The sequence below is a fragment of the Canis lupus genome, chromosome 27 (genome assembly GCF_003254725.2).
Source record: "Canis lupus dingo isolate Sandy chromosome 27, ASM325472v2, whole genome shotgun sequence".
In the NCBI taxonomy this organism is placed as follows: Eukaryota; Metazoa; Chordata; class Mammalia; order Carnivora; family Canidae; genus Canis; species Canis lupus.
In genome coordinates this window covers 15,074,821-15,146,909 of record NC_064269.1, presented here as the reverse complement: position 1 = coordinate 15,146,909, position 72,089 = coordinate 15,074,821, and the positions used below count along the sequence as shown (strand labels likewise).

The 72,089-nt window shown below is 36.0% G+C and overlaps 1 long non-coding RNA gene and 1 pseudogene across 2 annotated transcripts; one reads left to right on the top strand and one right to left on the bottom strand.

Moving 5' to 3' along the window:
• The first annotated feature begins 12,143 nt into the window (after positions 1–12,143).
• Positions 12,144–12,255, top strand: LOC112665702 (U6atac minor spliceosomal RNA; annotated as a pseudogene).
• A 15,703-nt stretch (positions 12,256–27,958) lies between these two features.
• On the bottom strand, positions 27,959–70,855 carry LOC112665677 (uncharacterized). 2 transcript variants are annotated; one of them, XR_007406394.1, is made up of 4 exons: positions 70,720–70,855; positions 70,176–70,345; positions 65,941–66,054; positions 27,959–28,162 (listed from the first exon to the last, which is right to left on the bottom strand). It is a non-coding gene; the product is annotated as an uncharacterized LOC112665677 (long non-coding RNA). The 2 variants fall into 2 exon arrangements; XR_007406395.1 differs by having other exon boundaries at positions 65,941–66,049.
• Positions 70,856–72,089: the final 1,234 nt, after the last annotated feature.

Sequence of the window (72,089 nt, the reverse complement as noted above, 5' to 3'; positions counted from 1 at the left end):
TACAGCATCCATTCCTGATCAAAACTCTTCAGAGTGTAGGGATAGAGGGAACCTTCCTCGACATCTTAAAAGCCATCTATGAAAAGCCCACAGCAAATATCATTCTCAATGCGGAAGCACTGGGAGCCTTTCCCCTAAGATCAGGAACAAGACAGGGATGTCCACTCTCACCACTGCTGTTCAACATAGTACTGGAAGTCCTAGCCTCAGCAATCAGACAACAAAAAGACATTAAAGGCATTCAAATTGGCAAAGAAGAAGTCAAACTCTCCCTCTTCGCCGATGACATGATACTCTACATAGAAAACCCAAAAGTCTCCACCCCAAGATTGCTAGAACTCATACAGCAATTTGGTAGCGTGGCAGGATACAAAATCAATGCCCAGAAAATCAATGGCATTTCTATACACTAACAAAGAGTCTGTTTTTTTGTTTCTTTTTTTCTTTGTTTTGTTTCTTAAATTGCACATATGTATAAAAATCATATAGTATTTGTCTTTCTCCAAGTGACTTATTTCACTTAGCATTTTACCCTTTAAGTCCATCCATGTTGTTGCAAATGGCAAGATTTCATCCTTTTTATGACTATTATTCCGTTCATCTTTATCTCTTTATTCACTAACCTATAAGTGGACACTTGGGCTACTTCCATATTTTGGCTATTGTTAATAATGCTGCAATAAATATGAGGGCATATATGTTTTCAAATTAGTGTTTTTTACTCTTTGGGTGTATACCTAATAGTGGAATTACTGCATCGTGTGGTAATTCTATTTTTATTTTTTTGAGGAGTCTCCACATTTTTTTTTTTCACAGTGGTTGCACCAGTCTGTGTTCCCACTAACAGTGCATGAGGGTTGTTTTTCTCCACATCCTGGCCAACACTTGTTTCTTGTGTTTTTAATTTTAGCCATTCTGACAAATATGAAGTGATATTGTGGTTTTGATTTATTTACATTTCTCTGATGATTGGTGATGTTGAGCATCTTTTCTCGTGTCTGTTGTCCTTCTATATGCCTGCTTTGGAGAAATGTCTGTTTATGTCTTCTGCCCATTTTTAATTGGGTTATTTGTTTTTGGTGTTGAGTTGTATAAGTTCTTAATATATTTTGAACTCTAACCCCTTTTGGGATATATCATTTGCAAATATCTTCTCCCATTCAGTGTATCATCTTTTTGTTTTGCTGACAGTTTCCTTCCCAGTGCAGAAGCTTTTTTATTTTTATGTAGTCCCAATAGTTGCTTTTTCCTTGTTTCCCCTGCCTTGTTTCCTTTCCCTATGTCTAGGAAAATGTTGCTGCAGCTGATGTCAAAGAAATTACTGCCTGTGCTGTCTTCTAGGACGTTTATGGTCCTTAACCCATTTTGAGTTTATTTTTGTGTATGATATAAGAAAGTGGTCCAGTTTCATTCTTTTGCATGTAGCTGTCTGGTTTTCCCAATACCATTGTTGAAGAGCCTTTTTACCATTACATATTCTTCCTTCCTTTGTCAAAGATTAATTGGCCAAGTAGTCATGGGTTCATTTCTGGGTTCTGGGTTGTGTCCTATTGATCTGTGCGTCTGTTTTTTTGTGCCAGTACCATAATATTTTCATTACACAGCTTTGTAGTATCGTGAAGTCTGGGATTATGATACCTTCATTTTTTTTTTCTTTTCAAGATTGCTTTGGCTATTCAGGGTCTTTTATGGTTCCATACAAATGTTAGGATTACTTGTTCTAGGTCTGTGAAAAATGCTGGTGGTATTTCAATAGGGATTGCATTAAACCTGTAGATTGCTTTGGGTAGTATTGACATTTAATAATATCTGTTCCTTCAATTTGTGCATGGAATATCTTTCAGTTTCTTTCATCAATGTTTTATAGTTTTCAGTATACAGGTATATTACTGTGTTTTCTGCATATAGTATCATGTCATCTTCAAATAGTGAAAGTTTTACTTCTTCCTTACCAATTTGGATGCCTTTTATTTCTTTTTCCTGTCTGATTGCTGTGGCTAGGACTTCCATTACTATATTGAATAAAAGTGTGAAAGTGGACATCCTTGTCTTGTTCTTGATCTTAAGGCAAAAGTTGTCAGTTTTTCAACATTAAGTATTATATTAGCTGTGGGTTTTTTTATATGGCCTTTTATTATGTTGAGGTATTTGCCTTCTAAATCTACTTTGTTGAGAGTTTTTATCATTAATGGATGTCATACTTTGTCAAATGGTTTTTTCTGCATCTGTTGAAATAACCATATGCTTTTTATCTTCTCTTGTCAGTGTGGCATATCATGTTGATTGGTGTGCCAATATCGAACCATCCTTCCATCCTGGGAATGAATTCCACTTTCCCACTTGATCTTTGTGAGTGACTTATTTTTATTTTTATTTATTTTTTATTCATGAGAGACATGGAGACAGAGAGGCAGAGGGAGAAGCAGGCTCCATGCAGGGAGCCTGATGCAGGACTCGATCCCAGGACTCCAGGATCACACCCTGGGCCAAAGGCAGGCACTAAACTGCTGAGCTTTCATTGGTCTCTAAGATCCTGATCTAAGATCAGGGATCCCGATTTTTAAAAAAAAATATATTGTTGGATTCAGTGTTCTAATATGATGTTGAGGATTTTTGCATCTACGTTCATCAGAGATATTAGCCTGTAGTTCTCTTTTTTTGTGGTGTCCTTATCTGCTTTATCTGGTTTTGGTATCAGGGTAATGCTGGCCTCACAGAAAAAATTTGGAAGCTTCCTTCCCTTCCTCTTTTATTTTTTGAAATGGTTTGAGAAGAATAAGTATTAACTCTTTAAATGTTTGGTAGAATTCACCTGTGAAGCCATCTGGTCCTGAACTTGTGTTTGTTAGGAGTTTTTTGATTACTAATTCAATTTCCTTGCTGGTTTTCAGTCTGTTCGAGTTTTCTATTTCTTCTTGACTCAGTTTTGGGAACTTATATGTTTCTAGGATTTATCTATTTCTTCTAGGTTGTCTAGTTTGTTGGCCTACAATTTCTCATAAGATTCTCTTACAATCCTTTGTATATTTGTGGTGTCAGTTGTTATTTCTCTCCTTTCATTTCTGGTTTTATTTGAGTATTCTCTCTCTCTCTCTCTCTCTCTCTTTTTTTTCCTGATGAGTTTATCAGTGTTGTTGATCTTTTCAAAGAATCAACTCCTGGTTTTATTGATCTGTTCTATTGCTTCTTAGTTTCTATTTTGTTTATTTATACTTTAACCCTTATTATTATTTCCTTCCGTCTACTGATTTGGTAGGTATAATGCTAGTTGTTTATTTGAGATTTATCTTGCTTCTTGAGGTAGGACTGCATGACTATAAGCTTCCCTCTTAAAACCACTTGCTGTATCCCAAAGATTTTGGCCCATTGTGTTTTCACTTTCATTTGTCTCCATGTATTTTTTTTTAATTTCCTTTTGATTTCTTGGTTAACCAATCATTGTTTAGTAGCATGTTATTTAACCTCCATGCATTTTTGTTCTGTCCAGAGTTTTTTCTCTTGGATTATTTCTGGTTTCATAGCATTATAGTCAGAAAAGATTCATTGTAAGTCTTTAATCTTTTTGAATTTGTTGAGACTTGTTTTGTGGTTTGGTCTGTGATCTGTTCTGGAAAATGTTCCATGTGCATTTGAAAATAATGTGTATTTTGCTATTTTAGGATGGAATGTTCTGAATATATGTTAGATATATCTGGTCCAATGTGTCTTTAAAAGGCACTGTTTCCTTGTTGATTTTCTGTTTATATGATCTGTCTATTAATGGAAGTAGAGTGTTAAAGTCTCCTACTTATTGTATTGCCATCAATTTCTTCCTTAATGTTTGTTATTAGCTGCTTTACATATTTGGGTGCTGTTATGTTGGGTGCATAAATAGTTACAATTGTTATATCTTCCTGTTGGATTGTTCCCTTTATCAGTATGTAGTATCCTTCTTTGTCTCCTATTACAGTTTTTATTTTAAAGTCTATATTGTCTAAGTATTGTTACGCCAGCTTTCTTTTCACTTCCATTTAACGTGGTACACGTTTTTCCATTCCTTCACTTTCAGTCTACATGAGTCTTTAAGTCTGAAATAATCTTTTCTTTTAAAAAAAAAGATTTTATTTATTCATTCATGAGAGACAGAGACATAGATAGAGACATAGACAGAGAGAGAAGCAGACTCCCTGTGGGACCCCAGTGTGGGACCCAAGCCCAGGACCAGGATCACGCCCTGAGTGGAAGGCAGACGCTCAACCACTGAGCAACTCAGGCATCGCTGAAATGAATCTCTTCTAAGCAGCATAGATATAGGTTTTGTTTATCCATTCCATTACACTCCATATTTTGATTAGAGCATTTAGTCCATTGACATTCAAATTAATTATTGATAGGTATGTACTTATTGCCATTATGTTACTTGTTTCATGGTTGTTTTTATAGTTCTTCTCTGTTCCTTTCTTTCCTTGCTCTGTTCCTTCATGGTTTCCTGCTTTTCTTTAGTGATACACTTAGATTCCTTCTTTTAAAAATCTTTTGCATATCTATTACCAGTTTTTTATCTGTGTTTACAATTAGGTTACATATAACATCTTGTGCATATAGCAGTCTAAATTAAGTTGATGGTAACATAAATTTGAATTCATTCTAAAAAATATTTACTCCCTGCCTCCATGTTTTAGGTATACAGTGTCACACTTTACATCCTTTTCTGGGTTGTTTACACTGATGCGAGTGTTATGTAGTTGTATGCATGCAGCAAGGTGATTTGGGTCCTCCTACTCCACCATCTTCCCCCAGAAGTCCTTAAAAAACATCTTTTACAAAGCCACAGGGGAGAAAGGAAGAGCTTAGTGAAACAAAGTGAAACAAGAAATTCCCTCAAAAGTGTTTATTTTGTCACTTTCCTGACTTCCTAAACTACATCGTGGGCTCAGCATTCTCAGATGATGAAGGGTATGTGTGTGGGCACTGATGACAACTGATTGGGTCATGTTCCTTGTTTTTCCTTATAGAATGTAGTCCTAATCTATGGGGCTGCTGATGCAAAGGCTACAAAAACCAGTTGAAGAAAGCCAATCTGTGAGAATGCCTGGAAACTCTTTAGTCTTTTCAGAGGCTAAAGGAAGTAAAATTCTACTAAGGAGATTGTCTGTTTTCAAGAAAGGGTTACAAGAATCAATGTTTGTAACATGCCTGTCCTTGCCCCCTGTGCAATGCTGAGAAGGCTTCTGGGCATCCAGCCGTCACTGGCACCATCCCTCTAGCCCCACTTGAGTGCGAAACTCCTCATGCCTGCAAGGCTCAGCCTGGAGCAGGGTGTGCGTGTGCTACAGCTGCACACAGACTCTCCACACTTGTCAGGAACAGCTGTGAAATTTGCCCCTGGTCTCCTCTTCAGGTAAGAAATTTCATCAATCAGAATAACACCTGGCCCTTGTATAGAGTTTTGTGTTTATAAAAATGTTTTCACCTATGGTTTTTCATCTTATGGATTCATAGAAGCTGAAATCGAAGGAAATCTCAGATGTTGTGACCTCCATGGAATAAAAGGAGAAACTGAATCCAAGAAAGTGATCTCTTTGCCTAAAATCAAATAGCTATTTAGCAGCAGAGCTGAAACCAATACACAGTTGTGCTGACTTCCAACCCTGAGACTTTTCCATTATTGTCACATGGTAATCTCACTTGTTTTCGCAGGATCTCCTCCAACTTTTCCTTCTTTCTGACCTATCTTATTTTTTCCTCTTTTATGCACTAAAGGTAACCTACTTCTACCAAGATTTAATAATTTCTTATGCTTGTTGATTCTTTCAAAAACTGCCTGAGAACTTTTATGCCAGCAAACAGTTACACTTTCATCTTTACTTTTCCTGTCTCACACACTGGAAAATTAAGCATAAGTGGAAATGGCAATTAGAGTTGTTTTCCTTGTCAAGGCAATGATTTATACTTGAGTTGTTTCCTATCAGATTTACCAAGCTGGAATCTTCTAAGCAAGTACTCCCTTACATATATTCTTTCTCAGTGGGCAGACACTAATGAAGTCTCTGTCAAAAATCTGGCAAGAGAATGTTTCTTAAACTCATAGCTGATGCCAGACAATAACTACATCAGGTTTTTCTATTCTGTGGTGGGAAAAGGAAAAAAAGAAAAGCATATATATCTAAATTAAATTCTGGTAGAAGGGAAAGAATTATATCCAGGTCAAGTTCCAACCCAGTGAGGTCTGAATAAATTGAGATACCGTGTCTTCAGAATTCAGTCCTTGCATGCTTAACACTCAGAGACATGCCAAAGTCAAAACAGCACTGCACAGAATTGGAATGACATCCCTTTGCAAAGGTGTGCATTCTCAAAGGATACTTATTCTATACTGATTCCTTTCTCCACTCAAAATTTAGAGGCTCAACAGCTACCAAAAGACTGTTTTGGTATTACAGCACCAAAAGGCACATGTAATGGCTACTAAGAGGAAATTGCTGAAAAGTCTTACTTTGGAACCTTTAGAGGAATCCTCTTGCTTGATCAAAGACATACTATTCTCTTCCCTTACCCATAATCCTATTCCATGTTGCCAATATCCTAGCAATTTTCTGGAGGGTATCCTATGTGAAAATATTATGGTAGAAGTTAGAAATCTGAGATTTTTCCTAAATCACTCATAAATTTATCCCCAATACTTGGTTTGATTTTTCCTAAAATGGGGAGAAAACTACTGTTCCAACCACCAACTACCTTATGTATATTCAATGAAACATTTTTTTCTAGTTAAACATTTGTGTAACTTAACTGACAAGAGGAATGCTTTTTAAGTAAATCTAAAAAGACCTCATTTGTCATTAACAATACTGACTACACAATAACTATAATCAATAAATTATTTTATTACAAGTTAAATAATTATAGATATTAGTTCATAATTACATATTACTTAGTTTGAGGAAATATCTTTCTAAACAAGATGTAGGATATTTCAAAGGCCCTTCTCATCTTCTGCAAGACTCATCTTCTTAGTGACAGAAAGCCAGAAATTTCCTACAAAATTCAAGATACAGAAAGATTTTAAGGGTCTAGTGCCTCTAAATTTTAACATAGAAATTTGTACCAACAAAGAGTGTTACATCCAAGAAAATGCTTTCATGCTACTGGTTAAATTACAGAGAGAAAAACTCAACCTCCAAACTTTTTCGCTGCTAAAGAGATTGAGAAGAACTCAGTGCTGCAACATGACCCAGCCACATAAGCAAACTTTTCAAAAACAGTTATGTACATTAAGGAGAGCACATGATGAGATGAGCACTGGGTATTATATGCAACTGATAAATTATTGAACACTACATTTGAAACTAATGAACAACAGTTATGTACAGGCCATACACCTTTCATAAAAATTAATGCAAAATGGCTCAGACTCCTAAATTTAAAACTCTAAATTTCCTGGAAGAAAACACACAGGAGCAAATCTGCTTGACCTCTATATTACTTTCACAATTTTTCTATTAATCTAAAACTGCTTTAAAATAAAAAATTTACTTAAATGATTATGAATTTATCAAATTAACATTTACTAAGTGGTGCACAGGATGCCAGATGGTGAGCCATGGTTCAGCAACAGACCTCAAAAGGAAATGAAATAGAAAAGTCCTGTTACTCACAGGGCCTGGAAGAAGTACAGCATCCTTCCAGGGGCTGCATGGGAAGGTCAAGGTAGAGTAAGTCAGGACTTGAGGTGCTGCCATTAATAGGGCCTGTGGTTGGAGTGCTTTGGGGTCTCAGGCTAAGGCCAGATTGGTTCATTCAAACCAAAAGAGTAGAGTTTTGGTAAACCAAAGGGGAAGCTACTGGGAGACAGGAGAGACTGTTGATCACAAGTTCTGTTGGGGAACTTTATATTTATATTTACTCATGACTCTGTGTACTGCTATGGGGAGTTTAGCTAAATTACTCCATAATATTTTTGTCTTAGCATCCATTTCCTGTGGTCAAGTGACCTGTGAGGACCTTGAATTGACATTACCCCTCCCTTGAGCCCATAGCCTAGATAACAGCCCACAGAGTCGCAAGTGTGAAGTTCTGGCGTGACAACAACCACTGCACCTTCATGGGAAACATTCTCCCCTACCTCCCAGGCCTTCCCCTTGTGCACGCCTAGAATAAGACCTCCTTGGAGCTTACCAAAATCCTGTTCTTTTTGGTTTCAATTGACCAATCTAGACTTAGTCTGGGAATTTCAAAGCACTCCACCCTCATAAAGCACTGACCCTATTCAAGGCAGTGCACCTGCACCTGATTCTTTCTGTCTACACTCCACTTTGACCTCAGGCTGTGGCCACTGGAGATGTACTGGGTACTTCCTCCAGGACCTGGGAGTAATAATCTGTATTTCAGTTCCTCCTGTTATTGAACTGTAATACTCAGGGGGTTCTTTTTTAATTAATGTTAATTTAACAAAGTCACAATAGCTGCTATTAGGGCACACGGTTGCATGAGGGGGCGAGTGTCAGTTTAAAAGTCACTGAAGGCTGCCTGGCCAAATACAATGGATGCTAAGGCAGCAACGCCATGGGGTAGCTTAGCTAAACTCTGACATATGTACCCAAAACAACCCCATATGGCCATTAATGGGAATGTGATTGATGTGTCTATCAAAAGTAATTTAGTGCAAGAATTAGTGAAAGATATATACCAAACTAACCAGTTTTAAAAAGGAGCCATTTACTTTCCAAGTGATTGAATAAATTTGTCAAAACATATTTGGCAGTACTTTTCTTGGTAAGAAAAGTACTTTTTTTTCCCTATAAATACTTCTTAATTTATTTTTAAAAAATTGTGCTGTTAACCCTTTTATGGGGCAACAAGCTATGTGAAAAGTACAAAACTTTTTTGTCAAATGTAATATTGAGAGTGCTTTTGACATAGTTCACTGGTTTATCATCTGGATCAGTATATACTGTGCAATGGGCAAGGCTAGAATCCATGAACCAAGCTGCAAAGATCTCAAACTAAATAAGGCGGAAAGATTTGGAAAAACAAAAGAAAGAAATTCCAGCCCTGAAAAACAATTACTTATAAACAGGAAATATTGACAGTATCAAAAATTCTGAAATAAAAGTATTCAAAGGATAGGGACTTAAGGAATGTGTGTGTAGTGTGGGGCAAAATTCTACAGATTATGCCTCTGAGTTGAAAAATCAAAGAAAAGTATTTATATTAATTCAGCGCAAGAGATATGAACCACAGAAGAAGCGGCTTGTGTGGTTAAGAGCACTTGCTTCTGAGTATCAAGGTTCAGTGCTGAGGCTGCTGTCAACTGTAAGAAGAATAAGATTTGCCAGAACTTTTGAATTTTCAAACTATATGTTTCTTAAAAATATATTAAGAATACAAAACAGAAAATAGTGTGTTAAGTAGAAAAAGCATTAAGTCAAAATTGAAGAACCTCAAGTTCTAGCACTAACAAATTATAAACTTTGAGCATAGCGCCACTGTAGGTATTCATTTTCTCACTTGTGAGCTGAAATATTGGACTAGGTGATTCATGAAGGATCTTCTATTCTAAGATTATAAAACAGTAGAAAAATATATACCAATTATTATATTTTATTAAAGATTTTATTTATTTATTTATTTATTTATTTATTTATTTATTTAAGAGAGAGAGCGAGAGAGAGTGAGAGAGAGCATGAGTCAGGAGTGGGCAAAGGAGAAGGGACAATCAGATTCCCCATGAGTATGGAGCCCTACATGGGGCTCCATTCCAAGACCTTGAGACCATGACCTGAGCTGGAGTCAGATGCTTAAGCTACTAAGCCATCCAGGCACCCCTATCTATTTTAAAGAAATAATGTATTTTTAGGATTTTTGAAAAACACAGTAGTCACTGGAATGCTTGAAGATTAAATGAAAAAAAAAAGTGGGATAGTAAAAATGTAGTGTTCAACATGTGTCAAACTTTGCAACATAATTCAAACAAGGAACAACTCTTAGGATGCCAGGCTTATAGATATTCCCGTTGTTATAATCATGTACTATAGTGTGGCTTTACCAAGGAAAGTACTGCCAAATATGTTTTGACACATTTATTCAATCACTTGGAAAGTAAATGGCTAAAGGACATCAGACTTAGGGCATTAGTATATTTAAAAATATTATTTTAGAAAATTAGAACTGAATTTGTCTTGCAACTATAGTTACCATCAAATGGCTTGAAGTCAGTTGGAAAATTCTTATATCCAACAATGATAGATATATCCAACTTTGAAAGGTGATTAGACTGGTATAAAGACTTTATAGTCTTCATTAATGATTAAAAAAATAATACAGTGAATATGATACCACTGGGTGGTTAGTATGTCTTACAGTAGTTCACTACTTCCTAAACATTTATAAAATGGACTTAGAGTTTATAATTTTGTGCATGAAAAGAATAATAAAGGGATTTATTTTTTTTCCCTGGGGTGCCTGGGTGGGCTCAGTTGGTTGAGTGTCAGACTCTTGATTTCAGCTCAGGTCATGATCTCAGGGTCCTGAGATCGAGCCCTGCATCAGGCTCCACACTATGCTTGAGATTCTCTCTCTCCATCTCCCTTTGTCCCTCCTCCTGTGTGTTCTCTTTCTGTCTTTCTCAAATAAATAGATCAACAAAATCTTAAAATCATTTTATTCTTTAGGGAAAAAGTAAAATTTGAATGATAGGCACAAAAACCCCTCTACATTAATGGTTTAGGTAACTACAGTTTACATCAGAGAAATGCAATATAATTATTTTAAATTGTAAGGGATGGGGTGGGGAGTAACCATTTTAGAGCTATAGTGTGAGATAAAACACTATTCTGAGATAAGTATATTATAGCAGTGGGGCAGGGTGTGGGATCACATCAACTTTACCAGAACAGATGATTAATGAAAGTTTGGAGAAATGGGTGGAAGTCATATTTACAGAGGGCTTTGTATATTGCCAAATTTTACCACTTTACCTTTTTACCGCTTTATCTCATGGGTGAAGAAGGATGTAGAAGAGATAAAATATGAAAAAGGTTTTAAGACTATTAATGTGGTAGTTGTGTGGAGGAAGAAAATGATACAAGTTAACAGATGACTTCAGGTTCCCATGTATCTGGGTTGGATCCCTGGCTCGGTATGGCCACCAGCAAGGTACTTAAACACTTTATGTTCCCAGATTTCTCATAGTAGTATATGAAAATTAAAAAAATATTTTTATATAATGCATTTGGCATAGTACTTGGCTTAATGATTAAATACTAAAAAAATGTTTTGCAAACAAAGAAAAGTGGGTAAGAGGCCAACATTTGAGAGTTTGAGAGATCATTAATATAGCTTAAGGAAAAGTCCATGAAAATAAAAATAAGGAATGAATAAAAGAATTAATAGGCCTTAAAGACTAAAAAAAGGGGTGAAAAAGAATGAGGAGTCACTGTTGACTTGAAAGCTTGGTGTCTGAGTAACTAGAAGAACCAGAGCTAAACTTCTCAGAAATGTGAACTCCAATGAAGGGGAAGAAGGTGCTGGGAACCAGAAGGAGAATATGAGCTCTATTTTAACTGCTTTGGGTGTGAGGTGACAATGAGACTTACAGCTTAAAAAAATGTCTAACAGGTGACTGAAGACATATCCCCCTCTAACCACTACCTGGAGGCATATTTAGATTCAGCTCCCATTTGTGTTCTTGTATGTATGGTCTCCTCTCAGTAATTTCAACCAATTCCAGTTTCAACTTGTTATGCTCTTAAAGTCTGAGGCCTACTGGAAATTTCTACTTCAATGTCTTATAAATACCTCAAACTCATTTTGTCCCAAATCAAAACTGTGTTTATCCCTAAAAAGGCATCTCTTGGGGAGCCTGGGTAGCACAATTGGTTAAGTGTCTGACTCTTGGTTTTGGCTCAGGTCATTATCTTAGGGTCCTGAGATCCCACTGCAAAGACTCTTTTACTCCTCCCCTCAACCCCCCGACTTGCTTGCATACACAAACTCTCTCTCTCTCTCTCTCTCAAATAAATCTTTAAAAAAATAAAAATGACAGAGGCATCTCTTATTGACTTATCTGATTCTGTTAACAGTACCTTCAAGATCACCCAGCGTAGGTAACTTGGAGTAATCATTTATGTATTCTCCCTTACTGGCAAAATCTTGTTAAATTGGTATTGTATGAAAGAGAGGTCAGAAAAGGATGAGAAGGTCCTAGTGACCAATACAATACATTTATGGTTGAGATATTGCTGTGCATTTTGTGGCATCTAATCATGATATTCCACTAACTGTTGACATATATCAAACCGTATTAAAAATAACCTTTCTTCATCAAAAGATGAAATTAACAGAGTCAAGCAATCTAGAGAGTGGGAGAATTTATTTGTCGCACATATATCTGACAAAGGAATTCTATCCAGAATGTGTAAGAAATTCATCACTTTACAAAAGAGGACATCCAAATGGCAAAAAAAGAAAAACATATAACTCTACTAATTATGTTAAGAAAATACAAATAGAACCCATGAGAACAAGCTATTGTATACTCATCAGAATAATATAACATAAAGATAGAAAATGCCAAGTACTGGTAAGGGTATGGAACAGCTGGAATTCATACACTGCTAAGTGAGCATTAATTGCTGCAACTACTTCAGAAAACTGGTATTATCTAGTACCGCTACATATTACACATGACCCAGAAATTCCATTCACAGATACATATCCAATGGAAATTTTATGTGTGTTCACAAAAAGGTGTATACACAAAAGTCCATAGCAGAATTATATGTTATTATTCCAAACTGAAAAATACCCAAATGTCCACCAACAGTTGAACGGGTGAATAACTATGGTACATCTATGCGATAGAACACTACACTGCAACGAGAAGGGCCAATATTCAAAAACGTGGATAAATATCACCATCATGGTGTTGAGTTAAATAAGCCAGACACAAAGGGATATCGTGGATAATTTGTACTTATGCAAAATATGAAAGCCATTGAAAAAAATCCACGCTGTATAAGAAGCAGTAGGATGGGTAGAGGTGGAGATAGACAGTGGAATCTTCTGGGGGTATTCTCTTCCTTGATAAGGGTGCTGGTTTGTGAAAATTATGATAGTTTATATACACTTGAGAGTAACATAAGATACGTATGCTTTTTAGTTTGTATACTATATTTCAGAGTCCTGTAAATTTTGTCACTTCGCTATTTCTCTCCTTTGTTACCTCCTTATCATCCAGTGCTCACCTTTGTTCTTTAGAGAGCCGAGTGGAGGGAGGGGCAGAGGAAGAGAGAGAATCCTAAGCAGTCTCCCCACTGAGAGCAGAGCCTGACAGGGCGCTGTATCCCAGGACCCTGAGACCATGACCTGAGCAGAACCGGCTGAGCCACCAGGTACCCCTAGTGTTCACCTTTTTATTTCAGATTCTTATTACCTTCATCTAAACAATTGTTAGTTTTCTACACCTATTTCCCTTTCAATGCATTTTAATTACCCTCGGCATATTTGTCTCTCAAAAGCAGAGTCTGGATATCCCTAACAGGCTTTCAGGGCCTTCATACATTATTTCTAAAAATTTTCTCACCCACTTTGGCTTAAACAGAATAAACGGAGATTTCCTATTAACCTAAATATGATTTTCTGCCCTTCTGACCTCATGCTAATCTTCTTGAAAAAGTTTTTATCAACCTCTCTGTTGAAACTCTACTTTCTTCTCATCCCAATTCAAACATCCAGTCCGCATCCAACTGCTCTTGGTCACTGCCTTACCCCCAATTTCGGAATCTGATCTCTCCTTTTAAGAGTCCTTTAACAATTATTGCACACTTTCTCAGATGGTTTGAATTATCTTTACTTTTTTTTTTCTTCTTATCCTACCCGTTTTTATTCTAACCATCGGTGAAATAATAGGTTTGTGTCACTTCTCTTTCCACCGCTTAATTCACTTGGTCATTGAGTTTGCACACAATGGTTGATCACTAAACACTTTAAAACTTATGGAATCATGAAATGTAAAAAATGGTTGCTCTCAGCTTTTAATTTAACATCCTTCAATAACTTATAATATCTGCTTATTTATGTTTATCAATCATGAGATGATCTTGGATCACTTGATTTTACTAGGTAATTTGCCTTTTATCAAAGGTGTTCCACTCTGCATTCTTCCAGAAAATGAAACCAAAGAGAAATTTATTACGACTCATCATGCTGTAAAAAAAAGAAACAACAACTAAATAATGATATATACAATTTTTTAATCACAATCATAGAAAAACACTTGCAGTAAAGGTAGCTTTAAAATGCCAAAGCTGAAGCTGCCTCGTTATTCAACGTTACTCGGAATTTGAAACCACTGTTAGCTAGTTACATTATACTGCTGTTGTTTTGTCTTACAGTGTTGAATTGATGTCTTTGATGATACGGAGTTAATATTTTTGACACATTTTCTCTATGCATGAAATTTGGACCATCTCAAATGAACCAAAATTTAACTGGTTTAACTAGAAGAACATGAAGGAAAAAGAAAAGCTGATATTTTCTTTTAGCTTGCTCTTTGACTAAAATGAAAGACTGAGGTGAATGGGCAGGTCGGGTAGACTGATTAGAAAAAGAAATGAAAGAAAAGATTCCTCTTGCTAGCTTCCAAATTTCTGTCACATCCTGTGATATCACATTATATCTTTACAAATATCTATCGGTGACTTGCCCACAGCCACACAGTGTGCAAGTGGCAAAGCTGTGGTGGGACTCAGCAGAATTTGCAAAAGGAGCAGCTTCCTTTTTTTTTTTTTTTTTTTTTTTTTTTTTTTTTTTTTTTATTGGTGTTCAATTTACTAACATACAGAATAACACCCAGTGCCCGTCACCCATTCACTCCCACCCCCCGCCCCCCTCCCCTTCCACCACCCCCAGTTCGTTTCCCAGAGTTAGCAGTCTTTACATTCTGTCACCCTTTCTGATATTTCCCACACATTTCTTCTCCCTTCCCTTATTTTCCCTTTCACTATTATTTATATTCCCCAAATGAATGAGAACATATAATGTTTGTCCTTCTCCGACTGACTTACTTCACTCAGCATAATACCCTCCAGTTCCATCCACGTTGAAGCAAATGGTGGGTATTTGTCATTTCTAATAGCTGAGTAATATTCCATTGTATACATAAACCACATCTTCTTTATCCATTCATCTTTCGTTGGACACCGAGGCTCCTTCCACAGTTTGGCTATCGTGGCCATTGCTGCTAGAAACATCGGGGTGCAGGTGTCCCGGCGTTTCATTGCATTTGTATCTTTGGGGTAAATCCCCAACAGTGCAATTGCTGGGTCGTAGGGCAGGTCTATTTTTAACTGTTTGAGGAACCTCCACACAGTTTTCCAGAGTGGCTGCACCAGTTCACATTCCCACCAACAGTGTAGGAGGGTTCCCTTTTCTCCGCATCCTCTCCAACATTTGTTGTTTCCTGCCTTGTTAATTTTCCCCATTCTCACTGGTGTGAGGTGGTATCTCATTGTAGTTTTGATTTGTATTTCCCTGATGGCAAGTGATGCAGAGCATTTTCTCATATGCATGTTGGCCATGTCTATGTCTTCCTCTGTGAGATTTCTGTTCATGTCTTTTGCCCATTTCATGATTGGATTGTTTGTTTCTTTGGTGTTGAGTTTAATAAGTTCTTTATAGATCTTGGAAACTAGCCCTTTATCTGATATGTCATTTGCAAATATCTTCTCCCATTCTGTAGGTTGTCTTTGAGTTTTGTTGACTGTATCCTTTGCTGTGCAAAAGCTTCTTATCTTGATGAAGTCCCAATAGTTCATTTTTGCTTTTGTTTCTTTTGCCTTTGTGGATGTATCTTGCAAGAAGTTACTATGGCCGAGTTCAAAAAGGGTGTTGCCTGTGTTCTTCTCTAGGATTTTGATGGAATCTTGTCTCACATTTAGATCTTTCATCCATTTTGAGTTTATCTTTGTGTATGGTGAAAGAGAGTGGTCTAGTTTCATTCTTCTGCATGTGGATGTCCAATTTTCCCAGCACCATTTATTGAAGAGACTGTCTTTCTTCCAATGGATAGTCTTTCCTCCTTTATCGAATATTAGTTGCCCATAAAGTTCAGGGTCCACTTCTGGATTCTCTATTCTGTTCCACTGATCTATGTGTCTGTTTTTGTGCCAGTACCACACTGTCTTGATGACCACAGCTTTGTAGTACAACCTGAAATCTGGCATTGTGATGCCCCCAGATATGGTTTTCTTTTTTAAAATTCCCCTGGCTATTCGGGGTCTTTTCTGATTCCACACAAATCTTAAAATAATTTGTTCTAACTCTCTGAAGAAAGTCCATGGTATTTTGATAGGGATTGCATTAAACGTGTATATTGCCCTGGGTAACATTGACATTTTCACAATATTAATTCTGCCAATCCATGAGCATGGAATATTTTTCCATCTCTTTGTGTCTTCCTCAATTTCTTTCAGAAGTGTTCTATAGTTTTGAGGGTATAGATCCTTTACATCTTTGGTGAGGTTTATTCCTAGGTATCTTATGCTTTTGGGTGCAATTGTAAATGGGATTGACTCCTTAATTTCTCTTTCTTCAGTCTCATTGTTAGTGTATAGAAATGCCACTGACTTCTGGGCATTGATTTTGTATCCTGCCACGCTACCGAATTGCTGTATGAGTTCTAGCAATCTTGGGGTGGAGACTTTTGGGTTTTCTATGTAGAGTATCATGTCATCGGCGAAGAGGGAGAGTTTGACTTCTTCTTTGCCAATTTGGATGCCTTTAATGTCTTTTTGTTGTCTGATTGCTGAGGCTAGGACTTCCAGTACTATGTTGAATAGCAGTGGTGAGAGTGGACATCCCTGTCTTGTTCCTGATCTTAGGGGAAAGGCTCCCAGTGCTTCCCCATTGAGAATGATATTTGCTGTGGGCTTTTCATAGATGGCTTTTAAGATGTCGAGGAATGTTCCCTCTATCCCTACACTCTGAAGAGTTTTAATCAGGAATGGATGCTGTATTTTGTCAAATGCTTTCTCTGCATCCAATGAGAGGATCATATGGTTCTTGGTTTTTCTCTTGCTGATATGATGAATCACATTGATTGTTTTACGGGTGTTGAACCAGCCTTGTGTCCCAGGGATAAATCCTACTTGGTCATGGTGAATAATTTTCTTAATGTATTGTTGGATCCTATTGGCCAGTATCTTGTTGAGAATTTTTGCATCTATGTTCATCAGGGATATTGGTCTGTAATTCTCCTTTTTGGCGGGGTCTTTGTCTGGCTTTGGAATTAAGGTGATGCTGGCTTCATAGAACGAATTTGGAAGTACTCCATCTCTTTCTATCTTTCCAAACAGCTTTAGGAGAATAGGTATGATTTCTTCTTTAAACGTTTGATAAAATTCTCCTGGGAAGCCATCTGGCCCTGGACTCTTGTGTCTTGGGAGGTTTTTGATGACTGCTTCAATTTCCTCCCTGGTTATTGGCCTGTTCAGGTTTTCTATTTCTTCCTGTTCCAGTTTGGTAGTTTGTGGCTTTCCAGGAATGCATCCATTTCTTCTAGATTGCCTAATTTATTGGCGTATAGCTGTTCATAATATGTTTTTAAAATCGTTTGTATTTCCTTGGTGTTGGTAGTGATCTCTCCTTTCTCATTCATGATTTTATTAATTTGAGTCTTCTCTCTCTTCTTTTTAATAAGGCTGGCTAATGGTTTATCTATCTTATTAATTCTTTCAAAGAACCAACTCCTGGTTCTGTTGATCTGTTCCACAGTTCTTCTGGTCTCGATTTCGTTGAGTTCTGCTCGAATCTTTATTAACTCCCTTCTTCTCTTGGGTGTAGGATCTATTTGCTGTTTTTTCTCTAGCTCCTTTATGTGTAAGGTTAGCTTTTGTATTTGAGTTCTTTCCAGTTTTTGAATGGATGCTTGTATTGCGATGTATTTCCCCCTTAGGACTGCTTTTGCTGCATCCCAAAGATTTTGAACGGTTGTATCTTCATTCTCATTAGTTTCCATGAATCTTTTTAATTCTTCCTTAATTTCCTGGTTGACCCTTTTATCTTTTAGCAGGATGGTCCTTAACCTCCATGTGTTTGAGGTCCTTCCAAACTTCTTGTTGTGATTTAGTTCTAATTTCAGGGCATTATGGTCCGAGAATATGCAGGGGACAATCCCAGTCTTTTGGTATCGGTTCAGACCCGATTTGTGACCCAATATGTGGTCTATTCTGGAGAAAGTTCCATGTGCGCTTGAGAAGAATGTGTATTCAGTTGAGTTTGGATGTAAAGTTCTGTAGATATCTGTGAAATCCATCTGGTCCAGTGTATCATTTAAAGCTCTCGTTTCTTTGGAGATGTTTTGCTTAGAAGACCTATCGAGTATAGAAAGAGCTAGATTGAAGTCACCAAGTATAAGTGTATTATTATCTAAGTATTTCTTCACTTTGGTTAATAATTGATTTATATATTTGGCAGCTCCCACATTCGGAGCATATATATTGAGGATTGTTAAGTCCTCTTGTTGAATAGATCCTTTAAGTATGATATAGTGTCCCTCTTCATCTCTCACTACAGTCTTTGGGGTAAATTTTAGTTTATCTGATATAAGGATGGCTACCCCTGCTTTCTTTTGAGGACCATTCGAATGGTAAATGGTTCTCCAACCTTTTATTTTCAGGCTGTAGGTGTCCTTCTGTCTAAAATGAGTCTCTTGTAGACAGCAAATAGATGGGTCCTGCTTTTTTATCCAGTCTGAAACCCTGCGCCTTTTGATGGGGTCATTAAGCCCGTTCACATTCAGAGTTACTATTGAGAGATATGAGTTTAGTGTCATCATGATATCTATTCAGTCTTTGTTTTTGTGGACTGTTCCACTGAACTTCTTCTTAAAGGGGAATTTTAAGAGGCCCCCTTAAAATTTCTTGCAGAGCTGGTTTGGAGGTCACATATTCTTTTAGTTGCTGCCTGTCTTGGAAGCTCTTTATCTCTCCTTCCATTTTGAATGAGAGCCTTGCTGGATAAAGTATTCTTGGTTGCATGTTCTTCTCATTTAGGACCCTGAATATATCCTGCCAGCCCTTTCTGGCCTGCCAGGTCTCTGTGGAGAGGTCTGCTGTTACCCTAATACTCCTCCCCATAAAAGTCAGGGATTTCTTGTCTCTTGCTGCTTTAAGGATCTTCTCCTTATCTTTGGAATTTGCAAGCTTCACAATTAAATGTCGAGGTGTTGAACGGTTTTTATTGATTTTAGGGGGGGATCTCTCTATTTCCTGGATCTGAATGCCTGTTTCCCTTCCCAGATTAGGAAAGTTTTCAGCTAGAATTTGTTCAAATACATATTCTGGCCCTCTGTCCCTTTCGGCGCCCTCGGGAACCCCAATTAAACGTAGGTTTTTCTTCCTCAGGCTGTCGTTTATTTCCCTTAATCTATCTTCATGGTCTTTTAATTGTTTGTCTCTTTTTTCCTCAGTTTCCCTCTTTGCTATCAACTTGTCTTCTAGGTCACTCACTCGTTCTTCCACCTCGTTAACCCTCGTCGTTAGGACTTCTAGTTTGGATTGCATCTCATTCAATTGATTTTTAATTTCTGCCTGATTAGCTCTAAATTCTGCAGTCATGAAGTCTCTTGAGTCCTTTATACTTTTTTCTAGAGCCACCAGTAGCTGTATAATAGTGCTTCTGAATTGGCTTTCTGACATTGAATTGTAATCCAGATTTTGTAACTCTGTGGGAGAGAGGACTGTTTCTGATTCTTTCTTTTGAGGTGAGGTTTTCCTTCTAGTCATTTTGCTCAGTGCAGAGTGTCCAAAAGCAAGTTGTATTGGGAAAAAGAGAAAAAGAGAGGAGAGAAAGAAGGAAAGAAAAGAGAAAGAGAAAAAAAAAGGGAAGAAAAAGAAAAAAAAAAAAGAAGAAAAAGAGAAAGAAAAAGAAAGGAGAAAAAAAGGGGGTGGGGGAAGGAAACAAATTTAAAAGCAAAACAAAACAAAAACAAAAACAAAAACAAACAAACAAAAAAAGAACCACCGGGGAGTATCTTCTGATTCTGTGTACTTTAAGCCCCTTGGCTTCTCCTGGAAGTTGTCCGTCTAGCTGGTCTTCTGGGGGAGGGGCCTGTTGTGCTGATTTTCAGGTGTTAGCACTTGGGGGAGCTGCTGTGCCCCTGCCTGGTGCAGGGCTCAGTGGGGGTTGTTTGCCCCGTGAGGCCGCAGGAGGAACAGCCCCAGTGGCGGGGCAGCTCTGGAAACCTGGATTCAGCTCCGGCAGGAACTCCGTCTGCAGGGCCTGGAGGCTCCGGGGCGGGGCCGCTGATCTGCTCAGCTCCGGGCAGGAGCGTCCTCGCTGTCCTGGGCCCTCCCGGCCTCTGCCTGTCCCGGGGGAGGCCGGATCCTGGGCTGTGTCCCGGCGCCCTGTGCTCCGGAGCCTGCGCTGTTGGATTCGCGCTCCCGGGCCGCGCAGCCCCCTCCGCGGAGCCGCCGCCCGAGCCCCTCCGAGCTGCTCCTGGAACCGCGCAGGCCCCTCCGCACGGAGCCTCTTCCTCTGCCCGAGCCCCCCGAGCTGCTCCCGGGGCCGCGCAGCCCCCTCCGCGGAGCCGCCGCCCGAGCCCCTTCAGCTGCTCCGGGTCCCGCCGGGTCCCGCCGTGCGCGCTGCAGCCCTTAGGGAGCTCGGCGCACTCTCCTGGGTGCGCAGTTGCTGTTACTGACCCGGGGAGCCCGAGGGCATCCCCTTCCTTCTGGGTCCTGCTCCAACTCCCCGCGAGCCCCTTTCCGCCCGGGAAGGTCGGTGCAGCTCCTGCTCCTCCGGGACGGGGCTCTCCTGTCCTGGGGACACTCGCCCCGGCCTCAGCCCGGCTCCTCGCGGGGCCCCTCCCCCTTGGAGGCCTTTGTTCCTTTATTTCTTTTTCCCCGTCTTCCTACCTTGATAGATGCGCGAACTCTTCTCACTGTTGCATTCCAGCTGGTCTCTCTTTAAATCTCAGGCCGAATTCATAGATTTTCAGGATAATTTGAAGGTTTTCTAGGTAGTTTGGTGGAGACAGGTGATTTGGAGACCCTACTCTTCCGCCATCTTGCTCCCAATCAGGAGCAGCTTCCTTTCAGAAGAGTACTAAGCAACAGGAGATAGCCAATAGGGATTCTCTTCTAAGTCTCTTATTAGTTTTGGTTTTTGGTTTTTGGGTTGTTTTTGTTTTTGTTTTCCCATTGGAAGGGCTCTTTATTGGCAGCCAGACTAGCAGGCCAGAGGAGCACTGAGGCTCCAGTTAGGCCAATCCTTGCTCTGGATGCAGGATCTTTGTGGGGGAATAGGGGAGTGCAAGGGGGCTTCAGACCTCAGAATGGTCCTTGGCTCACACAGCACTGTGCAAATACAATCTAAAAACTTCCTGAGTGTCTCTGTCTGGAAACCAGTCAGCCCAACAGGTTCCACAACCACCTTCTTTTTGATCACTGGGTAACACCAAAAATGCTGATAGAGGAGTGGTTCTGAGTCCACCCAGACTAGATTCTTGACACTGTCATTAGAAGCCAGGTCTGTGGTGTTCAGCGGTCCACCAGGAACTGGAAGATGTGTCCATACAGTGCATCCAGTGCACTGTCCACTGAGTCCTCTATCAAATCAGAAAATTTGGGAGTGCCTAGGTGGTTCAGTAGGTGAAGCATCCAACTCCTAATTTCAGCTCAGGCCCTGAGATTGAGCCCCACATCAGGCATCGCACTCAGCAGGGAGTCTGCTTCTCTCTCCCTCTCCCTCTCATTTGCATGTGCTCTCTCTCTCTCTCTAAAGTAAATAAATAAATCTCTTAAAAAATTAGAAAATTTATGGGATGCCTGGGTGGCTCAGGGGTTGAGCATCTCTGCCTTTTGCTCAGGGCATGATCCCAGGGTCCTGGGATCGAGTTCCACATCAGGCTCCCTGCATGGAGCCTGCTTCTCCCTCTGCCTGTGTCTCTGGCTCTCTCTCTCTCATGAAAGAATGAAATAAAATATTTGAAAAAAAAATTGCCACGACAATGGGTTTAGAACATTATCATCATTGTAACTCAAAATGACACCAGAAACATCTGATGCCCAAGCCTGTCCTGGTGTCATAGGCAAAGAAATTTCAATGAAACACTGAAAAATAATTGAAAGTGATTTTATATTTTTGTTGCTTTCCCTTAAAAACATCATAGTGGTTGCATTCATAGCATACAAATAAACTTCTAGGACTTCTCCCTCTCACCCCATATCTCCAATATCTCATAGACATTTTATCAAAAGATTAAGATTCTTTCCTCTCTACTTCGTTTCTAAAAATTATCTCACCCTCCGTCCAAAAATATCCTTTATCTTCCCCAACTCTTCCTAGTTTCCTCTTTCCATATCAATTCTTATCTCTGTTCTAAGTGAGTAGTTGTGGACTCCTTGCCAGGTGAAGCCTGGCATCCACATTATTCACATTATTCTCTTTCACTATTTACTTTAATGTGCCTAACTTAAACCCAGTAGCCACCAACACAGGATCCTTCCTACTGAGTGCAGAGCAGCAGGAGGTTGTGGATACTAATAGATTAATATCTTTCTCCTCAGTACAGCTACTATGACCAAAGCACTGCCTAGCTACTGTGGGAGATAAAAACAAAACCACCAAACTAAAGACAAGGACACTAATCAGTTTTAAGACTTGGCCTCTTTCTTAAGGAATATCCCAACTGGGAAATCACTCTGGAGATACTGCCCATTAAAGCAGCCTGTCTTTTGTTTTCTACATTATTTATTTATGCATTCTACTATTTCATTTCATGAGAGAACGTATAGACTAAGATAAATGTGCTAAATACAGTTGTTGCACAGGTTTTGACGTGAAAAACTGTGACAGGGAGAGATGAGATGGATGTGGATTGATTTAACCATGCATTAAACCTGAGGAGGGATAACTAGGGTCAGAAGGAGCAGAAAGATGGTGCTGTTAGAGGAGGAATAAGTAAATATAAAGGCAAGAGTACTGGGCACTTAGATGTCATGGACAACTGGGCAAGAATCAATCAAAAACTGATTCCAGGTAGTATCACTGAAAAAATGGAAAGTGGTAGGAGGAAGCAAATCTCGGAGGCAAAGAGGATAAGTTTGTCTTGTTAGACCTAGCGCATCTCCATTGAAGCATGTCGAGACTCTGGAAAGATGGGAAGACCAGTCGGGGATATTTGGACGCCACTCACTTAGCATTAACAGCAGAAGGAGAATAGACAAAGAAAAAAAAAACAAGATGAATGAAGTTATGGTGCATAATGTCCTACAGTTTTTCAGAATGAGATTTTGAACTGTTTTCACACTGAAGTGTTTTTTATAAATGTTCATTGGCACTAAGAGTGAGTGCCTTCATTTCTCTAAACCCCCGATTCTTCATACTTTTTGCTTTTTAAATTATTTTAGATAAATACTGAAGCATTTCTAATAAGCATTTTAAGGGTTTCTTTTTTGGCATAGAAATTGCTATTTTATTTAGATCTTTTTAAAGACTTAAACTTCTGTGCTGATGGAAACCTAGTCATGAGAGTTCATATGATCTGATACAGATTTTTAAAGAATATCCCTCTGGCTACTTTGTGAAGGATAAATGTGTGGCTATTAGATGATGTGCTAGAAATGAATTATAACAGTACAGGTATAACTGATAGCACTTTAGTCTGAGATGGCATCAGTGAGGATGGATGAAAATGATATAGCATAAACTGTGTCCCACCCAAATCCACATGTTGAAATCCTAATTGCCAGTATTTCAGGATGTGACTGTTTTTGGAGATAGGGCCTTTAAAGAGGTAAGTGAGTTAAGGTGAGGTGATATGGGTGAACCCTAATCCAATGTGACTAATGTCCTTATAGGAAGAGCAGCCTCAGACTCAGAGGCAAAAAAGAAACAAAGTGTGAAGACAAAGAAAGATGGTGGCCATCTGCAAGCCAAAGAGAGAGACAGAATGAAACTAACCGTGCTGACACCTTGGTCTTGGACTTTTGGCCTCCAGAATTGTGAGAAAATTAACTTCTCTTGTTTAAGTCACTTGGTCAGTGGTACTTTGCTATGGCAGCCCTAGTAAACAAATACTGAATGAATTCAAGATGTAAGTTGAATATAGAATTTCTAGGATTAGGAAATGGGTTGAATGTTGAAGAGGGTACATTTAGGGTATATATTTAGGATAAATTTCCCAGTTTGAGCAATTGCCTAAATGGTGTTATGATTATTACACCTCTACACTGAGCTATACAGGCACACCTCAGAGACATTGTGGGTTTGGCTCCAGAGCACCTCAATAAAGCAAATACTGTAATAAAGCAAGTCAAATGAATTTTTTGGCTTTCCAATGCATATAAAAGTTGTATTTCCACTATACTGTAGTCTCTTGAGTGTGCCATAGCATTGTATCTTAAAAAATGCACATATCTTAATTTTAAAATACTGCACTACTAAAAAATGCTAGCTATTATCTGAGCTTTCGGTGAGTCATAAGCACTGATCACAGATCACCATAACAAACATAACAATAATAATGCAAATGTTCGAAATATTGCTAGAATTACTGAAATGGATACAGAGACGTGAAGTGAGCAAATGCTGTTGAAAAAATGACACCGATAGGCTTGTTAGATGCTGTGTTGCTACAAACCTTCAATTTGTGAAAAATGCAATATCTGAAAAGCTCAATAAAGGGAAGTACAATAAAAAGAAATATGCCTGTAACTTCTCAAACTCCCTCAGCTATATTGATTCCAAAGCTACAATCTTAACCTCTATGTTCCTATATTCTTCACATTTAAAAAATGTTGCATTTAGAGCTATACAAATTTAAAGCAAAAATGAGCCACAGACATCATTTAACTGTGTTCCTTCATTCTATAGTTAGAAAACTAGGGCCAGCAAGAAATGATCAACCTCTCTATTTTAAAAGAATAATTCCAGCATATCTTTATATAATAAGAGGAATTGCAATAAGCATTCTACCTACTATTTACAGGGACAGAACAATTTTTCTCGGCTGATTAGAGGGACCCCTTTGAACACTGAAAATCAAAATCATTAGCATTTAAAATAATAGATTTAGCTAAACTTTTCTTCATCCAGTGATTTTGTTTAATAAAACACTACAAAGCATGAAACCGTACATGATTGGCATTAGCTGAATTTAAGTCCTGACTTACTTTTTCATTGTAGAAGACTAGTGGTTCCCATGCATCTGATCTTTTTCTTCCTTATATAATCTCACTGTCTTTCTCCCTTTTCCTTATCTGTACACCATTAAAAGATATGTACATACTCACAGACAAACATCTCAAAAAGTACATATGAGAAATGAATATCAATATCAAAGTCCTGTGGAACTCATTTAACTAAGGTGAAGATCAGAGAAAATCTTAAATCCTGGGAAAGAATGGGCAATGTTGAGAGGAGCAAAGATTAACTACCTCCCAACCCCTCCTCTGCCCAACACCAATAACATCATCACTGCCACCATTACCACCTCTTCTTCCACAAACAAACAAACAAACAAACAAAAAACCCACACCATATCTCAGTCTTAGAACTCAAATCTTCAGACATGACTATAAGGCGCCATGATAGGATGTGAGACAGAGCATGTAGAGTTATTATTCTTATGTTGTTTCCAGTAGAAATCGCATTGGATTGTTAATTTGGAAATCAGAATTCTAGTAATGAACAACATTAATCAGTCATCTGGCTTTAGTCAGCCCATAAGTATTTCTAATCCTCAATTCTTTTGTTTATAAAATGAGAGGAATTATTTCAAAAGGATACAGTTGAGTATTAAGGAAAGCCCTACTTAAGAATTAAACAGATTGACTCAAACCCCAGCTCTTATAGTGTTACCTGTTTAAGCTTCTCTGAACCTGTTTCATCACCTATAAAATGAGCCTTGCATTGTTTAAATAAGGTTATGTGGAAGGATTAAGTGGGATAACACATGTAAAGCACGGCTGCTGGGTAGAGTCTCAATAAATATTCATTCTATGAAAGTCTTCCCAAGCTTCATGACCTTAAATCTGATTTGAATGAACAATCAGAAGGTAAAAGAAAAGAGAAAGGCAGTACCACCTCTTTTGCTTTAGTAGTGGTGGTGATGGTGAAGGTGGTAAAACTTCTATTTGATTAATTGAGAAAATGTTTTTTGAATACTGGACATTTTGCTGGCATCAAGGTAGAAATGTGCTTATTATATAGTGTGTGATCTCAAGGAACTCACAGTCTCTTCAGGGAGACAAACATATAGTACACATAAAGCACTCTAGTGAGGTCAGTGATAAAGCTCAGTACGGGATATTACAAGCACATCCAGGAAACATGGCTTCCAAGCTTCAGGTCTGAAAAATTAAGGAATCTAGCATCACTCATCTCAATTTGCAAAGGATGTTTCTGGGATGTTGGGACAATTCTTGGGATGTGTTGATGCTTGGGTCTGTATTTGGAACCCTGAGTTAAGACAGTTTCGTCATTTGTAATTGTCAAAGATTTTATATTCATCTTTTATGAGGTCTTCTTAAAGACCATGTTACAATATCACTTTACAAATTACCTTGACAGATATAGGGCTCTGTTACACATAGGGGGGAAAGTGGCTTTAATTACCTCTGTACCACACTGCAAGGGGCTCTTATGCTGATTAAAGGGAAATAAATGCTGGAAGGCTTTGACCTCTACATGATATTAAGAGTGCAATTGTTACACAGAGGTGCAACTCTGAGAGCCATTTAAGCTGTGGTTCCTTCTCTAAGAGATCCTCCATTTTTGAATCTGTGTGTTCTGCAGCAGTTCATCCCTGATATGATAGCTTTTTGCTTTCTCCTTGATCCTCCTTGTTCTGGAAAGGGAGGGACTGAAAAGAAAAAAAAATATTTTTCCTAGCCTGTGTTACAAGATGTAGGAGATGTGTTGTGTTTTTAGAACAAATAAATATCTGGGCTGGTTAATTAGACAAATTGATACCATGAGATTCTTGAGATTGTTAAACTGGAAACCTAAAAGTTATAAAACATGTCTTGGTAAACAAATTAATGAAACATTTGAGTGGATGCATTCATGTAGAAAAACCCTGTCATAAAATATTCTGGGGATATTTTTATTTAAAGTGACATAAAATTCCTAAGGAGATAAGACTCTCATGACAGAAAAACCTGTGAATGTGTGTAGCAGAAATTTGCTAAGGTTTTCTTGTCGTAATACCTTCCAATCCAATTATTTAAAAATCTGTCATCCTTTTATAGTGTATGGGAGAGAGAGTGTGTGTGTATGTGTATGCACACATGAGCACGTCTATGGAGAGAGAGAGAAACCTGGGAAAGAAGAAATTCATCAGTTTTTGGTTATTGAGTGCCAACCACAGGGGCTCCACAGTAGAGAGAAAATCAATAGGAGATGCCCACTACCAGGGTGGTTAATTCCCAGTGGATTGATTTTTGTTGTGAAGTAATAAGAAATGCAACTTGAGCTTTTAGCATCCAGCATTTGTAGCTTTGTCAGAGGCTTCATAGAGTATCATCTCAGCTGAGACCAAGCAGAGCCTGCAGAGCTACAAGTCTCAGAAGCTGCACAGAACCTGGGATAGTGGGTTCGGCCACTGTTTTTTTTTTAAGATTTTATTTATTTATTCATGAGAGACACGCAGATAGAGAGAGAGGCAGAGACACAGGCAGAGAGAGAAGCAGGCTCCATGCAGAGAGACCAACGCAGGACTCGATCCCTGGTCTCCAGGATCAGGACCTGAGCCAAAGGCAGATGCTCAACCACTGAGCCATCCAGGCATCCTTCTGCCACTCTTTTTAAGTTAAGATACAATATATGTTAACAAGAGATAATAATTTGTCTCTCAAAATTATTATTCCCTCTACTTTGATGTCAATTATATTCACTATAGAAATGAATGGAAAATAGGTCCCAGTTTTCAAGTGCATGCTAAAGGATATTAATAAATCTTATTAAAAGATCATAATCATAAAAAGGAAAACCTATATTTTATTTTTTTAATATTTTATTTGTTTATTCATGAGAGACACACAGATAGAGAGAGAGGCAGAGACACAGGCAGAGGGAGAAGCAGGCTCCATGCGATCCCGGGTCTCTAGGATCAGGCCTTGGGCTGAAGGCGGCTGAAGGCGGCCCTAAACTGCTGAGCCACACGGGCTGCCCGGAAAACCTATATTTAAAAAGAAGGTAAACAGGTTTGCTTACTGCAGAGATTTCCAAAGCCATTCACATACATTACCAGACTATAAGGTGGCAGGGAAGCATATACAGGGCTTCCCATTTTTAGTTGACTGCAGAATCAGGAGTAAAAGAAGGGAAAATAATAGAGTAATATCAAGCAACTAACCCTCCATTCCCCTTAAGACTTAAATGCATTCCCCATTTTTTCTTTCTCCTGGTGAGCAGCTTAAGTGGATTTGGCTAATAGAGGTTTAGATTGAGTGCAAGAATGTTTTAAGACCTTTATAAGCTTCAGCACTATTTCTTTTGGAGGCTCATTCCACACCTCATCAAAAAATTTTAAATGTCCTCTTAAATAAAATGTTTGCTATAAAAATAATTTTAAAGCATTTTAAAAGGTTTTTTTTTTCTGACAGCAACATGATAAGGTTAATAAACAAAGGCAATGCAATGAAAAATATGAACTAGGAAGGATCTATCCTTATGGGAGTTAACCATCAGTGGGAGCATTTAAAAAAAAAAAAGTGTCAAGGAAAAATGCAGTGCACATTAAAATCCCATGTAGGGAAAAGAGTTTCTCTCATGGCCACTGTTACACAAATCTAGAGGGCATTATTTATATAAACTGTCATGCAAATGGTACTTGCTAAAATTGTGCTACATGGCAGCCATGTCGCTGCTTGGGGCAGGAACAAACTGGTCCTGTTTAGGAAGCAGGTGTGCTTGTGGAAATGAGCACATCCACCTGTCAAACCTGGAGCCATTAGGCACTGCAATCAAAACACCAGCAGCCTTGACTCTGATTCCAGGATCTCTAAGAGGTCTTGTGATTATAATTTGACTTCCCATGCAGTTTCTTACAGAGAAAGAATATGATGGTCAGAGAAATGAATGTCTATTCCCCCTTGACAATTATTTTTCTCAATGTAAATGAAATCAGCATTATCCATTAGTCCACTGTAATCTTTGTTATAGTGAATCAACAACCCCAAGTTTGATCTAGTCTAAGCAGATAAGACCAAATTTTGAGTTTGAAAATACAAAGATCAAACCCAGACCTAGAATGTTTTTGCAAATATAATACAATCGTGTAATGCTTCTTAAGGACAGTCAGTGGGTCAAAACTGTCAACACCTATGCATTTGAACTTAAAATAGGGTGAGCTCCTGAGGAATAATGGACTACTTTCAAGTAGAATTTGGGAAGTAAAGACAGTTGATAAAGGAACGTAAAAGACTCCTAACTCTGGGAAACGAACTAGGGGTGGTGGAAAGGGAGGAGGGCGGGGGGTGGGAGTGAATGGGTGACGGGCACTGGGTGTTATTCTGTATGTTAGTAAATTGAACACCAATAAAAAAAAAATACATTTTTCAAAAAAAAAATAAAAATAAAAATAAAAATAAAAAAAAAAAGGAAAGAAAATATCAATTGTACATATGAAATGCTTTTATTTACATAATTTCATTTAAATCTTAAAACCTTATGAGGTAAGTTCATGTTATCTTCAATTTGATGAAGAGGGAATGGGTGCTCAGTGAGATTCCTAGCTGCCTAAGGCCACATAGCAATAGGGAGGAGCCAAAATGGGTCACAGAATCACCAGGATTTAATTGCACATGGGTACTATTGGCATCATGTAAGTAAAGTGAATGAAATTGATTAATTTGTCTCACTGGAGAATGAATAAATATACGAAAGGAAAGAACTGGAGTATATTCACAAGGCGAGGGCTTACTGAGGAGGATATTGACATAATTAGTGAGCTTAGACTATACTAATGAATAGCAATAAGTGGTGAACACTGTAATGAAAATAATATCCTCCATCAAGAAGTCAAGAAATAATGCAATAACTAACTTAATTAATGTATACTGGTTACAACTTGAGTTAGATTTTTTATTTAGCTACGCCTTTGGTCTTATCTATTTTCTTATAAGTAATCCTATACTTGAAAATAGCTAAAGACCTATCTGTGTAAAAGAACAGAGTGAAATTTGTGGATAAATGAATTTTGGAAGCTATGAAATTAGGCACATCAACAAGAATTGTTTGACTAACAAAAAATGATTTTTATGGGTGATTTGAGATATACAAAGTTTAAAAAAATCCTGAAATTGCATAATTAGTGTGACAGATAGCTAATCGGGCATATGTTGATTCCAAAGGAAATGTGTGGCATTTTTAGTGTCAGAGGATCAGATATTAAGGACTCTACACCAGCTGGGTCTGCATTGCCATCTGATAATCAGCAACTTGGCAAAAGTGTGTTCACACAGATCACAGTATGGTTGCTTTTGACTAGAAATACCACCACGGTAGTTTTAATTAGAGACATGTCAAGTAATTCAGTGTTAACAGTGGTATGGATAAACTAGAGCTGGTTACAGTCTGAAAAACTCTATGGACATTTACTCCATGTATGGGAGTCTCTTGGCAACATTTCTGCGAGCTGAAAATAATTCATATTATATCTGCTGGTCCTTAAGTCATGTCCCATTGTGTATAATGCCATGACTAAATGGAAAAAAAACAGATGTGGCAATTAAAAACTAAAAGTGATACCCATTTATTTTTGGCCGGAGAATTACTACACAGACTGCATTTTCTTTCTTAGCCAAAGAAATGGCATATATAGAGTAACTATTATTTTCCTGCTGTTTATGAATAGTTCATGAATCATAACCAATGCCCAACCACCTGCATTTTTCTATTTTAAAACCATTTAAAAATATTCTTATATTCATTTACTGAAGTATCTCTAGACTTCTAAAATAAAGTGATATGTGTGTTGCCCATTTTTTTAGACGATTTGGCTAGAAAGTAAAAAGCAGTGAAATAACTGAAATAAAAGAGCAGTTTTGAACAAGGCTTGTACTCAAAGTGAAATTTAGAAGCCTAGAGATAGATCATAAATAATGACATTTCCCAAGTCTACAGGCATGCCTGTTGCAAAATCAAAACAGCCATGCTCTTGTTTGACAGTAACTGATCAATTCAGCTATTGATCTATACAGGTCCACTTTTAAGAAGACTAAAAAATATCATATTAAGTAGACTTTTTAAATATTTATGCAGGTTAAATATTTTAAAATATATGCTTTTGCAAAGATATTTGAGAAATTTCAAGAAATTAAAGAATAAAAGATAGCTTCTGCTGCCACAGGGGTTATAATTTAGTATGCTTGTAACACAACTAGCTAGAGTTATATAACTACTCTATAGGTAACTAGATTCTAAAATAAAGTATGTTAAGTATGTTAAGTTTAAATATGCTATGTAGGATCACGATTTAAAAAAAAAAACAACTATGACTGAATACAATTCCTATAAAAATCCTTAGCTGAATTATTTGAATGAATTCACAACAAGATCCTAAAACCCATATGAAAACGAAAGGAGCCTAGAAAGGCCAAAACAATCTTAAAAAGAAAAAAAAAATTTCGAAGGATTGACTTTTTATTTCAATACACACTACCAAGCAATAGTGATCAAGATGGTGTGGTACTGGCATAAAGAGTGATATACCACTCAATGAAATAGAATTGTAAGTTTAGAAATATACTTTCACATTTATGGTCAATTGATTTTGATGAGGGTGTCAAGACAATTCAATGGAAAAAGAAAGGTCTTTTAAAAAATCTGTGCTGAGACAACTGGGAGCAATATGTCAAAGAAGGAACTTGAAACACTACACTGCATTACATGCAAAATTAATCCAAAATGTATCAAAGGCATAAATGTAGGAGCTAAAACTACTAGGCTCTTATAGAAATATATAGGTATCTATCTTGGATTGGGCAGTGATTGCTTAGATATGATATAAATGCAAGCAAAAAAAAAGTAAATTAGAAAAATTGGACAACATTAAACTATCTATAAACCAACTACCAACTATCTATAATTAAGACACCATTGTGAAAATCCCAGAATCTAGACCCTGGAGACCAAGAGGGACTGCATTAGAAGGGGAAGAAGAGCAGCTACATTCTGACTGCCTTGCCCCTTCCCTAGGTTAGTATAGCACTGCACCAAGAGGGCCCTCTTGGGCTTAATTTTCCTCCTGTAGGACAATGAGAGCCCAAGATGGACATTTAGATCCCTCAACATTACAGGACACTTCCGAGGATGGCTGCTCAGGTCTCTACTCATGGAGATCATTGGGAGAATCTATGAGGTTTGACTACTTGGGATCAGATAGAGACAGAGAAGAGGAATGAGGCTTACAGCAACCAGTGCTCATATCTTGATGGATGGCATTCATGCTTGCAGTGGAGCTCAAGCAAAGATCATGGCCACTGGATCTTCCCACCAGCAGCACTGAGTTTATTGCCCTATCTGGCCAGGAAGCACAGTTGGCACTTCCACCTAATTTGGATTCTCAACCAACAAATCATAACACCCATGTAACCTCTCCTATGACCCTGGCTAAGCAGGAAGAAAATTTGCAGCCCTACCCAACTGTTGAGTATAGGCTTCAGTTGCACACAACCAGGAAGCCTGGACAGCTTCAGAGCCCATTCTACAGCCTACTTGGGCAGAGAGCCAAGCCAGCGGCCCTGCCCTACTGTTAAGAATAGCTTCTGGTCTGGCATTAACAGGGAACCTGAACAGTGACTTTAGGCAAGCCTGGAGCACAGCCTACAGTACTATCGGCTGCAGAGCCAAGCCTATAGCCCTGCCCTGAGGCAGAACCCAGTCTAAGGCCTTGCCCAATTGCTGAACACAAACCAGATGTGGTGAGTACAGATAGTGACACTACTTGACTGCAGAGCACAGCTCTAGCACTGCCTGATTGCAGAGCACAGCTTTAAGCCTCAACCAGTCATGGAGCACTGTCTCTGGTCCTGCTTGAACAGATTCCAGCCAATGGCACTATACAGTCAGTGAGCATAATCTGAGGTCCCTCTCAAACAGGAACAATTGTAGACCACAATCCACCAAACTGCTCAATCATGAAGTCCAACCAGTGTCAGCACCTTTCCAGGGAACACAGCCTACGAACTTTCCTGACTAAAGGTGTTTGCAGAGCCCAGCTAACAGTCCCACCTGACTGTAGAACATAGCCAGTAGCCATGCCAAGTCAGGGAGTCCACCCAGCAGTCCTTCATGAATGAAGAACCCAGCGAGCTGTTCCAACCAACCACACAAGACAGCCAGCAACAACCCCCTGACTTAAGAGCATGGACAATAGCCTCACCCAACTAGATACTCCTACAGCAAGCTCCATCTTTCCAATGACCCATCCAATGAAGATCTTTTCATGCCAAAGCAAAACTTTAATGGCTAGAAGAGGAGACTATCTCCTCAGATGTATAGACCACTGCAAAGAACCAATAATCATGAAAAATCAGGTGAACATGACACCATCAAATGACACTAATAAACCTCTAATAACAGAACTAAAAAAATGGAGATATATGTACCGTCTGACAAAGAACTCAGAAAAATCCACTTCAAAGTCAGTGAACTACAAGAACGACACACAAGTAAACAAACTTAGGAACTGACAATGATGAATGAAATGAGAAATTCAACAAAGATATAGAAACCATTAAAAAAAAAGAACAACAGAAATCCTACAGCTAAAGAATAGAATAACTCAACAACAGACTTGACTAGATAGAAAAGGAATCAATGAACTTGATGACAGGCCATGTTAAATTATTCAGTGAGAAGAGCAAATAATAAAAGATCTGTATACTGAAAACTTTAAGACATTGATGAAAGAAATCAAAGAAGACACAAATAAATGTTACAAAAATAAGTAGCTGTATTATATACCAACTGAAGCAAGATAGGAAATATAATGGAAAACAAAATATTCCATTCTTAATAACCCCCAAAATGTTAAATATCTAGAAATTGGCTACACAAGAAAATGTGTAGGACTTATTTGAATTAAGTATAGAATCTTACCAGAGTCTTAAAACTAGTTGATTTCCTGAATAGAAAGGGTGACTACTAAAAATTTTAACTCTTGGAGCACCTGAATGGCTCAATGGTTGAGAATCTGCCTTTGGTCAGGTTGTGATCCCGGGGTCCTGGGATGGAGTTCTGAATCAGGATCCCTGAGGGGAGTCTGCTTTTCTCTCTGCCTATGTCTCTGCTTCTTTCTCTGTGTCTCTCATGAATAAATAAATAAAATCTCTTAAAAAATAAAAATTTTAACTCTTCTCACTAATTGGGTTGGTTTCATATAATATCAAACATGGTTCTAATGACCTTTATTGCAGCTTAAGTGTTTAAAAGTTCATTAGAGAGAATAAACTTATAATAATGTGGAAAATAACTTCTATCAGGAAGAGATATAGGACACTAAAAATAAATAAAATCTTGCAATTTTAGTAAATTAAATACATAATACTAATAACTTACTAATTAAAATTTAAAAATTGAGAAAAAGAAGTGACTGTGTGGCCCACAAAGACTAAAATATTAACCATCTGTAAATCTTTACAGAAAAGTTTACTGACTCCTGTATATTTTTTTTAGTTATTTTAGACTTACTTAGATATAGACTTTTGATCATATGCCACTTTTGTCTATAAATATAAAAATTAAGTATAGATGCAATAAATCAGTTAAAATATGAATACACTTCTTCCCAAAGTCCAGCTCTTTTATTTTTTAAAATTTTTATTTATTTATTTTTAAAGGAGGTAGAGACAGAGGGAGAAGAGAGAATCTTAAGCAGATTCCAGTCCCACTGTAGAGCCCAAGCAGGGCTCCATCTCACAACCCTGAGATCATGACCTGAGCCAAAATCAAAAGTCAGACCAACTGAGTTACTAGGTGCCTCATCTATGTTATTTTTTTTTCATATAGTAGTATCTCCTCTGTTCAATCTAGATATTTATTGATATGGAATTTCTTAAAAGCATGTTCTAAATATTGTTTCTCATGATTTCTTCCAAGCCTCTGACATTCATCCTCAAATATGATGCTGACACTGTCTTGATATTATCAGACAGATTCCAGCAAGACTATGGTCTGTCAGTGCTTGTAAGACCTCATTGGTTTAAAAGATATCTGGTTTCAGAGATGTTAAAATTTGACAAGTGTATATCTTAGAATTAATGAAATACAGATGATATTTTCCTCACACCATCTGAGAATAAATTCTAGGTGAAATGAAGAGTTAAGTGTAATGATGAAAACGTGAAAGATATACAGGAAACACAGGTGAGTATGTATATAATCTGGCAGTGAATGAATCTTTTCTAAAAATACTAGATAAGAAGAAATCATAATGGAAAACATTGATAAACTTACCTGTATTGTGACCTTGGGCTTGCACTTTTATCTGTGCCTCACTTTTCCTATCTTTGAGATAAGGACAATACTGCCTAACTCACAGAGTGTTTTGAGGATTAAAGTAGTTGATATGTTTAATGCACTTGGAATAATGCTTGGTACATAATAAGTGCTATATAGAATGAAGCTCTCTTTTTGTATTTGACAAATAAAAAGTGAAAGACTAATGTTGAAAAAAAATGCCATATACATCTCTGTTCTGTGTAGATATTTTTTCCACCATTAGTATGGAAGCTTGACTCTGTCCTACATAAAGATGTGCTTATTCTTGGAGTTCAATCACATTTCTTTTTAAAGATTTACTTATTTATTTTGGAGAGAGAGAGGAGGGCAAAGGGAGACAGACTCCACACCCAATGCAGAGCCTGCCATGGGACTGGATCTCACAACCCTGAGATCATGACCTGAGCTGAAACCAAGAATTAGACACTTGGTGGACTGTACCACCCATGTGCCATAAATCACATTTTAGTTACAGTGAATTACACATTGCATAATATAAAAGACATTAACTGACCAGTGTTTAACACATTCCATTAATCTCTATTCATTTTAAAACTCAAATATTAGATATCCCTACTTTGCTTTTGTTGTTTACTCAAATGCAGAAAATTTTAATTTTCTGAATTCCTATATCTTACTCAAATTTGGAATAACTGACAGCTCAAGGAAGGTGTTGTGTGCTGTATAGGTCTATGTTTATGAGTGTATATGGGCATATGTGGATTCAGACAGCAGCCTATAACTAAGTTGCTTCTCATGCAACTGCAGAAACTGTCTCAATCCCTTTCTTAGACATTTCACACAGTGGAAGGGCAGAGGTTGTGACTGATAATAAAATCTACTCAGAGATTTCACAGGGATTAATCCCATTATATTATGCAAAGTTCCCATCTAGGCAATCCTATTAGAAAGTAAACAAATCCTGTCCTTAAACAAATCATCTCTCTAAACAGATCTAAACAAAGGCATGCAATTTACATATTTTGCTCATGATTCTCAATGCAAACATGCAACTAAGTTAAAATGGGGAACAATGCTTTTTGGCAAACATTACCTAGAAAAAATAATTATCATATTATCTATTCCCATAAGCAGGGAAATTTTTCATGTTCTAGCATAAAGATAATTTTAGTATCTATGTGGGGAGTTTATGTGAGAATCTAGCCTGGCACCATGCATTTAAACAAAGATAACAAAAATAATCTTAGAATGGAATAAAAGACAAATTACAAATATAAAAACACATGAAATATATATATATATATATAACATAATTAATAATGTCTTTGCATTGTGTATATTATAACATCTTTTATATATGAAGAAATCATAGAGTGAAAGGATGAACATCACATCTAGGACACTTAAATCTAGGACATTTGGAAAAAAGAAACAAATAGTCTAATAAATTTGAAAAGAGATGTATCCACATTTAGTAACCAGAGAAATTAAGTTTAAAATGTGATACTATATTTCATCTAATATATCTGTAAAGGTTACAAATGATAGTAATTCCCAATATGGCATTAATTTCTGGAAAACATAATTTCCACACACTGTTATTGGTATTCTTTCCAGTTGGTCTCCTATTCTTTAGGATTTCTTCTATCAAAAGCTTCAAACCATATGAATATAATTTGACTGAATAGTTTATATCTGAAAACACACTTTTGAAAAATAATAGGAAAACTGAACACTATCTGTATACAAGAAAATTTATTTCAGCATTATCTATAATGTTAAATTATTTGAGATAACCTAAATTCCTGCAAATAGGGATAAAGTTTGTCACATATTCTGAGTACTCTGTTCCTTTTCTTCTCAGGGGGCTTAGGCTCTAGGGATGAGATTGGGGAAGGTCAGAGGAATAAAAATTAACTGCCAATATACCTAAAATCACATTCATAACACCATTATGATCACATTTCTCAGTCTGGCACAGGCTGATGATAGACTTCTCTCATGGTAATTTCCATCATTTTAGAATTATCCCCTTTTCCATGCTGCTTCCTTTGATCATTTAAAATAAATAAATAAATACATATACATATAATCTATAATATATTATAATATAAAATAAATTGAATATAAATAATATAATATTCCAAGGGATCTAGAAAACTGCACATACACATGAGTAGGGCTATGCACTTGCCAGGAAAGATCTAACAGAGTGTTTATCTCTTGTTTCTGGTTAAACTTGAGTTCCCGTAGAAGTGGGAAATGAAAACAAACGTAAATGACCTGAGCGTTGAAGGTATACTCCAACACACACCACACACAGATTTTCAGCAAAGATCAGAAACTAATTTGTTCAAGCATTTTAAGGAAATCCCCAACAATTATGAGCTGCCCAATAAGCTAGCACAACAGAGACTTCATCATAGTCAAATCATCAAAAGCCAAGGACAAAAACAGAACTTTAAAGCAGCAAGACAAAAAGGGTTTATCATGTACAAGGGATTGTCAAGAAGATTGACAGTTGAATTTCCATCAGAAACCAGGGAGACTAGAAGGCAGTGAGATGCTGTATTCAAAGTGCTGAAAGAAAAAGACAGTCAATCAAGATTTCTCTATCCAGCAAAACCATCCTTCAAAAAGGAAGCTGAATCAAGACTTCTCAGATAAGCAAATAAAAAAAAAAAAAAAAAAAAAAAAAAAAAAAAAAAAAAAAAAAAAAAAAACCTAAGAGATTTTATCACTAGCAGATCTGTCCTACAAGAAAGAGTAAAAGCAATTCCTCAGGTTGAAATGAAAGGACACTAGATAGTAGCTCGAGTCCACACAAAGAAATAAAAAGCACCAGTAATTAAACTGTGAAATTATAAATGTAAAGACACTATAAATGTATACTTTTTTAAATCTTATCTATCTCCTATCTGATTTAAAAGACTACTGCGGGATCCCTAGGTGGCGCAGCGGTTTGGCGCCTGCCTTCGGCCTAGGGCGCGATCCTGGAGACCCGGGATCGAATCCCACATCGGGCTCCCAGTGCATGGAGCCTGCTTCTCCCTCTGCCTGTGTCTCTGCCTCTCTCTCTCTCTCTGTGACTATCATAAATAAATAAAAATAAAAAAAAAAGTAAAAGACTACTGCATAAAGCAATAATTATAAAATATATTCACGGACTTATACTGTATAAAGATGTAATTTGTATGATAATACTCCTAAAAAGGAGGTAGGAGAAAATGAAGCTATGTTGGAAAAAAGTTTTTGTATGCTATTAAAATAGTGTACTAGATATAACAAAAAAATAGTAAATTTATAAAGGAATTGAGTAAAGTTGTAGGATACATAAATAAAAATCGCTAACAAAAAACACTAAGAATAGTAACAATGAACTATGTTAAAAAGAAATTAGGAAAACATCCCATTTATAATAACTTCAGAAATAATAAAATATTTAGGATTAAGCCTAAGGAGACAAAAGTCTAGTATACTGAAAACTACAAATCTTAGATGAAAGAAATTAAAGAAGACACTAACAAATAGCAAGATATCCCATGGTCACAGATTAGAATAAGTAATACTACCTAAATGTCCATACTATCCAAGGCAATGTACAGATTCAATGCAATTCCCATTAAAATTTTAATGGCATTATTCACAGAAATAGAAACAATAATTCTAAATTCTAAAATTCATACGGAACTGCAGAAAACCTCAAAAAGCCAGAACAATCTTGAGAAAGAACAAAGCTGAAGGTATCACACTTCCTGATTTCAAAATATATTTAAAAGCGATTGCAATTAAAAGTGTAGGGTCCTGGCACAAAGGTAGACGTATAGACCTCCAGAAACACATCTATGCATATATGGCTAACTGATTTTTGACAAGGGTATCAAATACAAAATGGTGAAAGGATAGTCTGGGAAAACTGGTTATCCACATGCAAAAGAATGAAATTGGACCCTTATCCTACACTAAACACAAAACTAACTGAAAATGCGTTAAAGACTTTATGCGAGATGTGAAAACTTAAAATCTCCTAGTAGAAAACAAAGGAAAAATCTTCATGGCATTGATTTTGGTAATGATTTCTTGGATATGAGGCCAAAAGCACAGCCAACAAAAGCAAAAAGAGAAAAGCGTGATCACACCAAACTAACAAGCTTCTGCACAGGAAAGGAATTTATCAACAGAGTGAAAAGACAACCTATGGAATGAAAGAAAATATTTGCAAACCGTTTCTGACAAGGGGTTAATTTACAAAATATATAAAGAACTCCTACAACTCAACATCATCAACAACACAACAATAACAATAGCTCAATTCATAAATGGACAAGAAGATTGGAATAGACATTTCCCCCCCCCCAAAAAAAAGACAGAAAAATGGCCAATAGGTATATGAGAAGTTGTTCAATGTCACTAAGCAGGGAAATACAAATCAATATCACATGGGATATCTTCTCACATCTGTTAGAGTGGCTATTAGCAAAAGACAAAAGACAACGTTTGGCAAAGATATGGAGAAACTGTATTTTTTAAAAAATATATTTTATTTATTTATTCATGAGAAACACACAGAAAAAGGCAGAGACACAGGCAGAGGGAGAAGCAGGCTCCATGCGGGGAGCCTGATGTGGGACTGGATTCCAGGACTCTGGGACCATACCCTGAGCCAAAGGCAGACCCTCAAACCGCTAAGCCACCCAGGTGTCCCATGGAATTCTTGTATACTATGGGTGAGAGTGTAAAATAGCACAGCTGCTATGTTAAACAGTATGGTAGTTCCTGAAAAAATTAAAAATAGAACTACCATATGACCCAGCAATCTGGGAATGCATCCAACAGAATTGAAATCCAGATCTTGAAGTGATATTAGCATTCCTGTATTCATTGCAGCACTCACTACTCTCTGTAGCCAAGATGTGAAAACAGCTTAAATGTCCATTGATGGATAAATAGATAAAGAAAATGTGGCATATATACACAAGGGAATATCATTCATTTTTAAAAGGGACAGAAATCCTGTAATATAAGACAACATGGACGAACTTTGAAGACATTATGCTAAGTAAAATAACCCAGTGATAAAAGGACTAATATTGCATGATTCCACCTATATGAGATATTTTTAAGCCATGGAAGCTTAGAATAGTGTGGTGGTTGCCAGAGGCTGGGTGGGGGGTGGGGGGGGGTGGGGCATGGGGAAATAGGAGTTGCTATTTATTCAAAGAATATAAAATTTCAGCTATGCAAGTTGAGTAAGTTCTAGACATCTTCTGTACAACATTGCGCCTATTGTTAATAATACTATATTGTGCACTTAAAAATTTTTTTTTGCACTTAAAAATTTAAGAGGGTAGATCTTACATTGTGTTTTCACCAACACACAAAAATAAAACAAGAAAGTTGACCTTGAGCATATTCTTTTCAGGCATCATTTTATCTGTCCCTTGTTATCTTTTTTTTTTCATTTTAATTAGCAAAATATTATATTGTATTTTATTTTTCATTTCCTCTTCTCGCACTTATTCCACAAACTAGAGCTGTCTGACTTCTCTCATCACTCCTGCAACAAAACATGAACAAAAACCCTACCAACTGAAAATAATCCATGGACAATTTTATCCCTATCTTAAACTTTCAGAAGCAAGGACAGGTTGATTCTTCTCTCTTACAAAAATTTCTTTTTGCCTTGGATTCATTGACTTCATACATCTAGGTTTTTAAAATTTTTCTATAAAAGTTTTTTTATTGCTGTTGATTATTTCATGGGCTACACATTTTGTACCTCTGATTTAGTAATGTTTTCCCCAAAGTTTTGTCCTTAGTCTACTGTCTGAGGTTGAGTGATTTCATGAACTGTCATCATTTTAGTTACAACTGACACAGCATAGACATATGGTTAAGAATTCAGGCTCTGGAACAAGACTTTCTGGTTTCAAATTCCAACTCTAGGCAATTTTCTTAATCTTTCCATGCCTCAACTTTCTTTTCTGTATAGGAGGAAACATAATAGTACTTATCTCAGGTTTGTTGTCAGGACTAAATACATACATGCAAATTGTTTAGAAAAGTTAGTGATACATAATAAAGCACCAGAAATGTTAGATCTTTTTGGTACTATACCTCTATGTATGTAAAATTCATACATATCTATCTCAAATTCTATCTTCTGAAATTTTTTCTTTATTTGTTGCATCACTCTACTTAAAATGTATGAATATACATGTACTAGAAAATATTGCAAAGGCAATGTGAATTTCAAAAGAATTACTTACCTTATTTAATATTTATGTCATTTTTATGGTGCATATTTCCAGTCACAAGTTAGAAATCTATAACCTTATTTTTTTTTTAAAGATTTTATTTGTTCATCAGAGACACAGAGAGAGAGAGGCAGAGACAGGCAGAGAGGTTCCCCTCCATGCAGGGAGCCTGACGCGGGACTTGATCCCGGGTCTCCAGGATCACACCCTAAGCCAAAGGCAGGCACCAAACTGCTGAGCCACCCAGGCGTCCCAATATAACCTTATTTGTAAATGAGTGGATCATATTCTTTTACATGGCATACTTGAATTGATTGTCTGTAGTTGAACATTTATATTATTTCTGAATATTTCTATAGTAATAAATTATTCAAAAAGCATTTATTGTAAATTCAGTGTTTTAAAATTGGTGGGCTAGAGAGTTGTTCAGTTGTTTACAGTTGGAGCATGTAGTTTACAGTTTAAAAGAATGGGCCACACAACATGGATGTTTTAACAACCTTTCAGATAGCATAGCAGACTCTTTGCAAGGGCATTTCCTGTCTTCAGATATGAACTGGCTAATCAAGTAGGTAGAGAAATACAAAGAATGTATTTAAGGAACTTTTTTTTTTGCTTTTTAAAAACTATTTATTTATTCATAAGAGACACAGAGAGGGGCAGAGACATAGGCAGGAGAAGCAGGCTCCCTGCAGGGAGCCCGATGCAGACCGATCCCAGGACCCTGGGATAATGCCCTGAGCCAAAGGCAGATGATCAACCACTGAGCCACCCAGGAGTCCCTTTAATGTAACTTTTTGAATTTGATTTTTGAGAGTTTCAAAGGCATGGCAAAGGCCTGCAGTATTGGGCTAAGCCAAGTCTCACAAAGCAGACACTGATATTTTTAAAGTTAGAAGCCTATTGTGACTAATTTCTTAGAAAATAAAAGGCAGATACCTCAGCTAGACTGCCTCGCATGACCGCAGAAGTCCCAGTGGCAGTGGTGAGATACCAGCAAGCTTCTAGATATGAATGATTAAGCTAATTCCTAAGTAAAATAATTCTGAAATATAATTACTTTTCTTCTTTATAGATTGACTACTTGTCAGGTGCCATTTGGCACTAGAGATTGAGATGTAAATACGGCATAGATTCTGATGTCACAGGGCTCATGATTTAGCAGAAAATGGGGATATTTAAATACCCTAAGTGTAGAGACACCAGAGTATCGTAAGAGAATCGTATTGTCTTGACTAAAAGCTTCACACAAGAGCTCAGTCTTAAAAGAATCAATAGAAGTTTCCAACTAGAAAAGTAGACAAACAATGTTTCTGACAATAAAAATGATGTGCACAAAAGCGCAGTGGCATGTTACGATGTACTTGGTTGGTAAGAAGACAGACATTTTAGCACTGAGGAAGTGAAAGACAAATGAAAAAAATCTGAAAACAAAACAAAAACAAAAATAAAAATAAAAACACTGCATCTGGTAGTCTGCCTTTGGCAATCTCCCCTCCCAATGTCCACATACTCTTCCAGCAAGCACTGATATTTAGCAAGAAGCCAATAATCAAGGATCTCTTTCTATTTCTGGAAATCTTTCTCCAATTATTATATTAGTATGATTCCTGATAGTTCCTCATATTTCAACAAATATGTATTCCTTACTATTTGTAAACTTTAAAAAAAAGTTTACAGTATAAATTATACAAACTACAGTAAATTTTCTGGTAGTGTAATATTTGATTGGTGCCATACACTGAATATTTGTGTCCCCTGGCTCATCCAAATTCATATGTTGAAACCTAATCTTCATTGTGTTGGTACTTGAAGATGGAGCTTCTGGGAGGTGTGTGGAGCCCTCATGAACCGATTATAAAAAAGACTCCCAGAGAGCTCCCACACTTTTTCTGCCATGTGAGGTTACAGTAAAAAGATGTGATCTATGAACAAGGAAGGAGGAATGACACCATAAACGGAATCTGCTAGCACCTTGGTCTTTGAACTTCTCAGCCTCCAGAACTGTAACAAATAAATTTCTGTTGTTTATTAGCCACCCAGTTAATGATATTTTGCTATAGCAGCCCAAATGGAATAAGACAATATCTGGGGGCAATATTAAAGTGCTCCAAAGGACACAAAAATACTAATTTGATGGGATACCTGCACCCTAATGTTTATACCAGCATTACCTACACCATAGCCAAATTATGGAAAGACCCCCAAATGTCCATCAACTGATGAATAAAAAGGATGTGATCTATCTATTTTCTATCTATCTATCATCTATCATATATCATCTAATATCTATCTATAATGGAATATTAGTCATAGAGAAGAATGAAATCTTGCCATTTGAAACAATGTGGATGGAGCTATGCCAAACAAAACAAGTCAGCCAGAGAAAGAGAAATACTGTATGATTTCACTCATATATGGAATTAAAGAAACAAAACAAACATAGGAGGAAAAAAAAGAGAGGAAAACCAAGAAACAAACTCTTAACTATAGAAAACAAACTGATGGTTACCAGAGGGGAACTGGCTGGAGGGATGGGTTAAATAGGTGATGGGAATTAAGGAGGGCACTTGGGATGAGCACTGGGTGTTGTATATAAGTGTTGAATCACTAAATTCTGTACCTGAAACTAAAAAGAAAAAAAATAAGACCTAAGTCCTTGAGGTTTTATTGACTTTTGGTAGGAAATGGTAACTGTCAGATGCATAGAGCATCCCCCAAGTCTACACCTATCTCTCATTAATTTTTCTTGCCCTGTCTTAAATATGACTTCTAGGATACCTGACCTCCTTGACTGTTAGTACTCCAAGATTATACTGTATTTTTCATGCCCTCATATGTCACATTTTAGTATAATACCTTACTTGATTATTTGTCTCTTTAAACTATAAACTCCGAGGAAAAGAGCCATGTCTCTTTGCTCTACTTTGCATATCCAGACCCCAACACCTATTCTCTAACATCAGTTAAATCCTTTTCTATTAATCAGCCATGGCCTTTCAAGTAGCTTTTTCCTGAGACTAGTAGCACAAGAAGGGAGTATGATCTGGGCTGGCCTCTTCCTTGATGATGTAGAACTTAATGGCACGTCCCATTTTCTGGAAACAGAGCTAAAATAAAACTGTATATTCAAATATTGAATCTAGTGCTTTTATCACTGTGCTTCAGCTACCTGAGCCAATCAGTCACACAGAAAGTCAGTAGTACTGCTTGGGCAATGTGACAACTGGTGACATTTCAAAATAAATTGAATAAATAAGTAATAAATAAGTCACTGGATGTGATTCTGACCTAGCAGGAGGATAAAATGGCTAACTTAAGCACTATCAGAGCCCTATATGGAGATTTGAAAAAAAAATCACTATTATAATACATGGGTTTTTAAACTTTAGGCTATATCGTTATCGTAGAACATGAAAAATGAAGATGTAAGCAGAGTTGAATATGAACATCCTTATTTTTTTTTTAATTTATGATAGTCACACACACATAGAGAGAGAGAGAGAGAGAGGCAGAGGCAGAGGCAGAGGGAGAAGCAGGCTCCATGCACCGGGAGCCCGACGTGGGATCCGATCCGGGTCTCCAGGATCACGCCCTGGGCCAAAGGCAGGCGCTAGACCGCTGCGCCACCCGGGGATCCCTGAACATCCTTATTTAGCCACTAACAGTAAACCATAGGTTACTACCCTACCTGAAGTAAGTTGCTGTGAGTCTTTTGCTGTGCATCCTTAAAATTGTTTTACATACATTTACATATGTGGAGATATTTATCTATATACAATTGTTCATTTTATTACGTAAGTGGTACACTATATTACTTGTTTTATTACTTGCTTTTTTCACCTTTCACAATATGTGGAGATATTTTCATATTACTGACATAGATTAAATGCCTAATTTTTAAATAGCTACTGTGTATTTTATAGCGTGCATGTCTAGAATGTAATTACTTTCCTATTATTCAATCTTTGGGTTATTTCATGTATTTGTAATTTGCAAAAATACTAGAGTGGACATTTTGGTGCACAGAAATACAAGATTTCTTCTAGATAACAAGGAATGGAACCTCTCAGATGGAAAGGCATATGCAAATTTAAATTTGTTGAAATTATTATAAAAGGCCTTTATTTTCCATACTCCCACCAACAGAACATGAGTATGTACATTTTTCTATACTTCATCAATGTGAATATCACTAATCTTTTCTGGAAGTAAAAGTATTTCATTTTATTTTATTTGCATTTCCATAATTATGAGTATAATTGAATGTTTTTATATATTTCTTGTTCCTTTTTCTGTACACAGATTATTCATAGCATTCACCCATTTTTCTCTGTTGGATTTTCTCACTGACTTAAATGAATCCCATAAAAATTCTGTGTATTAACCCTTTGTTATACATGTTATAACTTTATTCTCAATTTATTGCTTTTCCATAACCTTGTTATGATGTCTTTTATTATACAAGTTGTACATTTCTCCTTTATAGTTATAAAGTTTTGCTAAAAAAAAAAACATTCTTCTACACAAGATAATAAAAGTGTCCCTATTTTGTCCTAATGTTTTCTTCTTCTTTTTAAAAAATGTTTTAAAGCTTTATTTATTTATTTGAGACAAAGAGCAAGACAGAGTGAGTAGGGAGAGAGGCAGAGGAAGGGGGGAGAAATCTGGGACTCTCCATTGAGCACAGAGCTCAACACCGGGCTCCATCTCACCACCCTGAGATCATGACCTGAGCCAAAAACCAACAGTTGGATGCTCAACCAATTGAGCAACCCAGATGCCCCCTGATGTTTTCTTTTCAAATTTTCAACTATACCTTTTTTTTTCTTTCATATATCACACTACATGTTAAAAGAAACTTAGAAAACCTGACTTATATTTGACTAATCGAGGAATTCAACCATCTTTTCCCCTTAATACTTGATTAGTTTCTTTCAATTCTTAAGTGTTTCTTATACCTATTTCTTTGAAATTTATTCTATGTATGCATTGGAAAATGAATCAATTTGATCTGTTTATATGATTATCCAATTGCCCTAACATCATTTATTGGAAGTTCACTTTTTTCCACAGGAATATGAGATTTGTCTTAACTCCATATGTACATTCTGAGTCCACTGTATCACATACTGAGTATATTTGTCAACTTTCTATTTTGTTTAATTGGTCTATTTTTGGCACCAGGATCACACTGTTTTAATGATAGAGCCATTGTAGTATGTTTAATACATGGTAGGGATAATTCCTCTCCTATTGCTTTTCTTTTTCAGAATTTTCCTAGTCATTTGTGCATTTTTATTTTTCCTATGTCATGTTTAATATCAATTTGTCTATTTCCAGGACAAAACTAATTAGTATTTGATTGGGAAAGCATTAGATTCATAAATTAACTGAGAACAAATTATTGATACAAAGTCTTTCTGTTTACTGAAGTCAAATTTTGCACTTTTTGGGAACTATTATTTTTGCTTTCCTCTATAAGCTTAATTTTTTTTTTGTTTTTACCTTTTTCATGTTATTCTAAAAGAAGTATTCCCCTTCAGTATATCTTGTGCCTGATTATTATTTTTGTATTTGTGCTATTGTTTTATCATTGATGTTCTAGGAGTTTCCAGCTATATTGTCATGTCACTGACAACTATATGTACAGTTTTACTATGCTTTCATTTGTTTTCTTTTATCTAATTGTACTGGCTAATTTCTCCAGTTGAGTGTTAAATACTGGTAGATATATCGGGCATCTTTGCCTATAAATCACTTAGAAAAGATGCTGGATTTTTCAGTATTTGTATATCCAAAAGATGAGGAAACAATTGTTCATTCATTTTTCCTAGGAGATTTTATAATTCAGGTTTGTCAAATTGTTTTTCATCATCTATAGAAATGATTGTGGGTTTTTTTTCCCTTTAGTCTTAGTAATATGATTATATACAGTAATGAATCCTTAGTTTCATGGTATGAATTCCACTTGTTTGCTTAATGTGATGTTGAAGTCAAATAGTTAATATTTTATTTAGGATTTTTGGTTCAATATTCTTAAGTGATATTGATCTATCTATAAATTTGTTTTGATTCTGTTCCATCTTTGTTAGATTTAGATGTTAACATCATGTTTACTACATAAAAATGATTGGAAAGTTTTCTCTTTTTTCTACATTCTACAAAAAATTTATCAAGCAATTGAAATATCTTTCCTCAAGGTTAGAATTCACCTTGAATCTGTTTGGGCCTATATTTTCCTATTAGATGCTTGATAAATTGTCTACTTCATCTGTGGAGTTGGTCTTTTTCAAGCTTTCAAATTAAAAGCCTATATTTTCTTCAGAAATTATGTGTTTCATTTAGGCTTTAAATTTATTTGTTTGGTGGTGCACAAAATACTGATCATCATATATTTTAGTTTTTATGTATCAATACAGAAATTAAGACATGGATATCTTGGTGAAAAATGGGTGTCAAAATTCAGCCTACCACTGTCTCCTCTCTATACTACTCTTGGTACCAAAATCTATATCAGTCAGTAGTCAACCAGGGAAACAAAAGCAGTGGAAGATACATATTTAGAGATTTATTGAAAGGGATTAGTTTACATAATTGTGCAGGCTAGCAAGGTAAATTCTAGATAGGTTCTTTCTTTCTTTCTTTCTTTCTTTCTTTCTTTCTTTCTTTCTTCTTTCTTTCTTCTTTCCTCTTTTTTAAAAATTCCTGATCACATAATTTAAATTTATTTAAATAGCTACATCCCCACTGTGCCAATTTTTATTTCTGTTTCATTATTTACTCCCTTGCCTTCTCTATTTTGAATTTTGTATATATTTTTAAATGGGTTTTGGAATTTCTGATTCTTTCATGTTTGTACCTTTTTGTTTCACATTATCAATCTATACATTTGCACCTTTTACTGGGAAAAAACTTCATGTTCATTTCCAGCTAACTACTTCTTTCTTTACCTATATCAGTATTTATGATTAGGGACAACTAATAAGACTTTTAAAATATTTTAATTTCTTTATCTTTAGTTATTTCATTTTCATGAATTTAGTATCTACTCAAAATCTCATTAGGAGGTCTGTTATACTTAATTTAACTTTTTGGTTTGTTTTTCTATTCATTCTGCAGTATTTCTTTAGTTGGCTAGTTTCTTTTCTGGGATCCAGATCTTTGGTGACACTTTCTCCTTTACTCATCTAGTGTTTGATGGTCACTGTGCACAACCCTTAGCTGCTAGTTCTGATTAAAGATCTTGTCTACAGTGTGAGGAGGAGACAGTAAGAGCAGGATATGCTGTCAGGAAGGGTTTACCAGTTTTAAATGATCTCTGTTATCTTTTCATAGTCTAAGTATTAGTAGATAAGGAGCATATACTGTATTCTTCTCAAGAGAACATTTGTAAATGAAATTGAAAATAGAGTTTGAAAAGAGCAGCAGAAATGGCTTAAATATTAAATATGTGGATCTTGAGATCAGTTAGAATAAATTAACAATTAATATCTACTAATTGTCTAGAAACAAATGAGGTAATATTTGTAGAATATTTTTGGAGCTAGTTTGTTATTACTACTTCAGCTGTTTCTCATTAAAGTCAAATGTCCCCTCAAATAAAACATCTTCTGGGAGAATGTATGCAGAAAATAGAACCACCCATCCTAATTCATAATTTTATTATTATTATGAACATAATTAATAGATTATTCTTACAATGTTGGAAAACATTAATTTTTGGAAGTTTTTATGTAATTAAAAAAGATCAGTGTTGCCTCATAATGGTGATGTTTGGCTGATGTTCCTTGTGTTTTTGTATCAATGGTACAATTTTTATGATACAACTTTAATAATATACTTTATAACTTATGAATTATAGAACTACTTGGCATATCTGGATACTGAAACCATAACCTTGATTAATTAACCATGATAATATAATGCAACTAATGTTTATTTACCATGCATGCATTCAGCTATTATTGTGCTGTTTGATATACCTAATTGCTTTATTATTATGCAGAATCTGGGGAAAAAATTAAATAGCTTCATGTAGCTCTCTATGGTAGCTGAGGGAGTGGAGAGATATGTAATTCAGCAAATTACATGTGCTATATTAGTTGTAAAAAAAAGTCTTATGAATAAAATAAAATAGCAAAGGAGATCTGGAGTTAGGAGTGGAGGAGTTAAGGTGAATGAGGTAGAGCTCTCTGATATGGTGGTATTTAGGCAGAAACTTGAACTAATAAAAATCAACGTGCCTAATATAGTACACAGCTTGTCATAAGTACCAAATACTTATGCTTATTATTAGCTAAGAAGAATTTTGTTATTCACTGTACCCTTGAACTATAGCACAATAGACTTATTTTAGAAGAAAAAAATTCTGCATTTTTAAACAAACAAAACATACTGCTACTTTAAAACATTAAATTCTAGTTATGACTTCATAAAAAGAAATGGTCTCCTTGCAGTATCAACAGAGAGAAAATAGCTAGTTACATACTGTAATAATAACTCAGTAGAGAACAGAGAACAATTTACTGGTCTCCCAATCTCTTTTTAAATGAAAAACAGTGAAGTTCAATCTTAAACAAAGTTTTCCTGCCAACTTGTCAGATGAACGACAAGAGAAGTTGTTGCTCAGCAACACAGTAAGACCGAGCTCCCATGATAAGTTCTTACATAATTTCAAAACAGTACATTGGATAACAATGTACTATTCATGTAAGTAGCGAACTTGTTGTAACCGAGTCACTAAGCATTTTGAAATCATTCTTAATTAAAAGTCGAACACTAATTTTCTTACAGTAAAACTTTTGTGATGACACCATGTCTCTACTAATGTTTTATGATTCAAAGTGCACTTTGCCTCGTGCTAGAAAAATTCATTGTGACATTTCTATTGGAATTTAGCATTCTATTTCTAACAAAGGCTCTTCTTTATGCTTCTATCAGGATAAGAATAAGATGGTATCAGTTAATGACTTTAACTTGGGTGACCAGCAGACTTTTCTCTTCTGATTTAAGTCCTTTGACAAACTGTAGATGTATTCCGTCTGAGTTCCACCTAATGATAGTTTGTTACACTTTCCGAGATGGTGTAAATATGCACTGTTTGTTTGGTTAGTCTTGAAAATAAAATTTTTAAAAAGGTAAACAAGTCCCATTCCTGAAGGCATTTAAGGAAGATCTTCGAGATCATCATACTTTACAATGGATCTACCTAATTAAATTCTTTCTGTACTTGAAACCCTAACTCAAGTCCTAACTCCAAATATGCCCTTTCCAAGGATGACAGACCTGAAAACTGTATGCATATATTGCTTTTATGTCTCTTTGCTGCCCCTAATCAGATACTGATTTGCACTTTTACTCAATGATTTTATATACATCTGTCCTGGGTCTCTTAAGAACAGAGAATACATTTTATTTACTTAATTTACTTACTTTACTTTACTTTCAGCACTTACTGTCATGCTGTGCCCAGAATATGTAATGAAATAACAAGAATAATATACATATATTTAATTTGGGAGTCTGTGCTCTTCAAAAATATTTTCACAAATCTTTTATTTCTATGGAAACTGGAATTTACATATGTTGAATGAGTGCATTTCAACTATATGTGAATTATTACAAATATCCAGTTTGATCCTCACAGGTTGAAAAATTTTACCTTTAATGCAATATAGATGAAGGAACCAAGCTCTAGATTAAAGTATTCTTAAGAGACTTATAAGTCAGGAGTCAGTACTCAGTCTTTGTCATCTTACTCTAATCCCTTGCTCTTTGTAGTAATCTAAACTTTCTTAGTTAATCAAGGATTGGATAATTAGAAATACCTGATTGAATAGAAGAAGGAAGAAATGCTTGAGTGAACTCTAATTTTATCACCATGTTTCATTCATCATCCATCTATGGATCCTTCTTCAACAAATATTGGATAACAAAGGTCTCCATGCTCTTTCTGTCAGATTCTTTTTTTTTTTTAAGATTTTATTTATTCACTCATGAAAGAGACAGAGAGAGAGAGAGAGAGAGAGGCAGAGACACAGGCAGAGGGAGAAGCAGGCTCCATGCTGGGAGCCTGATGTGGGACTTGATCCCAGGTCTCCAGGATCAGGCCCTGGGCTAAAGGTGGCGCCAAACCACTGAGCCACCCAGGCTGCCCACTTTCTGTCAGATTCTAAGCTCATTCTAATAGTTGCCTCACATTTGTGACAGCCATTTGATACCCACCACCTAGTGTTTCACTTTCTTAGTTTCTTATTATCTTCTCGATCTATTTTCTACTTACAGTGAGACTAATTTTCCTCAAATTCTGTTTGGATCACTCATATCTATATGCTAGACAATACCAGTGGATTCGCATTGCCCAGTTTACCTGGTACACACCCGTGGGCTTCTTAACTACCCCCTTACTTTATTTTCTTGAGTCATCATATTGCCTGCTATAACATCAGATAAAGCAAATCTATTCTCTCTCATTTGCTCATTATTCTTGCTTCTTTGTCTTTCTTTATCACTTACTCTCTGTAAGTTCATACTTTTCTCTTCTTCAGCTGCTACCTTATTCAAATTTCACGTCCTTAGGAATAATTCTAACTACTACTTTGGGGATATTCCAAGAACTAAAATGTCTTTCATTTGATAAGCAATTTTTATAGTCTCCTTTCCCTTTAGATTGTTACATGAAAATAAAAGTTATAATCTTATATTTCTTTTATATCTTCCTTAGCTGTCTCTGTGAAGTCACTATCAAAGTATATTGTTAAAAAGTTGTTTCTTGCCTAAAAAGACATAGCTCTTCACAGGGCTTTTCTGGCCTCAAAAGGTAATTGCCTCAGTTACCTTTCAAGGTATATCAGCAGACAAAAAGAATGTTCTTTATTTCAAAGGCTTTGCTGAATTACCAATGGGTAATACAACATGGTAAGCTAACCAGAGTAATCACTGTGTGTTGTCAATATGTCAGACAAAATGAGAATCTCTTTTATACTGCCTCAAACTTTCTCCTTTGCTAGAAATAACATCCAGGTGTACATAACCTCAGACTGAAAACATTATGCTTGTCCCGAAGAGAACAAAGTATACAGAATAACACATGGAAAACAGTCACCTTCAAACATAGCTGTAAAATATCTACTGGTTGACTAGAGAAGAATATCTATAAACAAAGAAGCAACCCTTTCCCCATCAAAAAGACAGATATTCCATAAGCTACTAGGAAAATAAAAACAAGATTTAAAAATATCTGCTATAATAGATAATGAGCAAAAAGAAAAATAATAAATGGTTTTGGGAAGAGATATAATAATGATGATTAAATAAAGCTTAGAGAACACATACAGAATGTCTGAAATGAAGGCAGAGAAGCATTTAGCAAAAGGCTTTTATCAACTGGAAAATAGCTGTCAAATGTATATGGGTCAGTGCATTTGATATGTGAAGTTCCCCTAATGATTATACAGATGAGTATTCTCTCTTGTATGTGGTTCTCTCAGATGGAGGAAAGAAGATCAAGACTCCTAGCTAAGGCACTCTTTTTGTCTGGCAAAAGATACTCTGGTACTTTTGATGTCTAACATTTGTGAGTAAATTTAAAAGTCTTCTGGCTCCTGTGATACCTTTTTGGTTTTACTCATGACTCCATACAGACAATGGAGGCTGCCATGTGAGAGGAACTTCACTTTTCTGTAATACCCATGTTCAAACGTATTTCTTTCTGTTCATCCATCTTTCCTTCATCCCCATCTCAGTGAAAAGATATTCTTTGTATTTTTCTCAAGATAATAATTTCAACTCAGCTCTGGATCCCATCTCCTTCCACCAACCTAAATTTCTTCATTAATTATACCAGTTTTCCACCTCCATCCTCTTCTTCCTGCCTGAATATCTTTTCTTACATCAAGTCTCTCCTGATTTAAGTAACAGCAACACCAAAGCAAACAAACAAACAAACAAACATCTGGAAACAACTAAATGTGAAAACACTCTGTTCTATTTTTTCCCTTCTATTTATCTTAAACTCCTCCACACTTCTCAGCCAAGTTACTCAATAACAATAACATCTCTAATGCTCACCAACTAGTCACAATATACCAGGGATTTAAATATTCTATATAAAGCAGTGCATTTAATACTCTTCATTAGGTACTTATGATATTACTTTTCACTTCATATTTTAGCCCTCCACAATCTCTTGAAACCAATGGGAAAATATCAACTTTATCTTATTTGACCTGTGTGTAGCCTTGGCCCATTATTTAAACTAAATATTCTTGTATTTAATATTTCTATTATAAAGTTTGAATCAAATATTTCCATAATCTACTATTATCTCTTCTTGAACTTCTTATGAACTCATACGTTTATTTTGGATAATAATACGATCATATATATCTAGGTAAGCATTCTTTTTCTTTTTTCCTACCTGTAAAGTTATCTGAAGTATTTTTGAGTGTGAGTCTCTCTTTCCAAAAACTTTTTTTTACAATGGTGAAAAATTTCAGATCTAAAGATCTTAATGATTTTGCAATTCAATAGGTCAAAATACCTTTGTAGTATTTTGTAGTACTCTTTCATTACAGAAGGGTGAAGAAACTTTCTCAGGAGGACATAATCTTTGTGAAAGTATGATTCATGTGAAGCTTGTGTGCTAACCAGGACTTTCTAAATTTATTTAATCAGTCTGTCAGCAAAACTGATAACCTGTCCCAAAGCTGGTTGGTTGGATCATTTGGCACCTAGAATAAGCCATACTCACAATGGACACTTGGCTTATGAGTGATGGATTTCACATAATGTATCTGTCTCCTGCATGGCTCCCATGAGGGCCTTTGATCCATTCAGATCATCCTGTAAACCTAAAGGACTGAAAATCAGGGCAATACAATCTCAATCTTTTGCTCCATGTCCCTCAGTCCTGGGCAGCAAGCCCTAAGAAATTGCATTTCTTAGATGTATTTGAGCACATTGAAACACTGGCATACAAAACTGATTTTTTTTTCTCCAAGGTAGATGCTTTAAGACTACACTGGGAAAAGTAAGGTGAAAAATAGCTACCTCAGAGATGAATAAGAATGTATTAAAAGTTCATTCTGTGCACAAAAGTATAAAAGGAACCACAGAAGTTGATTTTTCCCCCCCTTTAGGTAGCCACTAAAGTGTTCCATTTATCTGGACTGAAAGGAGGAAAATTTTGAGCAGCATTCTGGTGATTGCCATTGACTTCCCATTAATTCTTTTTATTCTCTTCTGAATTTTACTCCTGAGTCCATGTTCTTACTTATCTTCTCCTCCTATCAAGTTAGTATATTTGAGTTTAATATTTTGGAGAATTCCACAATATATAGCACATTAATATGGCATGGGAATATATAGCACATTAAGATAAATTTTCAGGAAACATATTTTCAACATGTTCTCTGACTTGTCTTTTCAAGAGAAAATACAATCCTTGCATCCTACCCTATAACTCTCCTCCTCCTTTTAGGAACATATCTAATTCTGGAGTCCTAATGATTAAATAATTTATTTTTAAGTGATCTCTTTCCCCCCTTTCCCCCCTTATTTGTTTAAACTATCTCCTTAACAATGTTGTTTGATATAATTTTGAAGGAGAACTTTAGGTTTCTTAGGGAGACATGGCAAAAGGAGAGAAAATGTTATAATTCAATCATATGGAAAAGCTAACATCACTCTAGAAATGTCCATAGCATTAATTTTGAAGGAACTCAAAATATTTTTATTATGAAACTGCTATTTTTTTGATCACCCATTTTATTCAATGAATAGTTTTGAATGCCCTGCCTATAAAAAACTAGGGAATGGGCCTAAATTCACCTAGTTCTTATTCTCCGGGGCCTATAATTCTTCCTATCATCTCTCTGACAATAATAGAATCCATTCTTTCTTTCACATTGAAAAGGAGGTTAGGAGAGATCACTACTTTGTCTCAATATATAAAAAAGGTCACACACACACACACACACAGACACAAAAAACTGACGAAAAAAACATGGGCAGAGGACCTGAATAGACATTTTTCCAAAGCAGATAGTTCCTAACATCACTAATCATCTGGGAAATTAAAATCAAAACCACAATGAGATGTTCCCTCATACTTGTTAAGACAGCTCTTATCGAAAAGACAGAAAATAACAAATGCTGGTGAGGATCTAGAGAAAAGGGACCCCTGTGCATCAGTGAGGATGTAAATTGTAAAGCCCCTATGGGAAATAGGATAAAGATTTCTCAGAAAAATTACAATAGAGCTACCATATGATCCAGCTATCCCATTTATGGGTTTGTATCCAAAGGAAATGGAAACAGGATCCTGACAAGATATTGGCACCCCCATGTCCATTGCAGTATTGTTCACAACAGCCAAGATATGGGAACAACCTAAGTGTCCATCTGTGGATGAAGAGATAAAGAAGATGTGGTATACATAAAAAATGGAATATTATTCAGCCACAAAAATGAAGGAAATCTTGACATTTGTAACATGGATGGATCCTGAGGACCTTATGCCAACTGAGATTAGTCAAGAAAAATACTGTATGATCTCACTTATATGTGAAATCTAAAATAACCCAAAAGCAAAAAAAACAAAAAACTGAGCTCATGGATATTGATAACAGATTGTTGGTGGCCAGAGAGGCTGAGAGAGGAAATGGGCAAATGAAGTTGAAAGGTACAAACCTCAGTTATAAAATAAATAAGTCCTGGGGATGTAATATACAGCATAGTGACTACAATAATACTGTATTGCATATTTGAAAGTTGCTAACAGAGTAGATATTAATAGTTCTCATCATAAAAAAATTTTAAGTCATATATTCACTTAGCACTAAAAGAAAGAGTTCGAATTTCTGAAACCTCCAGGCTACTGGGAAATTTTCCAATAGGTTAAGCTGGTGTTGATTAGAAATATTCACCCCTGGTTTCTTCCATGTTTTATCTTTCAGATAGTTTTCAATGTCCTATCAATTCTCAATTGTCCTTTAGTTCCTTTACCATGAAATGAAGGATCTCTATTAGATTATCTCCAAAAGTTTCCAAGTCTAGAGTTCTATAATTTTGGAGATAATCTTATCTAATCTAATTTCTGAGTATAATATTACTTGAATTTTTTTTCAATTTTAGTCAATTTGCCTGTTTCATTTAGTAATTCAATAAATATAAGTTTCTCTCAAGCTAATATAATCATTTCCTCAAATTGGCAAGGAAAAAGAGCTTGATCTTGTTTTATACTTTGGTTCTTTATATTCATCTCAGAGGTGATACAGTGCATTTCTGAAGAAGACAATAGATGCAGCTAAGGCAGGGTAAGGCTGGCTGATATACCTAAACAGTAAAATCTGAAAAGCATGTTTAAAATTTTTTAAAGACTTCGAGTTCTATGCCTGATAGATTTTATCTCCATGTAAAGATTTATTTATTTGTTTGAGAGAGAGAGAGAGAAAAAAAAAAAAAAAAAAACAGAGACCATACAGTGGGGAGGAGCAGAGAAAGTAGACTCCATTCTCAGTGTGGGGCTTGATGCCAGGACCCTGAGATCATGACCTGAGTTGAAACCAAGAATTGGATGCTAGACAGACTAAGCCACCCAGGCACCCCAATTTTAACTCCATTTAAAAATACACTAACAAGCACCTGAAACCCTAATAAAAATACTTAAAAAATTATTTACCCTTTTATTTATTCTTAAATATTGATTCTTTTCATTAATATAACTAGTCAAGACGCACTATAGATACAATCACCTAACAAATGAGGGGAGTATTTCTAATATTTACAAATCCACAAATAAATAAAATTCCCTGAGTCATAGAAGAGTCTTCTGAATGGAATTTATCTGATTTTATCCCTGAACAATGTTGAAGATTACATAACATTATATATAGGGTCTAGAAACTATTTCTAGTTGATGAAAATATGAAAGTCCCAATAATTAGATATTTCTATGAGTTGTTATATTCATTCATTTGCATACTCAAAACATATTGATTGAGTGCTTACTAAATACAGAGACAGGGACCCTAAAGTTATTTTGTTTCCTATCAAATATAAAAACATAAAAAAGTCTATCATAATCAACCTTTTTAGTCATACATATATCAATGTCCCTTAGTTATCAGATCTTTTAAAAGCAGGTTTTCAAATAGAATGTAGTGAAAATCTGAAGACAGGGCAGGTTGAAGGACACAAGAGGAGACCATGAGTGCCAGAGCACAGAATTGAACTACATCAAAATTTTATTGAGTACAATTCTTGCTGAGAATGAACATGATCTGTTAAAAAAACTTGAGAGTTATATTGTGGATACTAGAATTTTATAAATAGGGCAAGACCAATGGAAAAAGATGGCACATCAAGGAATAATGTGAAGAAAAGAATTAGCAAACCTTTAATGAAACATACTTTATTGTAGTCTAATTGAAATTCCGGCAATATAGAATTAGAGGTATTCAAGAAGCCATATGCTGTCTTGAACACACATGTTAACTTTGATTTCTAAAGGGTGGATTTTTAAATTTTTGTTTTGTTGCCATTGTTGTTGTTTTTATATATAATCCAAAATAAACATCTGATATTATCATTTAAGTAGAACCCAGTAGCACAAGTCCGAGTCATAAAGATACATCTCAGCTAGTATGGCTCTCACTACCTTTGATCTGATTATTTCTAAGATGTGTGACAAGGATGGTGTATGTTTGGTGTCTCCAAGTTACTTTCAAAACCTAATGTATGTTTTAAGGTACCTATAGGGTTGTTCAACCATATGTTGGGATGATCAGGGCCTTGAGAGGAAAACAATGTAGACATAAACAAAAACAATTCAAATAAGAAAATACAGAGGCTGTTTACTCAGAATTTGCTATGGCAAGGGAGTCAGCCTTCATCTGAATTTGGTCTAGACTCAAAGATTTCAATTATGCCTTAATTGGAGGTGGTTGTCCTGGGGAAACTGATGGTGCACTAACTAGAAGTAGGTTGTTCTATGTAATTGATTAGGGAAGCATATTTGGCTTTCTCTGGTTGGTTCTGAGTTGGAAGTAGGAGCAAAAATGAAGAAAGCTGGCAGTTACTGACGACGTGCTAACTGTTCTAAACTGGTTGCTGCACAGCTTGTGGGTCAGAGTTCTGTTGTCATATAGGCAGGCCATAGTCCAATTGTGTATTCACTCTGTCAGCATTTAATAGGTTAGATCAATAAATGTATATTTCATGGTATCATGTATTATCTGAGTCTCCATGTCACACTCTTTTATCATTTCTGAAAGAGGAAGGAAAAGAGTGAAATGTCAGTTCAATAAATAATCCTGAGAAGGAATTATACAACATTTATTTTGACAGCAACAATGTTGAATGCCTCATAGGGTGACACTTTTAAATTTTTTATGCTGGGGAAAAAAAGCAAGAAAGGGCAGAAGTGCATGATTCTCCAACTCAAAAATGTATTTCGACATTGACACAAATAGGAGTCTGAGTTTTGGGCTGGAGATTGAGGACATTTCAAAGGCCTAAATCAATAAACGTCAATAGAAGAAAGGAATGTGAGGCATGGCGCCATATATCCCCTAAACATGCTGCTGATTACACACACCGGTGATTAAGAGTGCCCATCTGGGTTTCTGAAATGCACTTTGTGAGACATAATGCCAGTGTTGTGAATGATTTCCTGGTAAACCTGGCCTGGTTTCCTGTGCCAACATAAGCAGAAATCTGAAGTAAAACTTTCTCTCCACAAAGAAAAATAGTTTTGTAGTTGTTTTGATTTTGTAAGTGAAACCTACTTCCACTCGGGTACACACCACCCAATGTACACCCATGTAGCCCCCCTTAACAGAGAAAACAAGGTGCCTCTATGGCTCCTGAGTTTGGTTCTCATGTTTTGACATCTGCTTGGTGTAATAGTACCTCTGAGTTTTCTTCCAAAAAGCCATGATTACCTCAACTTCTGTTGAACTGACCATTGTTTCTAATTATTTCCACATGGGAAGCCAAAAAGAAACTATTCTGCAAGCAAATGTTTCACAAAACTATAAGCTAAAGAAAAGAGTTGCTTGATGTGAATAAAAAAAACACAGTGATGCTGTTAGGAAAGAGCAATTTGTTTTTCCTTTTGGGAAATATTTTCATTTTTAATATGCAAGCACATCTCCAAAATCTACATTTTAGATAGGAGAAAGTGAATGGATAATGCAGTACAGTATAAAATCCAAAAGTCACTTGTGGTTAGGTTTGAAAGGGTTATGGAATTTTTTTTTAATTCTCCAAATACACTTGTATTATACAACTTTCACTACCTAAATTCAAAGACATGGAAATTACAGTAATCATCCAAGTGTTCTGATTAGTGTCTGTGCCTGTCTAGGTGACCTGGGTGAATGTAACTCTTTCTTCTTGAATAGAATTTTTTAAATGCTTATGTTAGCCATGTTATTATTTTTTCTAATCTTTTTAAAAGTTTAAATTCCAGTTAATTTAGATACAGTGTGATATAGTTTTAAGTGGACAATAATATAGTGATTCAACATTTCCATACAACACCTGGTGCTCATCACAAGTGCATTCCTTGATCACCAACACCTCTCTCCATCCTCTAGCCCCCTCCCCTCTGGTAACCCTCAGTTCTCTATAGTTTAGAGTCTGATTCTTGGTTTGCCTTTCTCTCTCTTTTTTCCTCCTTTTCTCATTGGTTTTGTTTCTAAAGTTCCACATGTGAGTGAAATCATATGGTATCTGTCTTGCTCTTACTCACTTAGCATAATACTCTCTAGCTCCATCCATGTCATTGCAGATGGCAAGATTTCATTCTTTTTTTATGGCTGAGTAATATTCTATTATAGTTTTTTTTTCTATTATAGTTTAGCTAACTTTCTGCCATGTTGCTTATCCTAATACAAAAATTACTTTAAATTTCTTGGTCCGAGACCAACAACAGTTGAGAAGGAAAAGGCTGAAGATGTCTGCTGGGCAGCAGACATAATCCTAATTGGGATGAAAACATACATTGACCTCTTTATATTTTCTTCTATTGCTCTCAAGAATGTCCTTGCTGCCCTATTCAAATCATCCTACAAACATGTCTTGCTTCTCCTACTCTTACTGCATGCCTTTGCTTATGCCCATCCTCCTTCTAAGTTGCAATTCAAAGCCCGTTTGTTCCATGAAAGAGTCTCTCATGGCCACAGCCTCTTCTGAGCTTCTAGCCTACCTCAGTTGTAAAACATAAATCTTTCTAAAAGTATAGCTTATCCTTTCAATCAATTTAAAAATTCTTTAACTAAAGGGACCCTTCCCAAATGCATAATATTATTTAAATTGCCTTATACATTATGTTTTTAAAATGTGTTGATTGATAACCCCCTTTTGGAAAAACACTGATGGTATTTAAATTTTTGCTGTTAAAAATAATTTAGGCATGAATAAAAAAAAGCCCCAAGCCTTTCTTGAAATTCCTAGCTAGATGACATGTTTTGCTAGGATCCAAACAAATAGAATTTCACATAAATTCTAGGAACTTTTAATTTTATCTAGTTCTTCTTCCTCCTTCATTTTTGTTTTGTTTTGTTTTGTTTTTTGTTTTGAGCTCTTTGAACATATCTTTAAATGCTTAAAAACAGTTTTCAACAGGGAGGTCATTTTTCTCTTCTCTCATCTAAATAGTATAGATTTTAAGAGCCAAATGAACCTACGTGCAAATCTTGATTTTGCCACTTGCTAATGCATCAATAACATCTCTAAGACTTATTTACTTCTTCAGTAAAAGAGAACTGAGAACAGTAAAGCCTGTCTCATAGAGTGAGTATTAGTATAAAACACTTAGGTTGATAGTGAGGATTAAATAAAATTATAAAATGGCACTCAAAAATGTCTGCTAATAGTATTGCTGTTATTCATACATACTCTTTTTTATAGTCTCAAAATCCCCTTACTGAAATCCCTTACTGAAAAGTTATATGGACTAAAGAATGAAGTTATAATCTTTAGTCCCCAAGTTTTTTTTTTAAGATTTTATTTATTTGTTCATGAGAGACCCAGAAAGACAGAGAGACAGAGAGATAGAGAGTGACAGAGGGAGAAGCAGGCTCCATGCAGGAAGCCCCATGTGGGACTCGATCCCATGACTCCAGGATCACACCCTGAGCCAAAGGCAGATGCTCAACTGCTGAGCCACCTAGGCCTCCCTTTAGTCCCAATTCTAGTTGCAGGACTTTCCCAGGGATAATATCAATCTAAAATAATAACTGTGTATTTAAAGCCTGGGATGGGCAGATTGTATACATCTCCCAGATGCATGAACAATTTGTTTCAAATGTATATAGATAATACTTTGATACTGTGAAAGGTGGGATTAAAATAGTTTGATGAGGGAATCTTTCTAGTTATAATATTTTTACAGCTTCAGAGAAGGTTTGAGAGATTAAAGGTGGTATTTGGAAAAGATAATTGGAGGAGATAAATTGCTGCATGTAATAAAGTAAGACCAAAGAAATTGTGTAAGGAAATTTTTATAGCATGACCTGCCTGTAATTGCTGGAAAGTATAAATTTACAAAACCAGGTCCAGCATTGCTGTGGTAAAATATATCAGATTATGATGTAGATTGTGACCATTCAAAATGAAACCAATTGGAATGGATGTTTTATCCAGTGGGTCAATCAACTGGAGCCCATTATACAGTAATGACACACTATGACACTCTGTGACTATAAAAAAATATTAAAGTAGATTTGTGTGGACTATAGTGGAAAGCTCTCCAAGATATAAAATTCAGTCTAAAATCATAATGATGAACAGGATGGATGTGACCCTACTGATCTATGTGTATAAAAAGTGTTATAAATATTAATATGTGTATATTCATTTATATTTCTTTCTGGAAATGAATGCAAGTACATGTTAGCCTTAAACTCAGAAATAGGACTCATGTTTGGGATTGAGTAAATTATTATCAATGTTGAGAGTCTTCAAAGAGATTTCTAATAAATAGATTTCTTCCTCCTCACCAAAGCCACTAGTAATTTGAGAAACAAATAACGTCAAATAGATCTGCTAATTGAATCTCAGAAAGAGACAAATTACCCATATCTTCCCATCCCAAATCTCTCACCACATGTGGGAGCATGCACCTTGGAGAACCAGTGGACAGCTTATTCCTGAAAGATGGACAGATCCATAGAGGAGAAAAGAAGGTAGAGATAACCCAAACATGCCTATTCATTCCTGCCAAATTTACCAAGGTAATAATTTGCTGATACTACCAAATTTACCAGCATTATATTTCTTTAGGAGTACAGTGAGTAAAGGGTAAAATAGAATAATAATTTGCTCATAGAGGAAAACTCATTTAGGCCAGGAGTGAGAAGCTCCCTCTTACAGTCATTTGATAGGTCCCTGTAACATTTTAATTTTTTACCATGTGCAGATGGTACTTTGTATAATAAAGCCAGTTGAATATTATTTAAAGTATATTCTTACTCTGTAATTTTGTAACCTTGAATAGCAATTAGAATGGTCTAGAACTGAAAAAGATTGCCTTATAATTCATTCTTTCATTTAATTGCTATATGCCAGAACTCTTTCATTATTGGAGATACAGGGCTCCCTGGCAGCTCTGAATAGACAAGGTTATGGGGGTGGGGGGGTGAATGGAAGCAGAGAGCCAACAACTGTGTCTCCCATCACTGGAGCTGTCAGAGAACTGGAGGTCTTGTGATCCCTTGGTAGAGGATTTTGGTAGATTAGGATATTACAACTGAGAATGAGCTTCCCTTTAAGACCCAGATGAAAGTGAAGCCCATAAGTGGGACATGTAAACTGGGTCAGAGCACAAAAGGTGGAGAGACACAGAGCAAGAATGCTGAAGGCATAAGGGCAGCGTACCCTGTACACTAGTTACCCTGACAAGGAGTATAGTCACAGAATCATAATGATACAAAAAATGCTTTTTAGGTAGTTCAACATGTTAGGAAAGATGTTTTATGTGGCAAAATATCAATGAATTCAGTTTAATTAAGGGTAGAATTAGATTTTGATCACCTATTGAATATCTACCATCGGCCAGAGACTATATAAGCCACTCTCAGATACCATTTGAATATGCAGAACCCCTGCCCTCAGGAGCTTATAACCTCATGGGAGAAATAATATAGTTGTATAAATAATTATAATATAATTATGTATTTAATAACTGCACTTAAGATATGCTGCAAGTGCTTGTTTACATATTGACCTTCCCTTATGTGTTATCTTCCTCTTTATTCCCCTAGTACTTACCAAGTGAATACATGATCCAATGGTTAATAGAGACCTACACAAACAGAGTAGCTCAAAGAAGGGGGAGAAAATGTGGAACAATGAGAAAGAGGGCTTAAAGTAGTTGGGAGAATTTGATCTAGCTCTTGGAAAAAGGATTTTTTTTTTTTTTTTGATAGGCAGAGTTCCATATGAAAATGAAATGTACTCAAGGGGCACTTGGGTGACTCAGTCGGTTCAGCCTCCAACTCTTTTTTTTAAATAATTTTTATTTTATTTTATTTTATTTTATTTTTATTTTATTTATTTATTTTTTTTACAGCCTCCAACTCTTAATTTCGGCTCAGGTCATGATCTCAGGTTGTGAGATTGAGCCCTGCATTAGGGTCTGTGCTCAGCGGGGAATCTACTTGAAGATTCTCTCTCCCTCTCCCTCTGCTCTTTTCCCCACTCTGTTTCTCTTAAAAAAGAAAAAAGATACTTCTATCCCAAAGTTATTAAGTTGGTTGATATTAGATTGATACTTCAATTTTTATCCAGGTCTTTTTTAAATTTTTACTTATTTATGATAGTCACACACACACACAGAGGGAGAAGCAGGCTCCATGCATCGGGAGCCCAGTGTGGGATTCAATCCCGGGTCTCCAGGATCGCGCCCTGGGCCAAAGGCAGGCGCTAAACTGCTGCGCCACCCAGGGATCCCTTTATCCCAGGTTCTAAATCATGAGCTTTATAGTTTCAAGACTTTTTTATGGAAAAGTATCAGTTTATTATTACTAATGTAAGCATTTGATGCCAAAGAAACAAAGGTAACTTTACAAACTCAGAATTTTGCAAGTACGTGAAATTTCCATTTTATTGTTTTTTTCTAGCACACGAGCTCAAATGTATTTCTCTATAACTACTCCAGCATAGCACCTTTGGAACTATTTTAGTCATCCTAAACATGTGACTGCCAAATATTCTGAATCTAAAATAAACATATAAAATTTTAATTATTACCTTTAGATGAATGGGGTAAGAAAGTCATCAGGTGACGATTGGGACTGCTAATTTCCTACAAGAAACTTTGCTGAAATGATTCTTCTGATACAAGCAGTTATAGCTTCAAGATTTAAGTCAAAGCTGCAAAATCAGCTGAGTATAGCAGTTAAAAGCAGGTGAACCCGATTTACTGGCCTACAGAGTGATCCTCCTGGCTCTAGAATCATGGTAATTGTTTTCTCCACAACCCACCACTCTGTCTGATTTCCCTCGCAGCCCTGCTATCACTTCACAAACTCTCAGATGGGCATTTTAGAAGACTTGCTCTTCTCAGAGCATTTGGCTCAGTCAGTTAAGCACCCAACTCTTTATTTCAGCTCAGGTCATGATATCAGTGTCATGAGAGGGAGCCCCAAATCAGACTCCATTCTGGGCAGGGAGCCTGCTTAGGATTATCTCTCTCCCTCTGCTCCTGCCCCCACTTTCTTAGAAAAAGGAAAAAGAAAAAGAAAATTAAATACAATCACAACATGTGTGAATATTGGACCTGATCTCTTTCAGTGCTATAGTTCACTATGAATGACTCTAAAATGGCAGCAAGAGAGTAGCACACACAATGAAAATAACAATGACAAACCTGCTCTCAACCTCTCTACAGGAAATGTGAGAAAAAATATGCCTAAATAGATCCCTGGCATGAAGGAGTAATATGATGTTAACACATTTTCAAAGTTGGATGCAACTGTCAGAGGAAAAGTGAATCGATGAGCAATAGTTTGCATGAATAAAAATGGTATTTTCCTTAACCCAAAGTAAAAAACCTAATAAAGAACAAATAATGATTATATTGGCATACAGTCATAAACTGATCTAGAAAATGTCCCTTAGAGATTTACATTAATGATTTGGAGTACTGGAAAGTGTAGTACCATCCAGTGAACACCTGACAATATAGAGAAGATATAGTAAATGGAAAGTAGCTTCTTACAGCTGAGTAAAGAGTAGGAGTTCCAGATGTGTGCTGTGTCGCTTCCATCAGCTGAGAATAAGGGGTTTCTATGTTTGATTTGGAAAACGACACTTTCTACCTTCCCCTCCTGTTCTGAAAAGAAAATAGAGGAAATTAAATTAAGAAAAATTCAGAATTTGGCTATTCATTTATTTGTTTTAGATAAATTTGGCCTATAGTGAAAAAAAATTTAAGTGCCAAAGGAAATTCTATCATCCTAAGTCAATATCCATATCATGAACTTATCCAATGTGCTCTGGTTCCTATGCTTTTTGGCCTCTAAATTCCAGTAACTTTATTATATTCTTTTCATTTTAACTACCTAATTCTATGTATATGTCAATTAGTGTCACTTCTAAAATATTAAACTGTATTTCATATTCTGGTCACCAACTTCTCTTTTCCTGGATGTTTCCCTTCTTCGTCCTGGCTATACCCACACTTCTACCTCATGGAATTTTCCAACTCCTAGTCACCCCATATCTTCTTAGTCCACTTTTTCTGCATGTCTTGATTTCCATTCCTATATACTGAAACTAAGCCAAGTCACAGGGGGTTCCTCTTGGTTTGAATATGGTAAAAATGACATATCAAATTTGGTTTGCTATCAGTCAATTCACTTTAATATCAAATCAATTAAGAATCAACAGATTATTCACCAAATGAGAATGTAAGTTGACTGAATGGCTCCTAGAACATCTCTGGTTCCAAATGAGTTGCGTGTGAAATTAAAAGGTTTGTTGGAATTTAGCAAACCTCCAAATCAAAATAACCACATTGTAGATAAAATAATGGATCACAGATTTCATTCCTTTGCAAAATCAAAATGACTTCTATGAATTATCTTTAGTGCAAGCCTACTTCTCTTCCTGAATTCTCAAAAATGGCTATTTCAAAAACTTAACACACTTTTAAAGTTTCCTATCCCATCCTATCTCTCTCTTTCTTAACAAATAACTGATTCACAGTCCTTCAAGAAAATCAATAGTAACGGGTATGGATTTATTCAAATTTCTAGCCTCACACTTAACAAAAGATGTATATCAGAAGAAAATCTGACCCCTTTCTTGTTCACTAAAAATTGTGCCCTGGACCCCAACTTATTCTTTCCTTTAGGTTCTTCCTTCATTTACTATTTCTTTGCCTATATTTTAAAGCTCTCTCTCCAATAGTTTCTTACCTATAGCCAATAATTTGTCTTAAAATAATAATTTTTACCAGCTATATCCACTTCTGTGATGCCCGTTCCGCATGAGCACAGAATATTTCCATTTATTTGTGTCTTTGTCAATTTCTTCCATCAATATCTTAGAGTTTTTAAAGTACAGATCTTTCACCTCCTTTGTTAAATGGATTCCTAGATATTTTGTTCTTTTTGATGCAGTTGTAAATGGGATTGTTTTCTTAATTTCTCTACTGATAGTTATTAGCGTATGGAAAAACAATCGATTGTTCTATATTGATTTTGTATTTTATAACTTTACTGGATTAATTTATTAGTTCTGTTTTGGTAGATTCTTTAGAGTTTTCTATATAGACATGTCATTGGCAAATGCAATTTTACTTCTTCCTTTCTGATTTAGATGCCTTTATTTCTTTTTCTATGCCTAGATCTGGCTAGGTCTACCAGCAGTATGTTGATTCGGTGAGAGATTGGGCATCCCTGTCTTGTTCCTAATCTTATGAGAAAAACTTTTAGATTTTCTGCATTGAGCATGATGTTAGCTGTAAGCTTGTCATATATGATCTTTATTCTTTTGAGGTACTTTACCTCTATATCCACTTTGTTGAGAGGTTTTATCATGAATGGATGTTGAATTTTGTCAAATGCTTTTCTTTATTTATTGAAATAATTGTATGACTTTTATCCTTTTGTTAAGGTCATGTATCACCTTTATTGACTTGCAGAGGTTGAATCATCCTTGCATCCCTCAAATATATCCCACTTGGTCATGGTGTATGATCCTTTTAATTTATTATTAAACTCCATTTGCTTTTTTAAAAGATTTTATTTATTTATTCATGACACACACACACACACACACACACACACACAGAGGCAGATACATAAGCAGAGGGAGAAACAGGCTTCCTGCAGGGACCTTGATGTGGAACTCAATCCCAGGACCTTGGGGTCACCACCGGAGCCAAAGGCAGGTGCTCAACTGCTGAGTCAACCAGGTGCCCCATATACTGCATTTGCTAATATTTTCTTGATGATTTTTGCATCAATGTTCTTCAAGGACATTGGTCTGTAATTTCCTTTTCTTGTAGTGTTCTTATCTGGTTTTGGGACCAAAGTAGTGATGGCCTCATAAAATGAGTTTGGAAATATCCATCCTCCTTCTGTTTTTTGGAAGAGTTTGACAAAGATTAGTATTAATTCTTCTTTAAATGTTTGGTAGAATTCACGAGTGAAACCATGTGTTGCTGAGATTTTTCTTTATTGGAAGGTTTTGATTACAAATTCAATCTTTTTATTGGTAATTGGTCTGTTCAGACTTGTACTTTCATGATTTGAGCAGGCTTTTATGTTTCTTGGAATACATTCATTCAAAGAAGGAATGTACAATTTGTTGGCATGTAATCGTTCATAGTAAAGTCTTATGATCCTTTGTATTTTTGTAATGTCAGTTACAATGCCTCCCTTTTCATTTATAATTTCATTTATTTTAGTTCTCTCTCTTTTTCTCCTGGTAAGTCTAGCTACAAATTTGTCAATTTTGCTTATCTTTTCAAAAAGTCAGTTCTGGGATGCCTGGGAGGCTCAGTAGTTGAGCGTCAGCCTTTGGCTCAGGGCGTGATCCTGGAGTTTCAGGATCGAGTCCCATATCTGGCCTCCTACATGGAGCCTACTTCTTCCTCTGCCTATGTTTCTGTTTCTCTCTCTGTGTCTCTCATGAATAAATAAATAAAATATTTTTAAAAAGTCATTTCTAAGTTTCATCGATCTTTTCTATTATCTTTTTTGTCTCCATTTCATTTATTTTTGCTCAAATCTTTATTCTCTTCCTTCTAGTAGATTTGAGATTCATTTTTTTCTTCTTTCTTTAGTTCTTTGATGTGTAAAATTAGATCACTTATTTGAAATTCTTTTTTTCTGAATGTAAGCATTTATCACTATGAACTTCCCTCTTACAACTGCTTTTGCTGCATCCCATTAGTTTTAGCATGTTTTATTTCTATTTTCCTTTGTCTCAAGATATTTTTTATTTCCGTTTTATTTTTTATTTGACTCAGTGATTGTTCAGGGTCATGCTGTCTAATCTCCCACATATGTGTGAATTTTCCTAGTTCTCTTTTTGTAATTTTTTTTCATAGTTATTGTGACTGGAAAAGATACATGTTGTGATTTCAAACTTGTCAAATCTATTGAGATTTGTTCTGTGGCTTCACACATCATCTATTCCTAAGAATGTTCCATGTATATGTCAAGAAAATGTGTATTTTGCTGCTGATGAATGTAATGCTCCATAAATGTCTGTTAAGTCCATCTGTAGTTTAAGTTCAATATTTCCCTATTGCTTTTCTGTCTGGATGTTCTATCCATTGTTGGAAGTTGTTTTGGATAAAAGAGACTTATGGGCATTTTGGGAAGGAGAAAATTGAATCATTCAGCAGGAGAATATTAGCATTATTATAATATTTTTCTTATTTATTCACTATGTACCAAGCACTGTTTATTATACCATATGCATTATCTCACTCAGTCTTTACACTAGCTATAAATATTAATTTGCCTTACAAATGAATACAATGAGGCACAAAGTATTAAAATATTTTCCCAGGGTCATGGAGTAAATATGTGGTAAAGTCAGAATTTGAATTAATGATTTGGATCGACATCTTGTTCTTATTATCACTGGAGTATAGTTTTGGAAGCATGGTAGAAGTATAGCATAAATTAATACTTCTCAAACTTCCAAATGAAAATAAATCCCCCTGAGGATCTTGTAAAAATGCAGAATCTTATTAATTACATATAATATCTCAAGATCTTCATTTCAAATAACTCCCAGGTTATCCTTTGCTGCTGGTCTATGACATTAATGACAAGCTACATTGTTCAAATCGATTAGAGAAGCTAAAGAAAGCAAAAGGTATTTAGTTAACTCGCAAAGGAGTTAAAAATAAAATAAGATTATCAATTTGGATATTATATGTAAATTAATTTCAAAATCTATGCAAGTCAAATTCAAAAAGAGTGTGTTTACCTTTAGTAAAATGATTTTGTCACTGGAAGAAATATTGGAGGAATGAAAAGAGATGGGATTTCCTTTCTTCATATAAATAGATAAATAGGTGAGCCATATGCCGAAGGCTTGGACAAAGGTAGAGGAATGACATCTTTCAAATAGGTAGATAAAGTTGGAGAGGACAGAGACTATAATAAAAAGAAAAAATTTTACCGTGTTTATAATTTCTATTACTCTTTTATACATCTTTTTTAAGTCAAAATATTAAACAATAACAAATTTAAAATATAAAAGCTTAAGAAGTTGCATCATTTTATAACAATCTTCCCTTCTTTCTTTCTTTTTAAATAAGATGTTAAAAAATAAAAAGACTTTATTTTTTTTAAAGCAGTATTAGGGTCACAGCAAATTTGAGAAGAATATACAGATATTCTCAATATATTTCCTGCCTCTGTACATGTGTAGCCTCTCCCGTTAGCAACATCCCTCACCAGAATGGGACATTTGTTACAACTAATGAACTTACAGTGACACATTATCATCACCCAATATCCATAGTTACCTTAGAATTCACTCTTGGTGGTAGACATTCTATGGGTTTGGACAAATGTGTAATGAGATATATCCATCATTATAGTATCATACAGAGTATTTCTACTGCCCTCTAAATCCTCTGTGCTCTATTTTTCTTGCCTCTTCTTCTCCCATCCCTGGCAACCACTGATCTTTTCACTGTCTCCATAGTTTTGCCTTTTTCCAGAATGACATATGCTTGGAATCATAACAATATGCAGCTTTCTCAGATTGTTTGTTTTTCTCCATTAGTAATATGCATTTAAGATTTTCCCATGTCTTTTCATGGCTCAGTGGCTCACTTCTTTTTAGGGGTAAATAATGTTCACTTGTCTATATGTAACACATTTTATTGATCCATTCACCTACTAAGGAACATCTTGGTTGCTTCCAAGTCTTGGCAATTATGATAAAGCTGCTATAAACATCTGTGCGCAGGTTTTTGAGAGGCTATATATTTTTATTTCCTTTGGGTAAATACAAAGGAATGTGTTTGCTGAATTATGTGGAACCTATTCCTTTTAGGATGTATTTTCCTAGTCTTTAAAATTTCACTTCTCAGTACCTCTCAATAGTGGGAAAATCTATTAAGTTAAATATTTAAGAAGTCAAGTGATAAGTACCTAACCTTACCTTTCAAGTGTTACTGTCTTGCATAACATACCAATAGAGAAATAGTGCTTCCCCTTGCAAAAGTATTTTGGAAATACATATTTACAAGCACCATTTACCATTCACGCAAAATAAAAGATTACAAAACTACCAATTTACTATGATAACTGTATCTATTTAAGGATATGTATCTTTAATATCTGATAGATTTGTAATTAGGAACTTGTATTTTTGTTTCCTCCAACATCACACAATCTTTGAAACCAGTGTTTATAAGTCCTGTAGGATGCCTGATAACCAGAGACAGCAGTCTATTCAGTTACATACAGCTAGTTCTTGATTATCTGTAGTGATTGATAGATGATAGCATAGAAAAATGAAATCATTTTAGCAGATGGGTATAACCACCTCTACCCTAGTCCATCCTATTAGTGATGTGTTTAGTAGGTAGCCAACATCCTCATTTCAATTTCATTTCCTTTATTATTCCATTTCCAGACACTTGCTCTAAATAAATGTTAATGAGCAAGGAAGCAGCCAAAAGACAGGAAGCAAAAGGAAAGAGAGAAGCAATGGGAGCAGATAGCTCCCAAACTAGAAAATCAGATCCTGAATAATCACAGGTTGTGATGGTCCCATTGCTATAGGAATACAAATGACCATTACATCTCATACTGGAAAGAAATGCAAGTCTTGTTTTTCAAATATGTAAATGTGCTGAAAGAAATGTTCCACCCAATTATTCTC